The 67,332-nt window shown below is 41.2% G+C and overlaps 1 protein-coding gene and 1 pseudogene across 2 annotated transcripts; both read left to right on the top strand.

Annotated features, from left to right (window-relative positions):
* Positions 1–9,253: 9,253 nt before the first annotated feature.
* Positions 9,254–47,709, top strand: ALDH8A1 (aldehyde dehydrogenase 8 family member A1). 2 transcript variants are annotated; one of them, XM_006144338.3, is made up of 7 exons: positions 9,254–9,468; positions 12,903–13,050; positions 15,212–15,367; positions 17,616–17,765; positions 23,462–23,718; positions 32,790–32,951; positions 46,523–47,709. In XM_006144338.3, the coding sequence occupies exons 1-7, from the start codon at positions 9,331–9,333 to the stop codon at positions 46,973–46,975; spliced, it is 1,464 nt and encodes a 487-aa protein (XP_006144400.1). In that variant the 5' UTR covers positions 9,254–9,330; the 3' UTR covers positions 46,976–47,709. The 2 variants fall into 2 exon arrangements, with proteins under 2 accessions (XP_006144400.1, XP_027626038.1); XM_027770237.1 differs by lacking the exon at positions 9,254–9,468 and adding an exon at positions 10,390–10,452.
* Positions 47,710–60,227: 12,518 nt separating this feature from the next.
* LOC102494022 (40S ribosomal protein S17-like) lies at positions 60,228–60,665 on the top strand (annotated as a pseudogene).
* The last annotated feature ends 6,667 nt before the right edge of the window (positions 60,666–67,332 follow it).

Here is a 67,332-nt window from a genome sequence, read left to right as displayed (position 1 = left end):
TCTGGAGACCGAAGGGCCCCTAAAGAAAAAACCCCCCAAAAAAAAAAAAAAAAAGAAAGGAGCCAGAATATAGCCTTAGATATTACCATTACCAACATATAGAAAAGTTAACTAAACATTTAACTGAAAAAAAAAAAAAAAACCTAGAAACAAAATGTCCGCAGGCAAGAAATACATCCAGGGGCCAGCAAGTGGCATAGTGATTAAGGCACTGGACACCCACATGGATGACCATGGATCTAGTCCTGGACCTGGTGTCTTGCTTTCTCATTTCACCCACCCCCGTCTCTCTCTGGTGACTGCATGTGCCCTATAGCAAATTTAAAAAATTAATTAATTAAATAATTTTAAAAATACATCTGTATTGAAATAAATAAATTATTGAATAAATAAAGAGGGGGAGGGAGAATAGCAAATCTCCCTTGGAGAAGCATGCCTTATAATTTTTATAGATATTCTGCCCTAAAGGAGGTGGAACATATCTCTTCACTTGGGCTGAGCATTGTAACTTCTTTCCAAAGTACAGTATGGCAGGGGGGCCGGTGATGGCACAGTTGTAAAATGTGATGCTTTACAAGGCTGACTCACCTGTGAAGCTTCCAGGTTCACATACAAAGACCTCCCTGAGTATGCTGGGCAAATGTGCCCATAATCCAGGGATGGATTGGGCAAGGGGTGGATTATATCAAGACTCTGTTCCCTCTTATAGAGAAAAGACATAAACTTAAAAAAAAAAAAAGTATTGTAGGAAAAGAAGGAAAAGAATCAAAGTGGAGAAGCTGGACAAGTACCACCTCAGCCATATAACCAAGGTTAACACCAACAGTGGTAAGTCACTTTGATCATATATACCAGCACATAATGGTGTGGGGAAAATAGTGCTTTATCTCTGGTCTTTTCAAAAATTCATAACCTGGTCTAGGGAACCAGCAGTTAGCATAATGGCTATGTCGCTGTACTCCCACGTAGTCGACCACAGTTCATGTCCCGGACCCGGTGGCTTAAAACTCACGGGCGCGTGTGCGGGCGTGCCCAAGATCCTGAGAGGAGAATGGAGGAGAAGGGATTGCGGTGTGACCATCCCCCCTGGGGGGTGATTTCTCGCTTTCTGTCTCTATGTCTCTCTCTGTCTGTCTGGCGAGTGCACGTGCCCTATAGTAAAAAACCTCTCTAAAAAATTAATAACCTGGTCTAATCATGAAGAAAACATCAAGCAAATTCCAGTAAAGGGGCATCCTACAGAAGTTTTTGATCAGGGTTCTTCAACACCATGAAGGTTGTCAAACATGAAAATCTGAGAAACTCACTGCCCAGAGGTGCCTAAGAAGATATAACCAACTGTAATGTGCTACCACGAATGGAATTTTCAAACAGACTGACAGGTAAAAACTAAGGAAATACGAGTAAACTATGAACTACTTTATAGTCATGAGCTACTTGTGGCAAATGTACTATACTAATATACTATACATTAATAATGGGAGAAATGGTGCAGGGTTTCTGTGAATATAAAACTTTAAAAAATAAAGTCTCTTTGACATAGTATATATTTCTATTAATGTGTTATTTTATACAAGCAAAATAATATATGTAACCAGTATATAGATTAAAGACAATAAAATCTTATGAGCCATCCTGTGTTTTCTCACCCCTCACCATGGTACTTTACTTTGAATTTAACATTTTCTTTCTTTTAAAAAATATGTAAATGTATGTATATAAGTGGTATGAACACATGTGTATGATGTGAGGTAGGGATCCAATTCCACTTTTTCTGTGAAAAATGCATTTTGGGGGGGAGGATGAATAAATGGATGGGAAAGTTTCAAACAGTAAAAAGAACTTTCGGAACCATTTGAGTGTATGTTGTCACCATCACTACTGAATATAGGTATATTTCCTACAGTGAGTAGCACTCTGCATAACCACATTATAATAATCAGAATCAAATTAATGTGTAGATTACTGTCCAATAGTCTCTTATTTACATTTCACCTGTTGAAGCAAAACTGCCTCTAACCTCACTTTATTCTTACTGTGGGAAGGTGAAGCTATTCTCTGACTTGGAGTTATGCTGCTTAGGGCCTGGGGGGGATTCCATACCCACCCCCACCCCACCAACCTACTTCTTCAGTGGAGGGAGGATTGGTACAGAACATTACCTCAGCTTTTCTGGCTCAGCTTCCAGCTATATCTTACAAATTCAATCTTAGAGGCTCTACTCCAACATATGGAGTCTCTTTTCTGGAAGATTCTTATTTGTGCTGTCTCTAAATCCCACATTTCATAGAGGGTTTATCTCTGGCTACTTATTCTTAGCACCTTAAAAGAGTGTCAACTCGATTTCTGGTACCTATAAGGTCTAGAGCTAGTCCTGCTTGGCTATATATTGGGCAAATCTTTGCATCAGTCCTTTGTTCTTGATCACAGAATGGTTGCCGAGGTAGCTAGAGTGCTCTCTCAGTCTTATTTTTTTTAATTACCAGAGGGGACATGCACTTATTAGAGATAGACAGGGAGATAGTACCTCCTAATGAGACATGGTAATTCTGCAGTCCTTTCTCCATTTCTCCATCCTGTTGAGATTTTGGGCACACATGTACTTGGGCCCAGTGTGCTTTTCAAGTCACTATGCCTAGGACTTAAACCAAGTGGTCAGCTGTGTGAGGCCTGGCTGCCTTAAACCACCAAGTCCTGAGCCTTCCCCCAAACTCCCCCCCAGTGTCAAGAAATAAGCAGTAAAATTCACAGCCTCATTCCTGTCTAACAGTCAAAGATGTTATAGAGTCCAGACTCTTGATTCTGGCTATGCTTGAAAAAAACCTTGTTAAATCTCTTAGCTAGTAAGAAGAGCTCTTGGCCAGGTAAAACCCTTCCTGTGAAAATCAGTTCTCCTATACTCAAATTTGAACCTGATTGGGGAGAAGGCCTAGAGGACCTGCTGCTGCGTGGGAGCTGGTAGTAATGGGGTCTGATACCCTGGTAGGTTTTGGAAAGAAGAAAGGAAGAAAGAAGAAAGAAAGAAAGAAAGGAAAAGAAAAAGAGAGAAAGAAAGAAAAAGAGAGAAAGGAAGGAAGGGAGGAAGAAAGAAGGAAAGAAAAAAAAAATACCAGTTATACTAACTCTTAAGTTACCATGATCAGAATTTTTTTTTTTTTTAGAATTTAATTTTATTCATCATCATCATTATTTAATTTGACCAGAGAGAGACAGAGAAGGAAAGTGAGAAAGCAAGCCACCAGGTCCAGGACTACCATGGTCAGCCATGTGGGAGTCCAATGTCTCAGCTACCATGCCACCTGCCGGCCCCCCAGAATTCTTCTAAATAGTCCACTTTGCTGAGCAATTCTTCTCACATATTCCATCATATTCTCAAATTGTCATTGGACATTTGGCCCAGAACAACTGCACCTTAATCTATTCTAATGTCTGATTTCCCTGAAGTATCCAATCACCAATAACAATCAAGGGACTGGAGTTTACTTAGTAGCTGCTTCCACAGCTTGTGGCCTTTCTAATATCAGCCTGAAACCCTGTTTACTGGATTTAACTTTTGTATTTTCTGAGCAGTTTCCCCTTGTTGAAGGTGGCACACACCAGCACCCTGCGAGGCTCATCTGCCTCTGCTGGCCACAGCTTTAAGTCTTCCCTTGGAGCTGGGTACTAGATTTCACCTTTGAGGTTAGGGAAGTAGGCTTAGGGTTGCATCATTAACATCTAATTTTCTGTTACATCTGTAAGACCTCAGGCATTTGGCCATGCCCCTTTCTTTGAAAACAGGCACCTTTTCCCCTTCCAGAGGCCTCCATTCTCCCTGGATACAGGATCAGTGCAGAGGCTGGTGCCTGCAGGGCAGAGCGTCAGTGAGAAATTTAGAAATGTTAGACAAAGTTGTATGAAAGCTATTGAGGGTAGGTTTATATTGTGATTGATTAGATATTGACCTCCAACTACACTGTCATAACAAAACACTTGATCATTTCATGCTGAGCATCATGTAAAACCATACTCCATGCAGTGAGTGACTCCACAGTCCAGGCTGACAGAGGTTCCACCTCCTGAGCGTGCCCTGTGGAATTACAGCCTTCTTGAGCTCATCGGCAAGGGCCCTCACCTGGCCTGCTATGGGGGAGGAGAAGCCCACCGGCCTTCAAAGACCAATAGCCGGTTCCTGTGATCCCAGAGAAAGAAGGAGCAGTAGGGAGATGCTGCTATCCCAAAGACAAAAGTTCCAATAGGCAGGCCCAAGCCTAGCTGCTCAGCTTGAGCTCACCATCAAGGACCTACATCCAGACTGTTGTCGGGGAGGAGGGGCCCTCCAGCCTTCAAAGACCAATGGCGGGTTCCCACAGTCCTAGAGAAGGAAAGAAATGACCCTGCAATCCCAGAGATAGAAGGTAGGAGCTTCTGGTCCATGTGTGCTGACGCCATTCTGCCCTTCACTCATCCAGGACCAACAGGAAAGCCTAAGTCAAGCCTCTCAGCTTGAGTCCACTTGGTAGACCAAGATTTGGTGCTACCTCCATCCACATTTGGAGCAGTTAGGTTTGAGTATACAAGAACAAAACACATGAAAGTAGAAGTCTCTGGAGCAATTATTTTTACCATAATTCCTGTGACAGTAAAAAGAGAAAAACTCCCTTCTGAATACTTAAAGCCTAAGCTGCTGCTGTGGATTCTGTACTCCTTTCACACAGTAGAGAGACATTGGCACAGAGAATACACATATCACAGAGATGTGCAGGAGCACACAGTTATAGGAACATATGCCAAAGAAGAAGAAAGAAGTGAGTCTACCCACTAGGTAACTAAAAATAAACCAAAGCAGAACCTGAAGAAATAGGAGAAAATCAAGAAATACCTCCCCTTCAAAGGACCATCACTTCTCTCCAACTATGGATAAAATACAAGAGATTGCAGAAATGTCAGGAAAAATATCAGAATATTTGTTGTATATACACTCAAAAATCAGAATATTCGTTGTATGTACACTCAACTATATGCAAGAGTAAACTTTAGAGCCAATCATAGGAGATGAGAAAATCCTTCGTGACATGATGGATGAACTCCATAAGAAGGTAGACACACTGAAAAAGAATCAAACAGAACTTCTGGAGATAAAGACTACATTGCAGGAAATAAAAACCTTTTTTTAAAATATCAACAGCAGACTAGACCATGTAGAAGAAAGAATCTCTGACCTTGAAGATAAGACCTCTAATTTAGTCCATTAACTGAAAAGAATAGAAGAATAACCATTAAAAAGGAGGACAATCAAGGCTGGCAGGTGGCATGGTAGTTAAGGGCACTGAACTCCCACATGGCCGATCATGGTTCAAGTACTGGACCTGGCAGCTTGGTTTTTCACTTTCCCTCTCTCACTCTGTCCTTGTCCGGTCAAATTAAAAATAAGTAAATACAGCAGATGGCATAGTAGTTAGGGTGCTGAACTCCCACATGTCCAACTGTGGTTTGAGTCCTGGACGTGGCGGCTTGCTTTCACACTTTCCCTTTCTCTCTGTCTCTCTCTGGTCAAATTTAAAATAATAATAATAACAAATAAAATAATTGTTTACAAAATTAAAAATGAAGATAATGTATTGGAAATCATTAAGTGACCAAATATCCTCATAATAGGTATTCCAGAAAGAGAAAATACAGGTAAAGCCATAGAAAACATCTTTCATAGCATATTAACTGAAAACTTTCCAAATTTAGAGAGGCATTCAACCATCCAAATCCAGGAGATACGGAGGACACCAAATGATATGAGAAGATTCTTTCCAAGGTCTATCGCAGCTAAATTGGTTTTAAAAACAAAACAAACAAAAAAAGACAGAAAATTTTAAAACAGTAAGAGAGATATGCCAAATTACTTACAAAAGTTATCCCATTAGACTAACGTTGGATCTCTCAGCTGAAACAATTCAGGCAAGGAAAGAATGGGAAGACATATTTAAAACTCTGAAAGAAAAGCAATTTCAACCGAGAGTACTATACTTAACAAGATTATTTTTCAAATGGGAAGGAGAAATAAAATAATTCCCAGATAAACAAATGCTGAAAGAATTCACTAAAACTAAAATGACTCTTCAGGAAATATGTAAGAGACTACTATACTACAAAATCTAGAGAGACAATTAGAAGTAAGAGAACACAAAATAACTAGAAAAAAAGGCTAAGTCCACACTTCTTAAAAATAACACTGAATGTTGGGACTAAATATAGACTCAACAATTTTCACACGAGCAGGTTTATATACAAATTCATCAATTATTTTATAGACAGTTGTCTCCCAGGTTTCAATTTATAGGTCTATTAAAACCATTACTTATTGTATAGAACTAGACAATAGAGAAAATTCCAAGATGCTACAGCTGCATCTTTGGACTGAATTTAAAGTTAAAATCAAGAACTTTCGACAGCCTAGAAGTCACCAAATCACTGGCTTTACCATGTCTTCACTTTTTTTTTTTTTTTGGAGAGGTTTTCACTGTAGGGCGCGTGCGCTCACCAGACAGACAGAGAGAGACAGAGAGACAGAAAGCGAGAAATCACCCCCCAGAGGGGATGGTCACGCCGCAATCTCTTCTCCATTCTCCTCCCGGGATCTTGGGCACGCATGCACACGTGCCCGGCGTGAGTTTTAAGCCACCAGGTCCAGGACTCGAACCGTGGTTGACTACGTGGGAGTCCAGCGACATAGCCATTACGGTAACTGCTGGTTCCCAACCATGTCTTCACTTTTCACATCTTTCTAATTTTGTTTTATCTTTGCTTTTTTGAGGACCTATTTCTTTATGCACAGTACAGTACTATGGTCTTATAAGAACTCACACTGTGTGAGTAAAAGTGTTCTTTTTCTATCTCTTCTTAGTGAGCTATTGTTATGTATAATTTTACCTATCTTTAGCTGGACCAGTGATTGATACCCACAGATTTTTTTAGGATTATAAGCTCTTATCTCCCACAGTTCTCTACATGGAAATCACAAATTCTTCTTTCATTGGCTATGTTAAGATAATCTTTGTCAATTTATAACATTGTTTCTTGTCTTAGTTTTAAAAAGTAATAATTTATTTTTATTTGTTATTATTTTTCAGTCTGAGAAAATGAGAAAGCAAACCATCAGGTCCAGGACTTGAACTGCTGCCAGCCATGTGGGAGTCCAGTGCTCAATCACTATGCCACTTGCTGGCCCATGTTGACTTGTTTTTAATCAATATGTTTGGGACCAGCAGTTGGTATAATGGCTATGTCGCTATACTCCTATGTAGTCAACCATGGTTCGAGTTCCAGACCCGGTGGCTTAAACTCATGTTGGGTGAGTGTGCGTGTGTGCCCAATATCCTGAGAGGAGACTGGAGAAGAAGGGATTGCGGTGTGGCCATACCCCCAGGGGGTAATTTCTCACTTTCTGTCTCTCTGTCTCTCTCTCTTTTTCTGACAAGTGCACGCGTCCTATAGCAAAAAACAAAACAAAACAAAACAAAACAAAACAAAACAAAACAAAACAAAACAAAACAAAACAAAACAAAACAAACTCTCTCTCAAAAAAAAAGAAAAATAATAATATGTTTTTCTTCACCATAGAGCAGGCACCACCCCCCCCCATATACTTTCTTTAAAACTGTACCTCTCTGTAAAGAATATCATAGACAACTCAGTACATACTTGCAGAATAACCATTGGAGTGTTTTGAATGTTCACCACATAATGTTAAGTATTAAAGGTGATGAATATGTTCACATCTTCAATTTGTTTACTATACACTGTATACATGCTTTTTAAAATAATTATTTGTTTATTTAACTGTATTTGTTGTTATTTTTTAACCTGACCAGAGAGAGACAGAGAGAGAAAAAGAAAGGGAAGGTGAGAAATCAAGTTGCCAGGTCCAGACTGCGGCTGGCCATGTGGGAGTCCAGTGCCTTAACCACTAGGCCCACCTGCCTGACCCTGTGTGCACGTTTTTAAACCCCATTCTCTAACCTGCAAAGATGTGTAATAATTATATGTAAATAATGAATTCTGATGAATAGCTAAAGAAAAAAAAAGGAAATGCTGACACTAGCAAATTGCACCAAACCATGTCGTGGGCACTCAGGAGAGTCCTACCAATGCATGAAGAGCATGTGTGCTTCTTCACATGCCCAGAGTGGATGGATGGTATCAGTCTTTACAAATGCTCTCCAGTCTGGCCAAACAGGGCACCTTTTGTATTTCAAATTCCTTAGCTAGCTAGGTTCCCCTGACTCTGAATTACTTTTCTATATTTTTGGCTTTTTTTTTTTTAAATTTTGTTATTGTGTGTGTGTGCTCCATGGAGAGAGACACAGAGAGAGGGAAAATGAGAAATCACCCCCTGGGGAAATGGCCATGCTGTAATGCTCCTCTCTTTTCTTCTCAGGATTTTTGGGACAAGCATGCACACATGCCCAGCATGTTCTTTAAGTCACTGGGTCTGGGACTTGAACCATGCATTTGGCCATGTGAGATCCAGCTGTCTTAGTTTCCGTGCCACCTGCCAGTCCCATCTTTGCTTATCTTATCAGCTGGGTTGCTTATTTCTCTGACCAATTTCTATTAATTCCTACCTATATCATAAAGGACAAGAGTCCTTTGTTTAGTATGTATGTCCCACACGTGTTTGGTTTGAATCTTCGCCTCCAGGTGAGCTTCTGCTGTGTTGCTGGCTTCAGGATGGAGATACAGCTCTTCGGAGCAAAGTCAGCAAAGGAAAAGAGAAACAAACTTTGAAATGAGGGCTCCTGTGCTCAGTCACCTCTGCAGGATAAGGGCAGTTACGTGCTGAGGGAAAAACCTAATTTGTAGACTAATGGGTTACAGTTCTCCCCTTGCTTACACTGGTATTTGTACGGATTATCTAACCTCTTCAAGGCTCAATTTCTCTGTGTACTTCATATAGGATTATTGTGTGGAATAAGTGAGTAGTGTTTGAGCAATGAACAGCTCACAATATGAACTCAGTAAAGTACATTCAGATGCTGTCTGATGATTTTCAAGGGCTGTGGAGACGGAGATGTAGGTTGATGCTAGTTTAACAGTTTACCATGTCTCATAATGTACTGGAAGTAAGTAAAATATTGAGAGCTCTTGCGTTCTGAGTTTGGAGACTGGAAGCCTGTCTTGTGTTCTGAGTTGGCAACGTCAGGTCACCTCCCTCTTCTACTGATTGGCAAATGAGGGTATTGGGGCTGGAAAAAAAAAAAAAAAAGAGACTAATTTAGGAGTAGTAATTTAGTAGGCACGTGGTGGGGCAACCAGAGTGAACGACTGCAAAAGAGAGAGGCAGGATTTTTCCTTGCGATGGCTAGAACTCAGGAACTTTTGATTCTGGAAAACTTCATAGATGGAAAATTTTTACCTTGTCACTCATATATAGATTCCTATGACCCATCAACAGGAGAAGTATATTGCAGAGTGCCAAATAGTGGAAAAGAAGAGGTGAGTATACTCAGAGAAAATAGAAAGGCATCTAATTTTTTAGTTAAAGTATACAGGGGTTGGAGGAAGGTGCGGTATTGTTAAACGTTAGCAGAAAGATGAGTCTAGCTCTAAGAAGGTTTATATCGCAACCGGATGTATATGGAACACAGACAAACCTCAGGTTTCTCTATTCAAAACCAAATCATTTTTCTAGCAAATGAACATAGCCGTGTATGTAGTTTATTTTTCATAATTCTCAGGCTTTCTCTAACAGGTGTCTACTACAATGTATTATCTATAAGAACTATTATTAAGTGCTCCTTTTTCCTTACCATTATAGATATACATTATTGCCTACATTTACCACTCTATCCCTGGGTTATTAAAAATTGTGTCATCTCACAAAAACAAACAATCAAAAACCTGGGGCATTAGATTGTCCTCTAAAAATCCCTCATGTCTTTAGAATACCTAGTAAGAGAAAATCAATCATTCGAATGCTGAGACTCAAAATTAAATATATTTCAAAATATATTTTTACAGTTAGATTGATAGCATCCTTTTCCTTATTGAAAGTGCTTAATGGCACATGCATTTTTTTTTTTGGTGATGTAAAATTAATTTTACTTGGGAAATTTTGTAAAATGTCTGAAATATGTTTAATTAGTTATCAATTATTATACTGAGAATGTAAACATATCTGTGGTGATAAATGTGGCTGATGTATATATGGACATCCAAAGCCTAATGCATTTAAAAAAAAACAAAACCTTCAACTATTTTCTTTTGTCAATAACAAATCTTTCATGCATCAAGAAACCTTTAGACTATGGATTAGAGTTTGCAAATATTGGTTAACTCATTGGTTAAACTGTAACTTGCAGTTTTGTTTGCTTCAAATGACCTCAGGTCATTAGAGGTATTTTGGACATTAGATGTGGAAAATCCAGCTCTATGTTTTCCATTTCTTGTCTCAGAGTGTTTTCCAAAGTGAAGTTAAAGGTGAAAACTATTTTTTGCAGTTAATATCTCATGCCTTTTCAGAAAATTGGAGGAAGTACGGATGTACCCGCAAGTAGAGTAATGGGGGCTTTTTTTGGTTTGTTTGTTTCTCAGCAATCTAGCTACAAATATCCTATCTGATCCAAAAAGTCCAAATTTATTTCTTGGTTGGGTTGTACCGAACAATGAGCTGTTACAACCTAGAGATCAGGCTCTATCATCATCCTTATCTTACTGAGGACAGTGTGCTAACACCTTCTCCTCTGCTGCTTGCATCAGTGTACACACACATGTGCATGTGCGTTTGTGGAACATTTACACTATAGCACTGCAGCTGAAGCACAGACTGGAATGAGACTGCTTGGCTTCAAAGACTGTCCGACCACTTGGTATCCATGGCCTGGACTCGGAGCTGGACCACTCTGTGCCTCATCTGTAAAACGGGGATAATTGTAATATCTCTTGCAGAGTGCTATTCTGAGGATTAAACAGACTCATGGATGTGAAGTCCATGGCTGGCATGTGGTAAATGTTTTCTAAGGGTCAGCTTATGCTAGCAGGACAGTATAGAGTAGATTAATATGTGTTTGGTATTACAAGGACATTAGACTTTATGACTTAAGACACCCTTAGCACATCGAGCGAACTTGAATGTTCTGAATAGTGACAAGATCAGATATTTTCACCGACTCCTGCAGGAATTTGCCCTGCTCTTGTTAGGGGTCAGTGGGGTTCCCCATGACTACAGCTTGTGGCAGACATCACCCAAGCCTGCATCTCTTCCTTCCTTCTGTAGATCCACACTGGATTCTGTTTTTGAAGTAAAACTGCTATCTTCCCAGAAATTTATAATTAAGATAAGTATCATTTTATACCTTCTTTCAGCTTAGCTGAAAGTGACCTTGTTCTCATGAGGAAAATAAAAGCATGGCGTGGGTCAGGTTTTGTGCAAGAGGGCTAGCAAAGGCCCCAGAGGCTGGATTGCTGTCAGACCACATGATAAAAGGAAGATGCTTGCGGCTGCCTGACGCCTGTGGAAAAGGATTCTGAGGCTGAGCCGGAGCTCAGGGAAGGAAGAGAACTGAGTTAATGACTATAAGTATCTGTCTTGCATGGGAGAGAGGAGGGGGCTGGACACAGACTAGGGAGTCTCTTTATCTGGAAAGGGCATTGCTTAGATGTTGCCCGAGAGAAGAAAAAGGCAGATGAGAACTCAAAAGTTCATTTTGCCTGTATCACATTTTGGCCATAAGTTGGTCTGTGCCTTCCTTTCCGTTGTTTTCTTTGGGAGGTAGCTCCAAAAGTGGGTTCCCAAGCTGTGTCCAGCCACAGAGCCCCTCCTCTCCAACGGAGCTTCTTCCACTGGGCAGAACAAGGCAAGGGGCAGCGGCGGTGGCTGCGCCACAGTGGGTCAGTGTGTGGTTTTGGGGACCACAAAGTCTTGGTTTGAAGTCTGAGTCTGCCATGTATTAGCTGTGTGATCTCTGGCCAGGTACTTGAGCTTTCTGTGCCTCTGTTCCTCATCTGTAAAATGGGCACAGCAATACTCACGTTACAGAATTTTAGAAGGGATTCAATGAAATAATTGGTGTAAAATATTGATATTTAACATGTTTCCTTATCTATAAAAATTACTCAATAAATGACTAATAGAATGAGTCATTCCCAGTGAGAATGACAGTGGAAAATGGGAGTTCATGCAAAACTTTAGACTTTATACAATATTAGGGTGGAATTAAAGTATTTTTGTTTTTGTTTTGTTTTTGTTTTTGTTTGTTTTGGAGAGGTTTTTGCCATAGGGTGTGTGCACTCACCAGACAGAGAAAAACAGAGACAGAAAGCGAGAAATCACTCCCCAGGGGGGATGGCCACGCAGCAATCCTTTCTCTTCCATTCTCCTCTTGGGATCTTGGGCACACACACACACACACACACACACACACGCCCAGTGTGAGTTTTAAGGCACCAGGTCCGGGACACAAACTGCGGTCGACTACATGGGAATCCAGCGACATAGCTATTATGCTAACTGCTGGTCCCCCCCCCTTTTTTTATTTTTTGGAATTAAAGGTTTTTAGAGATGGTACATCTAGACAAGTTTCCTCTCCCAAACAATATTCAAAGAGAAATTTCTATGTGTTAAAGTTATTTAAAATGTACATATATTAAAATTCATATACATTCTTTCTGATTATCTGGTTGCCACATTCTGCAGACCTCGGTTGAAATGAAGCATTTTTCTTTGTTTTTGTGGTACACTGGCTTTGCTAGTAGCCCAGCACTGGGACGTGTTGAATATATGAAATTAGGCAAAATCAACTAAAACATACAAAAAGCATGCAAAGCAAACAAACATACAACAAAATTAAGTGGATAAGGACTTGTGGATTCTGCATTGATCCAACACTTTAAGAGCTTTAAGGCAATCTTCTCCCGTTTGCTGCTCAAAGATAGAAGCTGCGGTCCAGGCTGCCAGAGCAGCCTTTCCTGGTTGGTCATCCTGGAGCCCCCAGGAACGCTCAAGGGTCCTGAATAAGCTGGCAGATTTGCTGGAACAGTCCCTGGAGGAGTTCGCCCAGGCGGAGTCTAAAGACCAAGGTGAGCACCATCTCTGGAAGGACTTACCTGTCTGTCTGTCTCTAGCAGAGCTGGGGTTTGAATGCAGGTGTCTCTTGTTAAATGCTTATGAAAGCTATAATACATCACATAGATACTAGCCATTAACAGCCTCATGCCAGTTTGTCAGAAGATCTCTTGCCTCTTAACCATAATGGATGTGACTCAGGACACTTGTGGTCATCACATTACTCCTCCTGGGACCATCAGGAATGCACGTGTTTCTCATGGCAGGGGTAGAGGGAAACAAGAAAATCATCCAAGACCTTGGAAAGCCAAGGCTTGTAGCTGGTACCCTTCTACCCTATTCTGATGGCCAAAGCAGTCGTGTGCTGAACCCAAAGCCAAGAGACGGAAAAATACATCTCACTTAATGACTGGGTTCTGTTTTCACAACTAGGTCCTTAAACAAACTGGTTGATAAGTAAGGAGCCTAAAGGTGAATGTCTTGTGGTGTGTCGTAGTACCATAGGGTATGCATTTTTCAACAGCTATCACCACACCAGAATAATGTAACTCTATCCATACAGAAAGCGTACATTAGATGAGCACCAGAAAATGGCAAGGCACACAACACAGTAATGTGAATCCAGCATACCCATTTTTATTCATTCTGGGTACTACTATGGGTGCACAGTAAAATACAAATTTATAAATAAAATATATAGCCTTGCGTGATTATGAATGATTTGTGTAGTGAATACTAACTGACTGCAGGAATAAGGCAAAGCCCAAGAAAGGGGATTCCCAAAACTCACATAGAATGACAAAGGGGATTCTGTGCTGAAGAACCCTAAGTTTGAGCAGTTGTTAAACAGGTAGGTCATTAAGTAAGGAGAAGCTATACTCTGTTTCATGGAAGTAACGGTGACAAAAGCCATGGACATAAGGGAGATGAAGAACTAGGGCTGATCTCGCAATCCTCCACCCATTCTAAGTAGAGAATTTCAAAGCCAAGCTAATTGGAAGGGCAGTTATGTAGTCATTTGGAAAGTTTTCCAACATGTCAGTCAACATTCCACTCCCAATACAATTTCTCATTTTTTCACGCCTTTCCAGAGGTTAGGATAATGGAGTAAATATCTGTAAATCTTTAGAATAGTATCTATTAGCAAAGCCAAGATCTTCTAAAAGTATGTTTGTTATAAATCAGACTAAAGTTAGGAAGTAACTTGAGTCCAAACCCTTTAAAAGAAAAGGTTTTCTTTGCTGGTGTTTCCTCTTGGGACCTTGGGCACAAGCGCACATGCACCTGGCGTGAGTTTTAAGCCACCGGGTCCGGGGCGCAAACCACGGTCAACTACATGGGAGTCCAGCGACATAGCCATTACGCTAACTGCTGGTCCCCTTTTGCTGGTGTTTCTGACTGTGGAGTCTCTCTGTTCTGCTAATGACAATCCAGGTAAGCTTGTGTTTCTATTCCACCCAGGAGTGAGGATGTAAATGGGAGTGTGATGGGTGAGCAAGTGACCCACAGTGCCCTGGGCCAGGTTCCCATCAGCCTTCTAACTCTACCATGTGTTGGGAGGACAGTTAATATACATCACATGTTTATATAAGTAGTTTTCATGATGTACAAATACAGCTCTCTTACCTTTTATTTCTACCTCTTCCGGGCAGGTACAAAGCCTGGTGATTTTGAATTGCAGGAGCGTATGTAGCTGAAGCAGTAATGTCTGGCAAAATCACTATGAGCACTATGGAGCGGTCCATTCCCATAGAAAAGATTATTCAACTGACCTTTAACCTCCTATCTCATCTTATAACGTAATGTCTAATGTTCATAGGTTTTTGAGAAAGTTCCTCTCTTTCACAGGGTGGAAGACGCTCAACTGGATCCCCATGCTACAACCCCCCACCCCACCACACACAGCCTCAGCCAGCCCAGACCATGGACACAAGTGCATGCACCCAGCATGCACAGAGGCCCCAGGACGGAAATCCAGAGCCTTGCCATATGGGGCCAGCATTGCAGAGCGTTGGATTACTAGTCACCAACTGACCTCTAATTATTCATAGCTTTATCCACCTCAGGTTGGAAGGAACCAAGGCTAGTTCCATGGCGGAAGCGACCCGATGGATAGTCTCCACCTACTCCATGTGAGATACACTGGTAGTGCCTTGTGTTCTTAACTTCTTACAGGGAAGACCTTAACTCTGGCAAGAACCATGGACATCCCGCGGTCGGTGCAGAACTTCCGGTTCTTTGCTTCTTCCATCCTGCACCACACGTCGGAGTGCACGCAGATGGACCACGCAGGCTGCTTTCACTACACAGTGCGGAGCCCTGTGGGAGTCGGTAGGTGCTGTTCAGGGACACCTGGGATTATGTAGAGGGATGCCTGGAACGTTCTACAGGCTGATCTCCGGCAGCTGGTGGCATGGTGAAGGCGGCTGTATCCCACGTGGCTGATCGCCCTGTTCATGTCCTGGACCCCGCGCCTTGAGAAACACATCAGGTGCATATGTGCGCATGCGTGCCGAGAATCTCAAAATGAGAGAGAAAACAGCGAAGAAGGGATTGTGGCATGACCATCCCCTCGAGAGTGCTTTCTCACTGTCACTCTCTCTCTGTGTCTCTCTGTGGCAAAAATGAAAAAAAAAAAAGATCTCAAGGGACAGATTGAGATCTTTCCTTTACTGAAAACTTGTTAGCCTCAAAAATCGATTTCTGGTTTATTCCATTTGTCTCAAATTCCCTACGTATCTCTAGGACATTAACTTGAAATATCACAGGAAAAAGGATGATTCTAAGAATAAATGCACTTGCCACCATTCTTTTCTTTCTTTCTTTCTTTCTTCTTTCTTTCTTTCTTCTCTTTCTTTCTTTCTTTTTGCTAAAGAAAATCTATCTCCAGTGAGTGCAGTGGTTGATTCTAGAATTGTGTGGCTGAATCTCTTCACTTCTGTGTTTCAGGATCTTATCTGAAAAGCTGAAATCACGGTTTAATTGACATGTATGTATGTTTTATGTGAATTAAATAAATTAATAACTGTAGGGCACTTTGAATAATACCAGGTATGTGCTAAATAAGCCTTGAATGAGGATTACCTATTTCCCTCATTCATTTTTTGCTACTTGACCTTCAGAGGAACATATATGTCTGCAGTGACTAAAAACATCCACTAGATGTCAGTGTTTCCTCTTAAACACAAATTGTCCATATTTTACTGGTTGCATTGTATGGACACAAGTTAAAATGAAAGAAAATGGATTGTTTACTGCTCTTATTCTTTGAAGCCCCTCAGAATTTATTATTTTATTTTCCTTTTTAGACTTTAGGGTGAGTGTGCTCATCAGAGAGACAGAAAGAGAGAGGAAACGTGAGGAAAATCCCCCCTGGGGAATGGCCATGTCATAGTTCCTTCTCCCTTCACCTCCTGAGATTTTGGGCATGCACACACACATGCCTGGCATGATTCTCAAGCCGTCACGTCCAGGGCTAGAACTGAAGGGTCATCTATGTGGGACCCAGCTGCCTTAACCACTGCACCATCGCCTGGCTCAGAAATCAGTTTTAAGACACTAAGGAAAGCTGTAACCACCTCTAAAGAAGTATGCTAATGTATTTTACTGCAAAGATATTATATTATTCTCTAAAAACTATCTTCAGTGGGAAATTTAACAATATGAAATATACATATACTTTCATAGCACAGACTTGAGGGCAGATACAAAATAAGGTGTCTGTTTCCTCATTCATTGATAGATTTTCTATTGTGAGTTTTGTGGTTGGAAACCTGGACAGTTTCAGAATATTGCATAGAGCAACATGTTAATTATTGGTTATAATATTTATTGAGCACACCTATCTGGTTTAGATATAGGTGAGATTCTAGAGAGGATTTTTATTTAAAAATCTTGTGAATTGCCAAAGTGGATTTCATAGTCTATACATCAAAGGTCTTTTTATTTTTTATTTTTTATTTTTTTGCCTTAGGGTTTGTGTGCTCACCAAAGAGAGAGAGAGAAAGCATGGCAGTGAGAGGGAAAGTGAGAAATCTCCCCTCTGTCCCCAGGGGATGACCATACAGAATCCCATAGAACTCTTACAAGGAACACTCAGAACTTTTTTTTTGCTCCTATTTTACATAGAATTCTATAAAGTTTGATAGTTCATGTCCCAACGCACAACAGATCAGAAATAAATGTGGAAAAAGATAAAGATAAAGATAGCAGCAGGACACTTTAATAATAAAGAGGAAGATTTTTTAAAAGTAGAAGTCAGTTTGTAAATCTCAAAATGCATCACGTTCTGGAGCTATTTAGTGACGGTATCTGCTTGGTAGTCTGGAGCCGAAGTGCAATTGTAAACCATGAAGGAAGCACATATCATATCATTCTGTGGTTTACAAGGCACAGTTGCCTGAAGTTGGACACAAATAAGCACTGTTTGGGGTTTTAGAAGAACAAATGAAGTTTCAGGCTGCATGAAGGAGTTCTGCATAATAACCAGCCTGAGGCCTCCCCCCCACCCCCACCCCCACCCCTGGCTGCTCCTGCTGGGGGTGTCATCACTGGCAATGCTTCTGTCCTCATCTTCCAGCTGGTTTGATCAGTCCCTGGAATTTGCCACTCTACTTACTGACCTGGAAGATAGCTCCGGCCATTGCTGCTGGGAATACTGTGATAGCCAAGCCCAGCGAGCTGACGTCAGTGACTGCGTGGATGTTGTGCAAGCTCTTGGATAAGGCAGGTAATTAGATATTGGGGCTGGGGGGGTATAGAGCTAGAGAACATTGTATTATTGGGTCATCAGGAAAGTCATGACACATTTGTGCACAGAAGAACAGAAAAATACATCATGACTTTCCTGACGACCTAATATACAGAAATCTTCCACTCCGCAGCAAAATTGATTCCAGTGACATCTTTGGGTTTTGTCTCTTTTCTGAGAAATCCCTTTTCCCCAGGGCTCTCTCACACTGCTTCCTCTAGTCCACGCCAGAATGGTGCCACTACAGGACAGCTGCAGTCCCAGGGGTGGGGGTGGAGAGGGGTCAGCTGGCAGAGCCGGAAGAACAGAGAAGCAATTGATGCTTAAAGGGTCTGGACCAAATCAAAGACACCAGTCCATTCCAGATAGTCTCTTCAATAGTCAGCTCAAGTCTTATGTTTGATCTTGATGAAAATAAGACTATTGCCAGTACTCTTATAGTTGCTTTAGCTATAAAATACATAGTAGAGATAGCCCACTTTCAAGAGATATTTTGTAAAAAATTCATGTGTGAGAGTATGTGTGTGTGCATGAGAGAAAGAGAAAGACAGAGAGAAAGTCACCCTCGATGGCATCTTGTCACTCTGTGACCCCCTTCCCTTAGCCCTCTTGCCCATCAGGATCCTGGCTGCATACTCGGCCAGTGTTCTCAGGTCATCCAGGGATCCAAAGCTGCAGGACAGCGGTTCATAGGCTACCGATTGCTCCGTGAGGCTGGGCATCCATTTTCAAGAGATTGGAATATACAACCCTCAGCTTTTTCTGCATTTCAGACTGCTACTCAGAAGCTGGTACAATATGACCTTGACCAGCGTATCAGGATTATGCATTTGTTCCATGTCGTTTTTCTGCTAAGGGTATAGTGGCCACCTTCAGGGCTATGGTTTGAATGCATCCCTCCAAAAATGTATTGAAATTTGGTTATTATTGTCATGATATTAAGAGGATGGAAACTTATTCTGACTATGGTATTAAAAGGTGGGACTTTGGAAGGTAATTAGAATTAGATAAAGTCTTCAGGGTGAGACCCCCATGATGAGATACTGATGGTTTTATAAGAAGAGGGAATGAGACGAGGGTGAACATGTGCACTTGCCCTCTTACCACATAACGCCCCGAACCACCTCAAGACTCTGAAGAGATTCCCCACCAGATGCAGCCCTTTGACCTTGGACCTCCAGAACCTGGAGCTGAATAAATTTTTATCCCTTATAAATTACTTTGTCTGTGGTATTCTGTTATACCAACAGAAACACGGGCTAAAACAGAGCATGGGGGCCAGCAGGTGACATGGTGCTTAAGGTGTTAGAATTCCCACATGGCTGACTGTGGTTTGAGTCCCGGACCTGGAGATTTGCTTTTTCTCCCTCTCTCTCTCTCTCTTTCATTCTCTGGCAAAATTCATGTGAAAATAAATAAATAAATAAAAATAATTCTTTAAAGAAAAACAACAGGGCATGTCCTGGTTATGCTCTGCACAGACACAGCCTGCCAGTGCCTACTACTCAAAGGTAACAGACAAGAAGCCCCAGCGTACCTGTGAGCAGGCCCCTTACTATCAAGTCCTTTTGCTCACTTCCCCCCTCAGCTGGGAAGGCAATAATGGCTGAGTGACAGGGACAGGCTTACTGTCCTTCTGGCTTCTTAGCCTCTCTAGTACTTGCTGTTTTTTCAGCTCACATAAAAGAACCTGCTTACCCATAAAGTGGGTACTGGGTAAGTGTCCATTTCTCTCTTCTTCTTCCGGATACCTCTTCTAGAAGTAAAACATATTAGCCTCCAGTAAAGTTTAGTCAGTTCATTTTTAAAAAAGTCAATAGCCAGAGGACATGTAGACTTGAGAGAGAGATGGCGAGACAGAAAGGAGAAGGCGCCTTCCAATGGGGCGTGGTCATGCTGCAATCCTTCACCTCCATTTCTCTGTCCTGTTAGGATTTGAGGCATGCATGCACACAAGTCTGGTGTGTTTTTCCAAGCCCCTGGGGCCTGGACTTGAGCCGCAGTTGGCCATATGGGATCCCTCTTCCCTTAACCAGTAGGCTACAGGGCCAGCCCTAGCCAGTTCTTTAGGATTTAGATGACAAGTTAAAAGGGAGCCTGTTCAGGGAACAGGGAAGGACATTGGGCCCTGATGGAGCTAGATTCCTACAGAGGAGCGAGGCTTCACACTTATGTCTTTGGGCATCTGTGGATCCCCTAGGCCCTGAGGACATGAATGTGCCAATCTTTCCCCGTCCTAGAATGTGTCAACCCTCCCTTATAAAAAAGATCATAGTCTAATCCCATTCACTGTAAAATTGAGTCTGTTGCCTACAAAGTGTCAAGGCGTTTCTTCTCAGCTAGTGACTGCAGGTTCCCCAAAGTGGGATAGAATTAGGGCAAACACTCTACTTGGATGCCCTGTCAGCAAGGGAACATGTGCAAGTGGAAGTGCACCACAGAGCCACGTTCCTGTGACCCACTCTCTCCTGAAATCAAACACTTCTTGATCTCTGATGAGTTATCTTTCCGAAACACTTTCTCCAGAACCAGGTCTGCATGGGAGTTTTCCATTTCCGTCTATTTACACAGCATAGATCCTCTTTCTTGAGAACTATTATTATAAGCCTATTCTACCAAAACAACCCTTCTCTTTCCTCCCTGAGGAGACTTTGTCAAACATCCTTCCCCTGACAAATATTGAAAATGTAGCACTCAATTCTCTTGAGCTCTCACGATCTCCAGTGGGATTGGGAGGAAGTGGGAAGTGTGACTCACGTATATGTAATCCTATTTTAGAGCAATGTAAGAGCAACTTTGTGTGTGTGTGTGTGGAGAGATTTGCTATAGGGGGCATGCGCCCATCAGAAAGACAGACAGAGAGACAGAAAGCAAGAAATCATCCCCCCACCCCCATCCCCCACCCCCGGGGAGGATGGCCACGCCACGATCCCTTCTCCTCCATTCTCCTCTTGGAATCTTGGGCATACACACACACACACACACACACACACACACTCATGCACACACACGTGCCTGGTGTGAGTTTAAGCCACTGGGTCCAGGATTCGAATCGTGGTCGACTACATGGGAGATCAGCAACATAGCCATTATGTCAGCTTCTGGTCCCAAGAGCAACTTTTAATAGCATGTCTTAACCTGCTATTATATTGCCGACAGAAATACCCAAGACTGGGTGATTTTATAAAGAATAGAGGTTTATTTGACTTTCAGTTCTGGTGACTGGGAAGTCCAAGGTAGGGAGCCAGCGTCATAACATGATGACACGACAACCATGGTGTTTCTGTGTTTTCACTCACCTCCTTAGAATACACCATGAGAAGCGATTCCATCTATTTTTTCCACCAGGATTTGTAAAGCCTCACAATCTATTCATGCCCCTGCTCCCCCATCTACACACACAGGTGCGGCAGTTGATGGAGATTCAGGGCCCCACCCTGAATGGTGGTAAATACATTCTTGTTTTCCTCCCGCAGTGCTGGGGGCGGTCCTCTCCTCTGGCACTCTTCTTTGCTCCAGCCGGGGTCCAGAAGCTCTCACATGCTGCCTGGCGTTTCCCTGCATGACCTACAATCCAGGACAGGCCTAAGCTCCGTGTCAGCAAATGTGCACGTTGGGTATAGAGGCGGGAGCATCAGAAGTAGGGCTTTGCTGGACATCATCATGACCGTTTGAACCTTGCTAACCTGTCTCTTTGGTCACCTGGATGTCCCCTCAAGGTGATGAGGCTAAGGCTGTAGTTCCATGGAAGAGTGTTCTGGATGATAATGAATCGTCACTGTGAAATTGTTATTTATATTTTTGAATGTAGATTCTTGAAGAGATGGGTTGAATCCAAGAGAGTATGCTTTTAAGAAGAGAATGTCTAACCAGGAGCAAGGGAGAGATAGTAGGAGCTGGGAAGCAGTTCCAAAAACTTACACGTTGGTGGATTTCGGCACCTACTGTAGGTCAAACCTGAAGAAATGGAAAAATTCAGCTCCCTTCAGGCAAACCATAAGAACTTTCTAGACACAACACAGTTGCATATGGGGTTTCTTTTGGACTCTTAAAACTTCCCAAATTTGGGGAACCAGCAGTTAGCATAATGGCTATGTCGCTGGATTCCCACGTAGTCGACCACGGTTCGCGTCCCGGACCCGGTGGCTTAAAACTCACGCTGGGCGCGTGTGCGTGCGTCCCCAAGATCCCGAGAGGAGAATGGAGGAGAAGGGATTGCGGCGTGACCATCCCCCCTGGGGGGTGATTTCTCGCTTTCTGTCTCTATGTCTCTCTCTCTCTGTCTGTCTGGCGAGCGCATGCACCCTATAGCAAAAATCTCTCCAAAAAAAAAAAAAAAAAACTTCCCAAATTTGCAAACCATTTCTTTCTTCTTCTTTTTTTATTTTTAAAGGTTTTGCCTTAAAGCACCTGAGCTTTGTTGGAGAGAGAGAAATAAACAGAGAGAGAGTGAGAGGGAAAGTGAGAAATCACCCCTGAAGAGGGGTGGCCATGCTGTAATCCCTTCTCCACCATTCTCCTCCTTGGGCACGTGCACACATGCACCTGGTGTGAGTTTCAAACCACTGGGTCCCGGGGTTTGGATTTGATTGGCCATGTGGGAGTCCAGGCACTGGGTCCCGGACTTGAAACGTGATTGGCCATGTGGGAGTCCAGGCAATCTAACTGTTAAACTGGCCCTCACAAACCATTTCTAATTTGCATAATGAACACTAAGTATTCATTTACTTGCCCATTTACTCAGCATTTATTTATTAACCCGCTGTGAACAACTTTGTTGCTTACTGGCTGTTATTTAACCTCACATGGGCGATCACGTTTCAAGTCCTGGACCCAGTAAAGTCAAGGGTAGTGGTTCTACATATCTTGAAAGCTGTTCTAAGATCTGAAGGATATGAATCATTTATAGCAATGGCAGGCCCACAGTAGCCACTTTTTGATATTAGTTCTGTGTGCCAAACCAGGTTTTGGCACAGAGATACAACGGAGAGTAAAAATTGGATACCACTCCTCTTCTTAGCTGGCATACCTCCTAGAGGTGGGCAGGTTATAAATGAGTAATCCAGAAAATACATAAATAAATAAACACCGATTTAGAGCAGTAGGATCCCGTGATAGAAGAGATTTGAGCACCTATTCTCAGGTGTTCTTGGTTCTTGTAAGTCAGCCTGGACTGTAAGAGTGCTGTCTGTGATCATGGGGCACAGGACCACAAAACCTACCCTCCCTGGGGAGACCTCCTCTGCTTTCCTGGGCCAAGCTGATCTCTTTTGTGCATCTCTGCAGCATTTACCCATCTACGTAATATTTTCACACTGTGTAGTGCCTCCTGGATACCAAGTCGGAGCAGAGTACCACTCTTCCACTGGACTTGACCTGCCGGAAGATAGCTCTCCATCCTTAATCCCTAAAGCCTAATCATTATTATGGAATGAATTACCTAGAATGTGTTCTACCTTGCATCTCTACAGGGCAGAGCACTCAAGGAAATCCCATTGTGTGTGCATTTTAGGCAGAGATCATTCTGTGGTACTTTGCTTATTAAACTAGAGACAACTGTCAAGATTGTTAATCCCACAATTTGAATTATTGGACTTTTGAGGAGAATCTCCATATATCCGAAGTTCTCAACATACTGAGGAGGACTGCTGTGCTTGATCCTTTTTCCCATCCAGGTATTCCACCAGGTGTGGTCAATATTGTGTTTGGAACGGGGCCCAGAGTAGGTGAGGCCTTGGTGACCCATCCAGAGGTACCCCTGATTTCCTTCACTGGGGGCCAACTGACAGCTGAGCGCATTACCCATTTGAGTGCTCCCCACTTCAAGAAGCTCTCCCTGGAGCTGGGGGGCAAAAATCCTGCCATCATCTTCGATGATGCCAACCTGGAGGAGTGTATTCCAGCAACTGTCAGGTCCAGCTTTGCTAACCAGGTATGTCCTTTGGCTCTTCTTGCCCTCCCTTACTGCCTCTCCTACCCCCCCCCCCCCCGCCCCCCCCATGGCCCTGCCAAGCTAGATCTGGTTTATCACAGTGCATCGCCTGGGAGTGAATAAGTCAATCCCAAACCACTTCAATGAAAGCAGGATCAGTGCATTGTGTTGTCTGTTGACTATCTGCTCAATCTCAGTGTTAGCCAGTGGCCTTGGAGAAGAACAGATCCTGTGCAGCAAGCTCTTCTTGAGTTACACAACTTTCATCAGATACTAGCCCTGGGCAAAATGATGGATTTTCTGCCCACATTTCTCTTGCATTATTCACATAGTTGCTCTGTCTCTCTCTCTTTTTTTCTGTTCAAACATTCTACTCCCAGTAAACCTCATTCTTCCTTCAAAAAGTATCCCAAATACATATACATGCTAAGTTATAAATACATAAAACCAGCTTTAGTTTCTCAACTTGAAGTCATGGATGGAGATGCAGGGCATTTTTGAATCTCCTGAAATTATATCACATGTTTTCCTGGACTCCGGAGTTCTTTTGTCAAATTCATCAAGAGCATGGCCTCCCAAAGAGTTAAGAACATGAGACTAGTTCAACTAGACAGTAGCCCTCATGAAGATGAGACCAGTGCTAGCTTAGGTGAAGCATTTTTAGCATCATTGCCTAGAATATTCCTTAGGAAATACTAGGTAAGCACTAGATGATTTTCTCCAAGAATTATTTTTATTTTAGCAGAGATAAAGATTGAAGTAAAAAATTAGAACTTTTATAGAAGAAAAGAAGAACGGAATGAGGTCTTTCTGTGTTTACCTAACTCAGTAATATGGGATGTAATATAACCTTTGGAAACTGTATTTCTTCACCTGTAAGATCATGTGAGCAATAATAATGCCTACAAACAGAGTTTTTGTGAGAGTAGAGTAAGTAAATATTACTTTCAATTATTATTTTCATGATTGTTTTAATTGTAATTATTTCTCTCATTGGAGTTCCTAGTGAATGTGACTAGAAATGCAGAGAATTTTTGTATTAGACAATGCAATTTTATTATACAGCTAGTTTAGTCAAAAGAATAAACAAATACCTAGTGAACAATTTAAAAAGTGTTTAGAGATGGCTCAGAGACAACCAAAAAGGGACAAACCTTGTGGACTGAAAAAAATGAGATGAGCAAAAGTTAGGAGAATTTTCTGTATTAAAGTAAACACATTGTGAATATGGAGATGTGGATGCTGTACTTAATGGCTTCATGTTTGGATTTGAGAAGTTTCCTTTTTGGGATATTTTAAAATGGCAGTGGAATAGGGGCATGGACATACTATGTTAGCCTGTTACTATGTTGCTAAACAGAAATGCCTAAGATGAGGTGCTTTATAAAGAATGAAGGGTTCATTTGCTCACAGTTCTGAGAGCTGCAAAGACCAAAGGGATGGGCCTGGCATCAGGATGACTGGCTCACAACATGGCTGACAGGAACAGAGAAGGCAGGTGCCAAAGAGAGAGACAAGAGAGGAGGAAGAAAACAGACTTTTCCACTTCCTGTCTGTTCCACCCATATCCACAGAAGATTGGATGATGCCCTCTTATTAGGCCCACCTCTTAAAGGTCTCACCACTTTCCAAAGCTGTTATTCAAGATTCCAGAACATGGCCCTTTGGAGGACAAACTGTTATCCAACCCATAGCACCTTTCCAACTGGCCAATCCAAGGCAACAAACAGATTTTAGAAAAAACAAACAAACAAACAAACAAGTAAAGTAATTTGATTTTTTAACTATGCTGAGTGATGAGTCCCGGGTAGTGTGTACATCTTTTTTTTTTTTTTCTTTAAGGTTTTCACCTGTGCTGGCCAGATAGACACAGACAGTAAGAGGGAAAGTCAGAAATCACCCCCCCCCCCCCCCCAGTGAAGATGGCCATGCTGCAATTCTTTTCCTTTATTTCTCCTCCTGAGATGTTGAGCATGCATGCAAATGTGCCCAGAGTGAGTTTCAAGCTGCCAGGTCTGGGACTTGAACTGTTGTCATCCATGTGGTAGTCCAGTGAATTAACCACCACACCACCTGCTGGCCCCAGATACTATTTCTTTAATTGAACCTGATAGACTTTTTTGAAGGCTCTTTGTGAGACCTTGGGAATGTGTTAATTAAAAACTCCATTTCTGGGAGGGCGGGGGAAGGGAAGAGGGAGGAGGAGGAGAAAAAAACCCCAAAAAACCAAAAAAAACTCCATTTCTGAACTATGAACTGGAAAAGCTTACACATCACAGAATCATGATGATGAAAGCCTTCTGCACAGGAGCCAGCAGGTGGTGTGGTGATTAAGGATGCTGGGCTCCCACATGGCTGACTGCGGCTTGAGTCCCGAATCTGGCGGCCTGCTTTCTCACTTTCCCTCTCTCTCTCTGCCTCTCTGGTCAAATTAAAATAAATAAGTAAATAAATTAAATAAAATAATTTTTTAAAAAAAGAAAGCATTTTGCACAGAGCCTAGAATATGAAAGACACTCAGTAAATGATGTGGTCTATTTCTCATTGCCTCTAAAGCCATTCTCCCAAGGATCTTAGTATTGCCTCTGTTTCCTAGCACCAAATAGCAGAAAACTGTTAACCTATCAAGGCTCTATCACTCCCTCTTTTTCACATAGCACAGGCCACATGTACAAATAACCACCAGGTGTTTAGACATTTCCTAAGCCTTCAGACTAGCATTAGCTAATCTTCACCATTAGCATTCAGATGATGCTAATGGTGCTCCTGGTTATAGAATTTATTATTGCAAAGTATTAATTGTGTAATTTGGACAGTGAAGCTCTGTATACATACCAAGATAATTAGAAGCATTCTGTTTTCTAGGATTGTTGTGAAGAGTAAATATAAACGTGATGAAAATAGTTATTTGTGCATTTATGTATTTGTCATACATATGAGGGGAATCTTCCAAAAAGTTCATGGAAAATGTGTATTTGTGGGAGAAAAATGTATGGATTTTAATTTTTTTTGCACCAAAATAAACTCACACTTTAATTCCATTTTTCTACAAACATTTTAAGACCTCTTAGATATAATATTTTAAAAAGTCTAGAATGTGGTTTGTAAACTAATCACATGCTCTGTTCAATTAATAGGATTATTTTTTACACAGCAACCTGTTAGAATTTTCCCCCTATAGATCCCGTGAACACTCATCATTTTTATTTCAATGCCTGTCAGGCATTTGAAACTTAACATGTCCAAAGCAGAAGTCTTGATTTCCTTCCCTCTCTCTTCTTGCAATATTGATCCTTTTGCTGATTCGTGTTTGTCTTTTCAAAGGATAAAACTATCCTCTACTCCATTGCTCCGGCCAAAAGCCTAGGACTTGTCTTTCTTCTTTCCCTCTCTTTTCTTCATACTCCATATCTAATCCATCAACAGGTCCTGCTAGATCTATCTTTAGTATATATTCTAAATCTTAATCACTTCTCCAGTGCACCTACGCCAATTTCCTTACACTTTTGGGGTCTCATTCCCATGTAAGAATCAATTGAACTTGATGGGTTCTTATTGCTTTTATTCATCTCTGGTATGGTTTGAATATAACCTTCCTACCACCACCACCAAATTCATGTATTGGAATTTGTACATGAAATTAGGAGGAGACAGACTTAATCCAACTATGGTGTTGAAAGGTGAGGACTTTGGGGAGTAATTAGTCATAAGGGTGGGTTCCCCATGATTAATTCCTGATAGGCCCCAGGAAAGGGAATGAGATAAGAACAGAAACACAAGGATACAGACTTGCTCGGTTTTGCCCTGTGTTGTGTTACCTGTCATCAAGAAGACCCTTATTAGTTGTGGCCTCTGGATTTTGGACTTCTAAATCATGAGGTAAATAGACCTCTATTATTATTTTTTTTAATTTTTAATTTAAATTTATTTATTTACATTCATTTACTATTCATCATTATAGCATACAAAATGAGATTTTCCATCCAGAATACAATGTATATTGGCTCAATCAAGCACATCGACATATGTGTTATTGTCAACAAATAATTTTCCATTTCTTGTTTCCTATATATTTTGCTTTTTTTCCAATCCTTGAGTCCCTATCTCTTACCTTCTGCTATCTCCCACCCTCCTCCCACATTGTTTCTGGTATCCATGGTTGTTTTCTATGCCTTCCCCCACAACACACATTTTATTGATTCACTAAAGATCTTAATAATCTAAATATTTTCAATAGCAAGCACAGCTGATATATACATATCCATGAACACAAGTCTGACTTTAGGCATAAACCTCAGTGAGTAGAATGAGCATACTATAAAGTAGCACCTACCTGGGGGCTATATAGGTTACTGCAGTCATCAAATAGGTATTTTTAATGCATTTTTTTTTAATTTCAAGAAAAACAGTTTTTGTGTTTTTTTCCCCTGAAACATTTTTTTACATTGGTTAATTTACATTCATTCCCTAAGCATCATCATAGCATACAAAATGTGATTTCCCATCCAGAATATACTGATAGTGGCTTAATCGTGCATGTTATCATCAATAATTTTCCATTTCTGGTTATATATATATATATATATATATCCCTATTTCTGACCCTCTGCCCTTTCCCACCCTCCTCCCACACTCTCTCTTGTGTTAAACTTAAAGCCAGGAAACAGGTTAGGATTCTGTTCAAATAGTAGGTACATGGACTTATTGACAGCTCAAGACAGGACAAAAATCTTTAAAACCAGACACCAAAACCTACAAAAAAATAAACAATATTTTAGTCAAAAGTCATAAAATGCTATTTCACCAGTTGAGTCTCATGTACTTAATTCTGGGATATAATATTCAACTCCAGACTTATCCCTATGATTAAGTTGGCCATTTTCTTAGTTTTTGAATTCTTATTTCTGTGTGTCTGAATTTAATTTTCCTGATATAGCACTCTCTTGAGAACTTCTTGGTGATCTGGTCTGGTGCTGGTAAATTCTTTCAGGTTTTGTTTATCTGAGAATGTTGTTGTCTTTTCTTCCCATATGAAGGATAATCTTGCCGGGTAAAGTATTCTTGGTTGAAATTGCTTTTCCTTTAACACTTTGAATATATTTTCCCATTCTTTCCTCGCTTGCATTGTTTCTGATGAGAGGTCTGCTGTTAGCCCGATGGAATATCCTTTGTAGGTAACTTGCTGTTTTTCTCTTGCCAATCTTAGTATCTTGTCTTTGTCTGTGGTTTTGGTCAATCCAGCTATAATGTGTCTTGGAGAAGACATTCTTGGGTTGATTCTATTTGGGGTCCTTTGTATTTCTTGGGACTGGATCTTAGAGTGCCTCTAAGATCTGGAAATTTTTCTTGCAGGGTTTCATGGAATAGATTATCAATGCCCTTATGAATCTCTTCACCTTCGGGGATACCAATTATCCAGATGTTTGGACATTTGATGGTATATAGTATTTCTTGTATATTATTCTCATTTTTGGGGGCAATTTCTTCAGTCTTCGTGGTGGATTTTTCTAGGCCAGAAATTTTCTCTTCTACATCTGAGATTCTGTTTTCTGTATGATCTAGTCTGCTTTTAATACTTTCAAGGGAAATTTTGACTTCCTGTAATATGATGATATAGCCTTCATCTCTAACATGTCCATTTGATTATTTTTTAAAGTGTGTAATTCCTCTTTTAGAACTTGCAAGAATTCCCTCACCTTCTGGAAATTCGTCAGTTCCTTTCTCCTTTCTCTTCTGCAGTTTATTGTTTCTCTTCTCTTCCATCTCTATTAGATTTGCCATTATGGATATTCTAAATTCTTTATCAGACATTTCCATGATTTCTATTGAACTGTCTATGAAGAGTAGCTATTCTTTTTCCTTGGAGGAGAGGTATTTTCTTGCTTTCCCATATTTCTTGTGGCCCTGTGGTGATATCTAGTCGTCTGATGGATGGTGTGTTTCTTTCTAAACTTGAAGTTCAATCTGAGTGATCAGGAGCGTGCAGAAAGAGGTGATCTGGAATCTCTTTGCCATTCCATTTTGATCCCACTCGAGTTTGTGAGCTGGAGGCTGAATTATCACTAGAAAATTTCATTTCTCTTTTTTCCCTGAAATCACTAGTTCTCAGGAGCCATGAAAGTGTCTTCTTCTCAATAAATCCCTATTCTTATGTATCGACCAGTTTTAGGCATTCTTTGTTATCAGCAGAACAGACCAGAACAGTCTTAATTGGCATCTCCCTGGCCCAAGCTACCATCACTTATCTGTACTTCTGCAATGTAGGCATACTTCAGAGATATTATGGGTCCCATTGCAGACAGTGTGATAAAGTGAATATTGTAAATAATGTAAGTCACAGAAATTTTGTGGTTTTTGCAGGACATATAAAATTTATGTTGAAGCTATACTGTAGTCTATTAAGCTATACTGTAGTCTATTAAGTATACATAGCATTATGTATAAGAAAGGGACATGCCTTAATTTAAAAATACTTTATTGCTAAAAATGCTAATGATCACCTGAACCTTTAGCAAAGCATAGTCTTTCTGCTGGTGGAGGTTCATGTTTTGTGTTTGTGGCTGCTGACTAATCTGAATGGTGGTTGTTGAAAGTTAGGGTGGCTGTGGTAATTTCTTAAAATAATATACTAAAGTCTGCCATTTTGATTTACTTTTCCTGAAAGATTTCACTGGAGTATGTGATGCTATTTGATAGCATTTTACTCAGAGTACAATTTCTTTCAACATTGAAGTCAATCCTCTCCAACCCTGCTGCTGCTTTATCAACTAAGTTTATGTAATATCATAAATCCTTTGTTGCTATTTCAATAATGGCATTTCAGAGCATCTTCACCAGGAGTAGTTTCCATCTCAAGAAATGACTCATCCATAAGAAGCATCTGTTAAAGTTTTATCACGAGATTGCAACAACTTAGTCACTGATTCAGGCTCCGCTTCTAATTCTAGTTATCTTACTGTTTCCACCACATCTGCAGTTACTTCCTTCACTGGAGTTTTGAACCCCTTAGAGTTGCTCATGTGGTTGGAAACAGTTTCTACAAAACTCTTGTTACTGTTGCTATTCTAACCTCTCATGAATCACAAGTGTTCTTAATGGCATCTAAAATAGTGAATCTCTTCCAGAAGGTTTTCAATGGATGTTTTCCAGATTCATCAGGAGAATCACTATCTGCAGCAGCAATACAAATGTATTGCTTAGATAATAAGACTTGAAAGTTGAAATGACTCCTTTACCCATGGGCTATAGAATGAATTTCATTAAAACATAAAAATATTAATCTCTTTTATACATCTCCATCAGAGTTCTTGGATAATTAGGTGCTTTGTCAATCAGCAGAAATATTTTGAAAGGAATCTTTTTTTTTTTTTTTTCTGAACAGTAAATCTCAGCAGAAGGCTTAAAATACTCAGTAAGCCATACTACAAAAAGACATGCTTTCATCCAAGCTTTGTTGTTTCGCTTTTAGAGCACAGGCAGAATGGATTTAGCACTTTTTTTTGTTTTAGTGCTTTTTTAAAAGATTTATTTCCTCTATGAATAAGAGACAGAGAGAAGTGGAGAGATAGTACCCCAACAGGGTTTTGATGCTGTAATCCATTCCCAGCTTTAGGCAGTCCCAGATCATGAGCATGTGCATGTTCATGTGGATGCCTGGCATATTCAGGGATGTCTCCAGATGCAAACTTGGAACCTTCTCATTTGGGTTAGTCTCATAGAGAATAAGTGTTCTTAATGGCATCTAAAATAGTGAATCTCTTCCAGAAGGTTTTCAATGGATGTTTTCCAGATTCATCAGGAGAATCACTATCTGCAGCAGCAATACAAATGTATTGCTTAGATAATAAGACTTGAAAGTTGAAATGACTCCTTTACCCATGGGCTATAGAATGAATTTCATTAAAACATAAAAATATTAATCTCTTTTATACATCTCCATCAGAGTTCTTGGATAATTAGGTGCTTTGTCAATCAGCAGAAATATTTTGAAAGGAATCTTTTTTTTTTTTTTTTCTGAACAGTAAATCTCAGCAGAAGGCTTAAAATACTCAGTAAGCCATACTACAAAAAGACATGCTTTCATCCAAGCTTTGTTGTTTCGCTTTTAGAGCACAGGCAGAATGGATTTAGCACTTTTTTTTGTTTTAGTGCTTTTTTAAAAGATTTATTTCCTCTATGAATAAGAGACAGAGAGAAGTGGAGAGATAGTACCCCAACAGGGTTTTGATGCTGTAATCCATTCCCAGCTTTAGGCAGTCCCAGATCATGAGCATGTGCATGTTCATGTGGATGCCTGGCATATTCAGGGATGTCTCCAGATGCAAACTTGGAACCTTCTCATTTGGGTTAGTCTCATAGAGAATTGTGTTTTACGTCTGTGCCACCATCTAGTATAGATCTAGCATAATTCTTAAGGGACCTAGGATTTTTTGAATAGTAAATAATGGTATTGATAGACTTACTTGGTGCAGGGGTGCCACAAACCTTCAGTTTATAAAACATGCATTATCTGTGAAGCAGAATAAAGAACAATCTCTTTATAAACCTCTGAGACTCTGCATGGCATTGCCTTGGTCACCTCCTGACCTCATCTCTTACCATACACCTCTGCTCCCATCCTCAGCTCCCTCTATCATCTTGCCTTTTCTCATATATGTTAGTCCAATCCTGCAGCAGGTCCTCTGACCTTTTACCAAGAATGCCCTACCTCCAGATAATTGTCTGTCCAGCTCCTTCATGTCAATCAAGAGTCAATTCAAATATCCCCTTTTTGCAAGTGCTTTCCATGCTCTCTTTAGCTGTTCCTCCCCACCAGTTTCTTTCCCCATCCTCTGCTTAATTTTCTTTTATTACTTTGATCACTACCTGAAATTATTGAGTTTACTTGTATTTTGTTTGCCTTTCTTACAAGACTGTGTTCCACATGGCTGGGATTTTGTCCTGTTTGCCACTGTATCTCATCACAGTCCAATATCGGATACACAGCAGGTGCTCAAAAGTGCAGGGTGATTTATTCATGAAGGAGAGTGTCCTCCAGTCTTGTCATTGTCCTCATTTGTCATTCTTGGCAGGGTGAAATCTGCCTCTGTACCAGCAGGATCTTTGTCCAGAAGAGTATCTACAGTGAATTTTTAAAGAGGTTTGTCGAAGCCACCAGAGAATGGAAAGTTGGCATTCCCTCTGATCCATCAGCCAGCATGGGTGCTCTGATAAGTAACACACATTTGGAAAAAGTAAGTAAATCTCTGCCTTGAAAGTTACAGAAAGAGTTCTTTTATAGGGAGAAGCTCTGCCATGCATAGCACACACTAACTTTAAATATTATTAAGTATTACCATATTTTTGAAAAAAAATATGACCTATGAGAAGTTGTCTATGAACTCAAGAGTCTAAAAATCTTGGATATGAATGTTTACTTATAGTCCAGATTAAAACAGCATCCTCATGAAATAAAAGAACTTTAAAAAGTTAGCATGGAGACACACCAGTAGGGTAGGGAGGGCAATTTCAAAACACTGAGGTCAGCAAAAAAGAATTGTGTGGACTAAGAGTAGCAGGGAATTCCATAAGTAAACATTCCCCATGGAAAGGGTCTGCCCCTAGTTTACAGCAGGTGTGGGCTTCTCAAAGTGCCATCATGAACAACCCAGATTGTGTAGTCCTTAGTCAGTTAGGTGACTAGTGTGGCCTGTCTGGAAGAAGCCATTGATGATCTCTGAGTGATTTATGGAATTCAGATCTTTAGGGTTATTTTAATTTGTTATCAGATGTGACTCCCATAGTAAGACATAAAATCTTGGAGTTAGAAGGACCTTGTTTTTAGCTGAAGTAACTAAGGCTATCTAAGGGAAACTTGCCTCATCAGACAGCCAGTAAGAAACAGAGCCTTTATTTGAGTTTTTAGAAACTACTGACACTGCACAGTGCAGTAGCAGATTTGCTATATTTTACTTTGACCTTCAGAGCACATGATGCTGTGAAGCACAGATGCTTGTGGTAGCTCTATGGCCTCTTCTCATTTTTTCTTTTTCTTTTTCTGTTTTTTTTCTTTTTTTTTTTCCTCAGTGAAATAGAAAGTAGGGTGAGGAGGGGAAAGGGTGTTGAAGGTTTCAGGAGGGAGGAGAGGATGTAAAACAGACTTGCAGGAGGGCAGGAGAGAGCAGGAACTGGGAAATGACAGAGTTGTTAGTAGGACAGCTCGAGGGTTCACTTGAGGCTTGTAGTAATTTGCTTAAAGTGAGGCCAGCCAGTAATTCTCTCCAACCAAATATACCTGCAGGGTTTCAGGTGCGTCAACAACGGTCCCTAGAACATCCATGGGGGACCCATAGTTGTGGATGATTACACCATTGTGGAGTGAGATTCACCAGGGGCAAGAGGCTTCCTTATTCTCTTTTACCTGGCTATTCTGCACACTAGGGCTATATGTCTTCCCACACATATCTCTGAATGACTGCTGATCACTCCCTTTACCATGCTCCTGAGTGTTTCCTGAGAAGCAGGAAGTAGCTAGAGCAAAAGTTAATTTCGAAGAAGTATCTTCCAGTAGGCACCAGCGATACAAAGGTCCCCTTTGCAATTCACCTACTCACCTGAGATTCAAAATTTTTCTGTATCAACTCAAATAAACTATTTTTCTATTTGAGGCACTGCCATAATAAAACTAAGTTACCCAGTAAGGAGAGCTGTATCCGTGAAGCAAGTCAAAGTAGTTTTCTTTTATGTCTTAATTGATGATTTGTGGCCCCCTCAGATATACACACTGTTGTCGGTGTAAGAGAGAGAAAAGAGACAGAGACAGAGACTGAGAGAGACAGAAATTGATTGCACACATTGAGTCATATCGGTAGTTATGGCTTTTATTTGTCATACACTAAATATTTGTCCCCTGTCAAGCAGCATAATGGGCTTGACAGACTTAACGTGTTGTAATTATGATGGCCTTTAATATGATGCTTTTGATGCTCAGCATGTCTCTGTATGGCTGCAGGAACTCTCTCTCAGCATGCACTAAGCATAAATGTGCCACTTAGAAAATTTAATGTTTAATATCGTGATGGTCTATAAAATCCTCGGTGTAGATTGCGTGTTTTATGCGTTTATGAAATGCAACATTGGCAAGGCCCATTCTCTCATCTTAAAAAATCATCATGGGGGAACCAGCAGTTAGCGTAATGGCTATGTCGCTGGACTCCCACGTAGTCGACCGCGGTTCACGTCCCGGACCCGGTGGCTTAAAACTCACGCCGGGCGCGTGTGCGTGCGTGCCCAAGATCCCGAGAGGAGAATGGAGGGGAAGGGATTGCGGCGTGACCATCCCCCCTGGGGGGTGATTTCTCGCTTTCTGTCTCTATGTCTCTCTCTGTCTGTCTGGCGAGCGCACGTGCCCTACAGTGAAAATCTCTCCAAAAAAAACCAAAAAAAAAGATCTTAAAAAAAAAAAATCATCATGAGAACCCTCTCTTTGACCTGCTGTCCTGTCCTGAGCTCCTCTGCAGGCCCACCTGTAGGCGTGTCTGCTCTCTCTCAAGTAACCTCAGGTTGACTAAATTGCCCCATGTGGGCAGTAGAGCCACTCTCTACTGAGTCTTGCTTCCCTTCAACAGAACAGTAATCAAGGCCAACACATAACCCTAGGTATCCCATTTGGTGACTTCCCATGACAATGAGAAGCAGCCTGATGATGTCCAAGAGGAGGTGACTTAAAACCTTGTAGTATTGAACTCTGGACTTGTCGCTACCATTAAGCTGGCCTGAAACTGCATCTTGTATGCTGTGATGATGTTCAATGAATGAATGCAAAATAAATAATTAATATTAAAAAAAAAACAAAAAAACAAAACAAAATCCTTGTTCTCACATGCTGCCTTTTTTTCCCCCACCAGAGCTCACATGCATTTGCTGGAAAGAGAGAGAAAGTGATAGTCACCATTCAATCTCTTCTCCATTTCTCCTTTTAGAATTTTGGATTTTGAGGCATGCACACACACACACACACAGCACACCTGGTGTGTTTCTCAACTTGCCAGGTCTGGGACTTGAACTGTATGGTTAACTGAATGGAATTCAGCTGCCTTATCCACCACACCACTGCCCTTTAAGGATGAGTCTTGAATCCATGGTGATGTTTCCAATTTGGCTAACTTACTATTGGCTATGAAGTATCACATTATATATGATCATCCCATCTTGCTCACGGTCAAAGCCCAAGTCTTTTGAATGACCTGCTAGGCTTTTGCTATAGGGCGCGTGTGCTACGCGCTTGCCAGACAGTCAGAGAGAGACAGAGAGACAGGAAGTGAGAAATCACCCCCCAGGGGTGATGGCCACGCAGCAATCCCTTCTCCTTTCTCCTCTTGGGATCTTAGGCATGCATGCACATGCGCCTGGCATGAGTTTTAAGCCACCAGGTCCGGGACGCGAACCGCAGTTGACTATGCGGGAGTCCAGCGACATAGCCATTACACTAACTGCTGGTCCCAGAACATCTATGATTTGTTCCCTGTTTCCTCTGTGACCTTCCCTTCTCTCATTGTACTGCTGCATTCAGGCCTCCCTTTTCTTCCTTGAAAATGCCAGGCATGTTCCTGCTGCTTGGCCTTTGTTTTTGTTGCTAACACTGTCTGGGAAGCTCTTCCTTCCTTTGTTCTCTTGGTTCTCTCTCTGCCCTCCTTAGATCAAATGTCAGTTTGTGAATGAGTGCTTTCCTGCCTACCTTATGTAAAATTGCACCCTTGGAACTTCCTGTACTTTTTTGATGCTTGATTTCTCTTCATGGTTTTTTATTCCACCCAACACACAGTGTGTTACTCATTCCTTTACTCTCTTCCCCTGACAAGAATGTAAGCTGTGTGGTTAGTTTTATTCACTGCCGTATCTGTTAAACTCTAGAAAAGCACCTGCAATGTAGTAGGTGCATAGTATTTGTTGGCCAAGTGATTGAATTAAAACTATATCATATGTTTCAGTTACCATATATCCCCCAAACTTAAGATATCCATTGTCCTTCTATTCATTTTGATCTTTGGCTTAAGCTACCTGGACATGGGTCCCAAATATGCTGGTCCTGGCCATCTCTCTTGCCATGAGAGAGTGACTTGTCATCAACTCTCTGAAAGGAAACCCGAAATAATCACACAAGCACACAAACACACAAAACTCAGTCTCTTTCCAAGAAAACAGTTGAAATACACAAGCATAAATTACCTAGTAGCACGATGACAAAGGGACTATACAGACATTAATAAGCCTTTGAGGTTTTGTTTGAAACTTCACTTTAATTATTCATCTTTTCATTGGTACCAGATTGGTTATTTCAGCTTTCCAGGTAGCTTTAGTATTGAATTATAGCTTCTTAAACACCTCTGGCTAAATATGAATGTTCAATACCTCAGTATTACAGACAGCCAACGTTTTCATGCCAATTAAGAAATTTCAAAAAATACAACCAAATTGTCCAAATTCATTTGAGATTTTTACAACATAACCATAAATGCACAAGCAAAGCAATTTTTGCAGGTCAGTGTTTCTCCAATATTGTCGCATTTTCTCAAGAACCAACATTAAAAAGTATCAAAATTCTGGGACCCGCAGATGGTGGAATGGTTATGTCACTGGACTCCCATTTAGTTGACCACAGTTCAAGTCCCTGACCCAGTGGCTTAAAACTCATACTGGGTGCATGTGCGTGCGTGCCCAACATCCCAAGAGGAGAATGGAAGAGAAGGGATTTTTGCATGGTCATCCCCCTGGAAGGTGATTTCTCACTTTCTGTCTCTCTGGTGAGCACAAACACCCTATATCAAATATCTCTCTAAAAAGAAAAGTATAAAAATATTATAATTAAAACAAATTTTAGGAAGCTGGAAGGTGGCGTGGTGGTTGGGGCACATGGCTGGCTTGGTATGAGTCCCAGACCTGGCAGCTTGCTTTCTCACTTCCCCTTTCTCTCTTTCTGGTCAAATTAGGGGGAAAAAAGGAAAAAAAAAGAAACAAGTAATAAATAATATTAAAATAGATCATTCTTAAAACAAAACAAAAACATATTCTAGTTGGGGGGACAGCAGGTATGTGTGCATGCATATATGTACAAAATCCCAGAGGAGAATGGAGGAGAAAGGAGTGTGGCATGGCCATCCTCCTTGACGGGGGGATTTCTCACTTTCCTCTATCTGTCTCTCTCTGGTGAGCACATGTGCCTATAGCAAAAACCTAAAAAAAAAAAAGAAAGAAAAAAGAAAAATTGTCCTTCTATTCATTTTGATCTTTGGCTTAAGCTACCTGGACATGGGTCCCAAATATGCTGGTCCTGGCCATCTCTCTTGCCATGAGAGAGTGACTTGTCATCAACTCTCTGAAAGGAAACCCGAAATAATCACACAAGCACACAAACACACAAAACTCAGTCTCTTTCCAAGAAAACAGTTGAAATACACAAGCATAAATTACCTAGTAGCACGATGACAAAGGGACTATACAGACATTAATAAGCCTTTGAGGTTTTGTTTGAAACTTCACTTTAATTATTCATCTTTTCATTGGTACCAGATTGGTTATTTCAGCTTTCCAGGTAGCTTTAGTATTGAATTATAGCTTCTTAAACACCTCTGGCTAAATATGAATGTTCAATACCTCAGTATTACAGACAGCCAACGTTTTCATGCCAATTAAGAAATTTCAAAAAATACAACCAAATTGTCCAAATTCATTTGAGATTTTTACAACATAACCATAAATGCACAAGCAAAGCAATTTTTGCAGGTCAGTGTTTCTCCAATATTGTCGCATTTTCTCAAGAACCAACATTAAAAAGTATCAAAATTCTGGGACCCGCAGATGGTGGAATGGTTATGTCACTGGACTCCCATTTAGTTGACCACAGTTCAAGTCCCTGACCCAGTGGCTTAAAACTCATACTGGGTGCATGTGCGTGCGTGCCCAACATCCCAAGAGGAGAATGGAAGAGAAGGGATTTTTGCATGGTCATCCCTCTGGAAGGTGATTTCTCACTTTCTGTCTCTCTGGTGAGCACAAACACCCTATATCAAATATCTCTCTAAAAAGAAAAGTATAAAAATATTATAATTAAAACAAATTTTAGGAAGCTGGAAGGTGGCGTGGTGGTTGGGGCACATGGCTGGCTTGGTATGAGTCCCAGACCTGGCAGCTTGCTTTCTCACTGCCCCTTTCTCTCTTTCTGGTCAAATTAGGGGGAAAAAAAGGAAAAAAAAAGAAACAAGTAATAAATAATATTAAAATAGATCATTCTTAAAACAAAACAAAAACATATTCTAGTTGGGGGGACAGCAGGTATGTGTGCATGCATATATGTACAAAATCCCAGAGGAGAATGGAGGAGAAAGGAGTGTGGCATGGCCATCCTCCTTGACGGGGGGATTTCTCACTTTCCTCTATCTGTCTCTCTCTGGTGAGCACATGTGCCTATAGCAAAAACCTAAAAAAAAAAAGAAAGAAAAAAGAAAACCATATTTAGTTAAAAATACCACTCATATTGCTTTTATATGTCTTCCTCAATTTCAAACTTTTGTTTCATTTTGCTGATTCCTATAGGCTTCATTACTTATAAAATGAACATAGAATTTAGCAAGTTTCAGTATAAAAATATTTCAGTATAAAACAGGAAACTTATTCTCTAGAGAACACTGTGTCTGAGAGTGACTCCATTGAGAAGAGCCAAATTACCTTCTTTTTGCAGGTTGGTGGCTAGGGCCCAGTGACACTGACCCCCAGCAGGCAGGGGCTGGGTCTCATGGAGGAGCAGTGTCTGGGGTCTGTAACTGATTCTTACCTACTTGGAATTGGTTTATGATATTCCTGCCCAAGTGAGTCACAGGAGCTTAGCGGCTGCAGACTGAGACTCACTTGGGGGCAGTTGGTAGCAGAGATCTCATTTCGCAGGTGCATGAACCGGTAGCACTTGCACACAGGTAGGAAGAATGTCCTACCTGAGGACTCTGGAGGCTCTCTGCTGGTCTCCTACCACAGCTCAGCTCCCCTTGTAGCTTTCAGCAAACAAGCAACCAAGTTCTTATCTACGTCTAGACTAAGACCTTGGAGCTTGGTTTCCCTCAGATTCACCTCATCTTGGCCAGGTCTAAGAGGTATGCTCAGGGAAGCAGGGACAGAGGATGCTTTGCTGTGCTCGGTCACAGTAACTCCTGGAGAAGAGTCTTGTGTCAGAGCTCCTAATATCTTTCCAACTATTTTCATCCCTCACATCTACCTAAAGTAATAGCTTTGCCTCAACTTAGTACTGATATTACACATCACACCAAAACACACACACACACACACTCAATCATTATTTATGTATTTATTTAGACCGGGTCTTACCATGTCTTTCCTTCTGTCTCAGCCTCCCAAGTAGCTAGGACTATGGCCTGGGTGAGCCCCATGCCCAGATTTATTTTTTTTTAATTGCCAGAGGGTGCCGAGGGTGTATGTGCTCACCAGTATTGGAGATGACGGGAATCAACCTCCAAGTGGGGCGTCACATCACAGTCCTCTTTGCTTCATTTCTCCATTCCTCAGCATATGCCCAGCATGTTCCTCAAGCCACCTGGGTCAGGACTTGAACTGTGATGGGCCATGTGGGATCTGGCTCCCTATACATGGCACTTAACTGCTGCACTATGGGCTTGCTCACATACAGGTTTCCTTTTTTTTTTTTTTTTTTGGGGGGTTTTTTTCTATTGTGCTCGCCAGACAGACAGTTAGAGACTGAGAGACAGAAAGTGAGAAATCACTCCCCAGGGGGAATGGCCACGCCACAATCCCTTCTCCTCCATTCTCCTCTCAGGGTCTTTGGCACGCATGCACATGTGCTTGGCGTGAGTTTAAGCCATGGGGTCTGGGACTCCAACTGCAGTCGACTATGTGGGAGTCCAGTGACATAGCCATCATGCCAGCTGCTGGTCCTGATATTTGCTTGTTTTAAGGCTAGAAACACTGGCAGACCCTGGACATGGTGCCATGCACTTCGAGACTTACAGAGGTAGTGAGCTCCTAGACAGGGGTGTGACTTCCCACATTCCCAGGGATCCCAGGGGATGCACAGTAAGCCACAGATGACTCTATCCTCAGGGAATAAAGAAAAGGCTTCCTTTGCTTTTTCATAGGTTTGTTTTGTTTTCTTGGTTTTTGACCTGAAGACGCCAATAACTAGAGAAAGAGAATTCTTGAGTGTTAATGATGAGACTGGAGGAAACACAGAGGAAATTCATGGATGGATCCCATAGTAGGGCTAGCCTTTAGGCCTAAATAAGGTCCACTCTTGAATTTCTGTATTCCCTTTTGTCAGAGAAAAATCCCAACATATAGAGTAAGGGACATCTCTGGGACACCCAATGGCATGGTAATTTAGGTGGCTATATCCCACATGGCTGATAGCATAACTGAGTCCTGAACCCTAGTGGCTTGAAAAACATTCCAGGTATGTGTGCGTTTATGCCCAAAATCCTGAGAGGAGAGTGGAAGAGAAGGAATTGCAGCGTGGCCATTCCCCTGGGGAGGTGATTTCTCACTTTCTCTTTCTCGTGAGCATGTGCCCTAATACAAATTTAAAACCAAGCCAAAGCAAAGCGAAACAGATGAGGGACATCTCTGGGGTCTCTTCAGAGATGTGTGTCAGATCACACAGTGTATCATGGGCACCATCATCATCCCATCACCAGTAATAGCTGCCAATATTTAAAAGACATACTATGTGCTAGGAATTATGATGAATTTTTTACATACACAATTTTATTTCAACCTTTTAAGAACACTGTGAATAAGTGAGTGTTATTCCTATTTGTCACTGGAGGAAATTGAAGCATAAGACATTTCAAAGCCCTCAGCTAGTAAGTGCAGAACTGAGACTCAAACACAGTTGGCTCCTGAGTTTATTCTTTTTAACCTCTGTGTTCTGATTTTATGTCCCAAATTACTAAGTATTAACTATTCTTTCCCCTTAAAAAAGTTTAATAATAATAATAATTTTGTGCACTTAAAGCATGGTTCTAGTTACAGGTTGTTTTTCAAATTTTATTGGAAACCTCATTCCTTGAGGGTAGCGTATTATTCTATCATCTGGCCTACTTTCTCTAGAAAATAAATTCAATTTAGTGTGAGTTCCTTTATGTATTAAATATTTGAGTAAGTTCACAATTTGAAAGCTGACATTTCCCTTCAGATTTTATTGGCTAAGAGCTTCTTGGAGAGAAATCACATAATCTCACTTACATGTGCTCATCTAAAGCCAGCTCCCTCCTGGCACTGTTCTGAATCAAGAACTAAAGTCCTGGGCTCCTGTATTCCAAGCAGAGCCTCTGAAAATCATCACCTTGATGTCCCCTGTTCACAGATGTCATAAAAAGTGTCTGAAAGCTAGAAGCCTGGTCCAAGCTTGTCAGGCAAACAAAGAGATTTATTCAATTTTTTAATAAATTGTTTTATTTAACTTTATTTATTTACTTACTTATTTACTTACCTTTGATCAGAGAGGGATAGCATGAGAAAAAGAGAGTGAGAGAACAAATCTCCAGGTCCAGGACTTGAACCATGGGGTCAGCCATGTGGGAGTCCAGCACCCTTAACCACCATGCCACCCGCTGGCCCTGAGATTTATTCAAATTAAAGCACGAGGATAGGCCACCCAAGAGCAGATACTTCGGAAGACTGTAACTGATGCTCCAATATGGCAGAGGTTGGGTTTTGTTTTGTTTTACATTCAATCATTGTATATCTTTACAGTGTACAAAATGATTTTTATTTTAAAAGGATTATTCATCTAATTTTATTTATTTATTTATTTGACCAGAAGAGACAAAGAGAGGGAAAGTAAGAAAGCAACCTCCAGGTCCAGGATTTGAACTGTGGTCAGCCATGTGGGAGTCCAGCACCCCACATGGCCTGCCAGCCCCAATATGGTTTTTCTAAGCATGCATGTGTGCATGTCAGTCAAGTCACAGATATTACATATATACCATTTTCAACAGGTAACTTGACATTCTTGTATTCATTAAATGTTTTTTCCCTGAGGCCCTCCCTGTCAACCCCTACTATCCACCTTTTCCTATGTAGTTACTGGATCTACACTTGCCCTCCACAAAAGGAAGGGTTTTGTTTGTTAAGTTTTTTTTTTTAGAATTGTTTATTTAATTTTATTTATTATTATCATTTTTAATTTTGCTGTAGGCCATGTGCACTTATAAGGGAAAGTGAGAAAGCAAGTTACCAGTTCTAGTCTGTGGTCGGCCATGTGGGAGTCCGGCGCTTTAGCCCCTGCACCATCTGCTGGCCCAGAAGAAAGATTTGGTTTTTGTTTCTTAGTTTATTTAACTTTATTTATTTATTTATATTTATTTTTAAATTTGACCTGAGGGGGCAGAGAGAGAGAGAAAGTAAGAAATCAAGCTATCAAGTCCGGGACTTGAAACATGGTCAGCCATGTGGGAGTCCAGTGCCCTTAACCTCTATGTCACCTGCAAGTCCCAGAAAGGTTTTTAGTAGGGAAAATTGGGAAAAAGGAGAATAACAAAAGTTTGCTTTTTCTTAAGAACTCACACACTGTTTCATAAAAACAGCATGAGTTTCTAGTTGGCTTTTCATATTTCCACATATGTGTTAGTAGCATAGCTACAAGCAGGAGGTGGGATTAAATGAGCAGTCCACAGTCTACGGTAATTCAGGGGACTTCGACTTTATGTCAGCGGGTCAATGAATTTTTTGTTAAGATGTCCTTGAGTGATTTCTTCAGACAGGTATGTGGGGAACATAACTGAGTCTTCATACACTTCATTCACCCAGAGAGCTGGGGCCAGGTTTCATCCAGTTCTCTTAGTTTTCAGCTAATCTTTCATTCTCAAGGCCTTATACTGGTTAACACACGATTATTTAGTCCAAATCTACTTAGATGTCTAGGACAACAATCTTTTGTGCCACGGCCCAAAAATATGTAAGTTAGTTTACAGGCCAAAAAATTCCAGCCAGTCTGTGGGAGAGTCTTCTCGATTCCCTAAAAATTGAAAGATGTTAGCAGTTATATCTTATATTCTAAGTCCGCATACCTCTCAAGGCTCAGTAAACTCAAATGCTTTACTATTTCTTTGTTTTTTAAAGAATTATTTTATTTAATTTTACTTATTTATTTATTTTTAATTTGATAAGAGACAGACAGAATGAGAGCAAGAACTAGAGCGAGAGCGAGAGCGAGAGAGAGAGAAAGTGAGAAAGCAAGTCGCCAGGTCCAGGACTCAAACTGCAGTTGGCCATGTAGGAGTCCAGCATCCTTAACCACCACGCCACCTGCCAGCTCCCTCCAACGCTTTACTATTCTTATGTCCAGTCTCATACAGGGTGCCCCCTTTGGGAATATTTTTTGGCTTGTTTAAAAATAATTTACTTAATTTGATTTATTATTATTATTATTTTAAATTTGCTATAGGGCATGTGTACTCACCAGAGAGAGACAAGAGAGAGTTAGAGAAAATAAGAACACAAGCTACTAGTTTTTGGACTTGAACTGTGGTTGACCATTTGGGAATCCAGCACCTTAACCACCATGCTGGCCTTGGGCATCTTTTATTTAATAACTAATATGGGGGTGCTGGCAGGTGGCGTGGTGGTTAAGGTGCTGGACTCTCACAGGTTGGGAACCTTGTGGTTCGAGGTCTGGACTTGGTAGCTTGCTTTCTCACTTTTCCTTATTTTTTTTCTCTCTCTGGTCAAATTTAAAAATAAAAATAACAAAATTAAATAGATAATTCTTTAAAAATATTAATGTGGTTGGATTGTTTCAAAAGGAGCAAGAAAATAGGGGGAAAGAGAAAAACAGATTTACATCAGTCTATCCTCACCAACTAGAATAGAGAAGGTTCTGGAAAAGCTTTGAAATCATCATGGATGTTGGGGAGGAGGTTTACTGGAGCAGACTTCAAAAGTTCACAAAAAAATGGAATTAAAGTATGAGTTTATTTTGTCACAAGAATATTTGAAACCCAGACCAGCAGATGGCACAATGTTTACATTGCTGGACTCCCATGTAGTTGACTGTGGTTAGAGTCAAGGACCCAGTGGATTAAACCTCACTCCAGGTGCATGTGCTTGTGTGCCCAAAATCCCGAGGGGAGAATGGAGGAGAAGGGACTGTGGCATAGCCATCCGTCCAGGGGGTGATTTCTCACTTTCAGTTTCTCTGTCTCTTCAGTGAGGGCACACGCCCTATAGCAAAAACCTCTCAAAAAAAGAAAAAATTTGAAACCCGTGTATAGTTTTCTCATAATATATATTTTCCATAAACTTTTTGCACATTGCATGTATCAATCTGTACCAGATGTTCTACTTATTAAAAAGTCTTGGGAACCAGCAGTTAGCGGAATGGCTATGTCGCTGGACTCCCACATAGTCGACCGCGGTACACGTCCCGGACCTGGTGGCTTAAAACTCACGCCGGATGCGTGTGGTGCATGCCCAAGATCCTGAGAGGAGAATGGAGGAGAAGGGATTGCGGCGTGACCATCCTCCCTGGGGGGTGATTTCTCGCTTTCTGTCTCTATGTCTCTCTCTGTCTGTCTGGCGAGCACACGTGCCCTATAGTGAACAACCTCTCCAAAAAAAAAAAAAAAAAAATCTTCAACTCCATTGCTTAAGTGTTCTACAAACTGGAAGCAAAATTAACACTAGAATAGCATCTTCGTTTTACATGATAAATAAACTTAAAGCTCTGCATTAAATATAGATCTGCAATGGAACCCTAATCTAGTAGTGAGGCAGGATTCTCAAGCAGATAAATAAGTAGGATTCAAACATCATTTCAAATGTATCCTGCCTTTGGTTTACTACTTGACTGCTGTTTGATACTTCCAATTTTTAGGACTATTTTCCCACTTTTCTTATGCTTATAATGCTTTTCAGAGGTAGAAAAGTATATCATTGTAATTTTAATATTTCCACATATAAATATGCACTCGTGTGAACTGTATGAAAGTTCATGAAAAATGTGTATTAGGAAACATTATGCAAGGATTTCAAAATGTTTTGCACCAAAATAAACTTGTACTTTAATTCCATTTTTTATGAACTTTTTGAAGACCCCTGTCATATCATTAGTATGAGTTATTTCTACAGTCATTATTAATCGATGTCCATTATTGTCTCTAAGTCACTGTTATTACATAATTTATTTCCTATTATATCTAGCTATACTATATTACCTAGATATACTTTCAGAGTAATGAGACTAGAAATAAATTCTGGAAGCTCAGCTGAGAACAAATATTGAAAAGTTTCCTGTTTTTCAACTAAGTCTTACACATTATTCACTCTGCATTTTCTGAAATAAATGCAGTCCCCCGCCCCCCCCCAAAGGAGAGAAATACTCTTTTGTGTATTTAACGACAAAATATACCTGAGTGTGAATTCTGACTTTACTGTTAGCTGTATGGACCATTTACACTTTCTGAGGCTCAATTTTATCATCAGCAAATAGGGAATAATAACAGATAAAAATAGCTAATAGAGTTTGGAGAGACTCCAGTAAGAATGTATGAAAAGCACTTATCTGAGTGCCTGGCACTTAAACATTAAACAAATTACTCCCCTTTCCTCTGTGTGAGGGCTGAGTGCCCAAATGATGGTTGAACACCTCTTCCCTCAGGCTTAGCAGCTGAATGGTAAGATAATCAACCCCAGATTTCTTAGTAATGAGCTTGTACTCATTTGAACGATAAAAAATACTGAATTTTCTGCTGATTTGTGTAAGGCCAGTGGTAAGATGTTGCTAATTATGTTTTTACCCACCCAGGTCAGAAGTTATATCAAGAAAGCTCGTGCTGAAGGGGCCCAAATTCTTTGTGGTGAGGGAGTGGATACGTTGGATCTTCCCCCTAAAAATCGGGCAGGCTACTTCATGCTTCCCACAGTGATAACAAACATTACGGATGAATCCTGCTGCATGAAGGAAGAGATATTTGGCCCAGTGACGTGTGTCGTCCCCTTTGATAATGAAGAGGAAGTGATTAAAAGGGCCAACAACGTCAAATATGGGCTGGCAGCTACAGTGTGGTCCAGCAACGTGGGACGCATCCACCGAGTGGCTAAGGGTTTGCAGTCAGGCCTGGTGTGGACCAACTGCTGGCTCATCAGAGAGCTGAATCTTCCTTTTGGGGGGATGAAGAGTTCTGGGATAGGTAGAGAAGGAGCCAAGGACTCTTATGAGTTCTTCACTGAAATCAAAACCATCACCGTTAAACATTGATCTTTGCCCGTGGCGAAGGTATTACATCCATGTCTAGCTGCAGAAAATTAGCTGTCCAATGTGGTGAATGAAAATAATGATTTAAATTCCAGTCACGTCTCGACGACAGAAAGTTATCTCTAGTTTTTCCTTGGGGGTTAGTATTTTTTACCCTCTGGTAAAGAGATCCTGTATATTTTCAGTGTGGATCAGAGAAGACTTCTGACTCAGAAGGCACAACGAGGAGGCCAAACAATCATCTGGCTTCTCTCATGTTGTCTTTTATTTTTATTTTCTTCATCATTTTGATTGAATTCTTGAGAATCCCCAGATAATCTGATATTTTTATTTGTAAGCCTATGGTTTTTAAGAAAGTCTATGAAGCCAAACAGGAACTCTAACTTTTTACTATTGGGCCAATTGTGGAGCTGGTCTGCTCATTCATTAGCCACCAGCATGCCTAATGGCTATACAATAGCCACAGCAATTGGCTATACCTATCACATAAGGCGTGGTGGATGCCTACTGAATTTGTCAGAGAAGGCCTACGTGGTTGGTCCTGCTAAATATATTTGTGTAGGACAAAGAAAAATAAAGTACTACTTTCAGGGGAACTTGAAATAAAAAGAGAAAATACTTTGATCCATTCCTACTGTAGAGTCTAATCAATTCAAATTCTTACTTTATATATCTAAAAAACCTTACAATTTATTAATCCTAAAAGGAGTAGTAAATATCAAGCAATTTGTAACAAGCATGGCATCTGTCACTTTTTTGAGTTGTCCTTTATTCCTCCTTGTCCCTATACTCTTAGAAGTATAGATGTCTTATTAAGCAATGAACTTATTTCTAATGTTGTTTTTCTGGGTTGCCCAAAGGATTATTGGAGAAAACAGAGGTTTACAGAGATTAAGAAAGCATACATAGGGAACCAGCAGTTAGCGTAATGGCTATGTCGCTGGACTCCCACGTAGTTGACCGCGGTTCACGTCCCGGACCCGGTGGCTTAAAACTCACGCCGGGCGCGTGTGCGTGCGTGCCCAGGATCCCGAGAGGAGAATGGAGGAGAAGGGATTGCGGCGTGACCATCCCCCCTGGGGGGTGATTTCTCGCTTTCTGTCTCTATGTCTCTCAAAACTTCCCCAAAAAAAAAAAAAAAAAGAAAGCATACATAAAGTCATACAAATTGTATGGGACAGAGGTAGGATTTGAACCCAGGGCTCTCAGACTGCAAAACCCACAATCTTTTGCCCATCCATACTTCCTTGGATGGTGCTCTGGAAGCAACACAGTACTTGTGACTTTTGGCATGTATCATGGCATATTGGGGGTGAGTGGGTCTTCCTGCCAAGGCTCCTTTCTGCTTTGCCTCTCCTCTCCTCTCCCATCCTGACTGGTCTACTCAGCATTGCAACCTAGGAGCTCCCACAGCCCTTTCCGCACTGCTGGAAGTGATGTTTGCTTGTCTGACTCTATAACAACAGGAATTATTGAAGCCCAAGGCCAGGTCCCTCCCCTCAGAAATCTCAATTCACAGTATAGTGCTTGCACACAGAAGGTGCTCAAAACAAGTTCTGGAGATGAAATGAAGTCTCCCTGGTGCTCAGGAGTACTGATTGCCTGGTTGGTATGTATTTGTGGTTGGATGATGTGGAATGGAGCAGACTAAGCTTTAGAATTTTGCTTAGGATTTCAGATATATTGACTTGTTTGCAAATGCTGAGAAATATAAGCCAGCCCCTTGGGATCAGGTGATGGCATTGGATTACATTGACTCCTGGCTTCTAATTCTTCTCTTTCCTTTCCTTGCCCCCTTCCCCCCTAAGCTCAGCCTCCTTGACCTTGATCAGTTTAATCCAGAGCTGGTTCTGAGCTCAGGAGGAATTTCAGCAGTGCCAATCTGTAGGCCTCTGCATTTTTGCTCTTGTGATCTGGCCCAACATCATTCTCATTCCTGAGGCCTAAACCATATCCTGACTCCAAATTCTGGCAACTGACTTTCCTTGCTCCCTTTACTTGCAAACCTACCTGCCACTTGTATTCTGCCTAGGACACTGTTCTCTCTAAGACTCAGAGCCAGCCCTGCACACCTGACTCTGGATCTTGCCAGTGAAAGGGCCCACCTGCTCGCAGACATTGTTTTCTCTGTTTCTGTCTCTTTGGATTAGTAGAAGCACCATGTAGGTTCATAAGACAATCTCATTAGTGTGTATTTTACCAGTGCTATTCTTCCACTCTAATACTGTCCCAGGTCTCCGTTGCTGTGAACATTGCCTCTAGTGACCTCGCATCCGAGTCCATCCTTTTTCAGTCTGTTCTGTCCCTTGGATGGGTGCATATAGATATAAGACCTTGCTCTTCCTAGGCCATCCATGCTGTCTAAGTTTCCCACACCAGCTGAAGGTGCTATTCTGGTCTGTGCCTATGTATGACAGAGTACTACCAGACTGGGCATCAGTGGTGTAGGGGCTGCCATGCCTCTACCAGGCTGCACTCTGAACTGATGATGAAGAAAATCAGGAAAGGATGTTCACAGGGTTGCAATTATATTTGTAGAGTTTTATTTCTAAGCTAGATGATGCAACACATGAGTAGTCACTGTATTGTTTCATAAATCAGAAATATTTATGTGTCAAAAAAGGGAACTGGACCATAATAAAGCCAGGAGAAGGCATAGAGGGTGAAAGGTTGTGGGATCTTCTCACAGAGCCCAGAGGTCCCAAACTCAGAAACATCAAAGATGGACAGCAGACACTTATGGGGCTAGAGCAAGAATGGTTGAGTTGTCCTTCTCAGACTTCAATGTACTTCGAAATCAGTGTGGACTGCTAAAATACAGATTCATACCCCTCGAAGATGTGCAACAATTAAAGGTAAATAAATTATAAAACAAAATAGAAAAATATTTCAGATTCAGATTCAGTAGGTCTGAGGTGGGGCCTGAGGTTACACTAGGAGTGCCAAGGAATCAGAAAATGCCCTGTGAAATCCTGGCTTGGGTGCCTCCTCAACTCCCAGGTTTGGGAGAAGCTGGCTACAGCATTTGTTCTGTTCTCTGCCAGAGACAAAGGATGTGCTCAAACTCCAGAGCAGAATGTCTTCCTGGGGGAAGGTCTGCAGTGTGGCACACAGTCCGAGATAGCTCTAGACCTTCCATGCACCTTCACAAAGGAGGAAGGGAAAGGCAGGTCCATTCGGGAGTAAATGCACTACCGATTTTCACCAGCCAAGGTAAAGGCCTCCTGTAATGGGTGATGAGGGTGGAAGTCAACTGTCCACATATTCTAAAAAGAAGGTCTCTGACCTGACCACTCACACACTGAGAAGGTAAAGTTTGTCATTGGGGCTTATGGGTAAATTCTTTCTCCAAAATGCAAAAGATGTTGGCCAACTACCTAAGCGGATCAATCAACATGCTTTTTATTAAAAGTTATTACCAGTTAGGGCCTACAGGTGATGTGGTGGTTTAGGTGCTGGACTCCCACATGACCAACAGTGGCTCGAGTCCTGAACCTAGCAGCTTGAAAATCATACTGGATGCATGTGTGTGCATGCCCAAAACCCCGGGAGTAGAATAGAAAAGGGATTGAGGCATGGCCATCCTCCCTGGAGGGTGATCTCTCAGTTTCCCTCTCACTGTCTCTCTCCAGCAAGTGTATGTACTCTAAGGCAAAAACCTTGGGAAAAAAAAAAGTTACTACCAATCAACCAAGGTGACCATTATTTTTGGTAAAACAAAAATACTAAGATGTATGAAAGAACAACTGACTACAGGATAAACAGATAAAAGAAAGTAAGAAGACATCAGATGTTGACTTATTCTTCTCAGAGATATAAAGAGATAGCGTATTCATAAATATAAATAGGCTGCTATGGAAAAGAAGCAAGCAGAGAATATAATACAGGTTTTGAAAAATTTAACATCATATCCCCAAATAAATATTTTGTAGTGAATAGAATTGAATCATTTGTATAACTGAAAATAAAATTAGTAATCTGGAAGATTAAGTTGAGAGAATAACTCAGAATGTAAAGAATGACAGAAAGGGAAAATACGAGAAACTCTGAGATAAAGAATAGATTTAGAAAGCAATTAATATGCACATCTGAGAAGAGAGTGAAGGTAAAAGGGAAAAATAAAGAAGGAAATTAAATAATAAAAGACAATTTCTCTCAACTAAAGTTAAAAAATACTTTTTAGGTGGAAAACACCATGTACCAAGAAATATTCTGTTGACGTGTAAAAATTCCTAGCATAAAGCTTGCAGGGAAAATGAACAGAATAACAAGTATAAGCTTGTCATCACACTTTTCATTAATAATATTGATGCCAGAGGAGAGAGCAGCAAGACTTAAAAGTTAATCAGAGAAATTATCTTGCACATAAATTCTATAGCAGGCGAAAGTGCTATGTGAGAATGAAGGCCAAATAACTTATTTAATGACTCAGAAAGTTTTTCCCTATTTATTACATTTCCTAGTATGATGTCAGATGTAAAGCAGTAAAAGGAAAAATAAATCCAATAAACAGAAAAAACTGAAGAATCAAATGAAAGAAATTTCAGGTGGTCAGCTAAAAAAAAAAAAAAAAGGAGGGATCTAGAAAGCAACTGGCACAAATCAAAACAGAAAAGATAGGAGCTAGTTATGAAAGAAAGCCTTTAAGAAGAACATGGATTGAAAAATACGTTTAACAATGTGAAAGATCTTAGGTGTGTAAACTGGTTAAAGGGAATCAGAATGTGCCATCCCAAAATATGCTGCTTTAGCATAGTGATTAATTTTTATTTTCATTTTGTAGTTTTTGCTTTAGGCCATATGCACTTACCAGAGACAGAGAGAAAGAAAAAGAGAAAGTGAGAAATCACCCCCAAAGGATGACCATGCCATAATCCCTTCTCCTCCATTCTCCTTTCTGGATTTTGCACATGCACACACATGCATCTGGCATGTTTTTCAAGGCACTCAAATAATACAGGTGGCCATGTGGGATCCAGCCACTTTAACCTCCACGCCACCTGCTAGCCCTCATAGTGAATATTTTGAGCTGAAGGCAATTAAGAGAAAGCTCTCTGTCTTTCTCCATTTGGCTAAAAGTAGGGCATACATTTCCTTTGTAAAGGCGTCTCCCTCTCTTGTACCAGGAAGGGAAGAACCACCTTTGTCACTGGAATTGGTGATAGCACTAAGGTGAATCTGAATAAACAAACTGAGTAACCTTTATCTTCCATTAATGTCCCTCTTCCCACAATTTACCACTTCTAGAAGCTCAAACTCCTTTTCGATTGCCTTGTCACTTCTCCACAGTTTATCTCCCTCTGTCAAAATGGTATAAAGGTCTCTGAGATTAACTGCTTCTTTGGATCATTTTCTTTGAAGGATTTCGTGCATGTAATAACTAAAATAATAACATTAAATAAAATTCACATGACTTTTCTCCATTAACCTGTCTTTTGTCAGTCAATCACAGAACACGTGAGTAAAAGGGAAAAAAAAATCCCTTTCTATGGTTACTCTATTCATAGAATAAAGAGAACAAAAATCAATTTAGAAGTCATAATAAGATGAAGTAAACTGAAATATGACATGACTTGCAAAAACAGGAGGGATATTAGTAAAAGAAATTAATTTTTTAATCTTTTATTGGATGAATTTTTTTGTAACATAAAATCACTTTCTATCTTTATGGACTGAACATACTTCTTTATTCTGGAATTAATACTTATATAATCTTTTTGTTTTCTTTTGAGAGAGATTTTTGCTATAGAGTACATGTGCTTACCGGAGAGACAGAGAGAGACAGAAAGCAAGAAATCAACCTTCAGGAGGCTGACCATGCCACAACCCTTTTTCCTCCATTCTCCTCTCAGGATTTTGGGCACGCATACACATGCACCTGCCATGAATTTAAGTCACTGTATTCGGGACTCTAACCATGGATGACTATGTGTAAGTCCAACAACGTAACCATTATGTCATCTGCTGATCCCCTTATATAGTCTTGGTATTATAAAAATCTCTAATTGGTTTTAAATTTTTAAAGTCAGGTTATACATAAAGTGGACAAAACTAGCTTAAAATTACAGAACAGGGACCAGGCCGATAGCCTAAGGGTCAAGGGAACTGGATCCCATATGGCCCACAGTGATTTGCATTCTAGCCCTGGTCGCTTGAAAAACACACTGGTATGTGTGCTCATTCCCCCAATCCCAACAGGATGGACAAATGAAAGAGAAGAGATTTTGGTCTCACCATGCCCCACTGAGGGATGCTTTCTCTCTTCCTCTCTCTCTGGCAAGCATCTGTACCATCTGGCCATTAAAAACAAACAAATAAACAATTACAGAACAGATGGGGCCAGCAGGTGGTGTTATATTTAAGGTGCTGGATCCTACATGGCTGACTCCCCAGTTCAAGTCAGAGACCTGGTGGTTTGAAAATCACGCTGAGAGCATGTGCATGTGTGCCCAAAATCCAGAGAGGAGAATTGAGGAGATGGGATTGCAGCATGGCCATCCCATCTGGGGTTAATTTTTCACTTTCCCCCTCTCTCTGTTCCTCTCTATTCTCTCTCAGGCAAGCCCATGTGCCCTATAGAAAGCAAACAAACAAACAAACAAACAAACAAAAATTACAGAACAGGGTGCAAAGGTTACAAGTCTAGATAATGATGTTTATCAGCCCACAAGTTGGGAGGAGGAAGGAAAGAGGCCGAAGTCAGTGACCGTGACGTGTTTGCTTCTTCTACAGCATGGGGAAATAGGTCAATAATGTTAAAAGTTGATGAATCAAGAAATAAGAACTTATAAATATTATTTAAAATTAGGCACTTAACATTTATATATCTTTAAAAATGAATTTAATGAAAATTGGGGAAGTGGGCCCAGCAGCAGTGACAGAGGTAAGGTGCTGTTGCGTGGTCCTGGAGCCGTATGGAAAGGTCTGGCGTTTGGATTTCAGGTAGACTTGAACTTGCAGGTTGTGCCTCTGGCATGACCATGATTCTGGCTGGGCAGATCAAGGCAGGACAAGACTTTGCTGGGATCTCTCTCTCATAAAATAAATTAAGAAAGGAACTTGTAAAATATTTACTTATTTATTTACTTAATTTTTATTATTATTTTTCCATTTGACCAGAGAGAGAAAGGGAAAGTGAGAAAGCAAGCGGCCAGGTCCAGGACTCGAACCATGGTTGTCCATGTGTGATTCCATTGCCTTAACCACCATGACCCCTCCTGGCCCCAAGAAGGTAACTTAAAAAAAAAAATTGGAAGGTTAAATGCATATAGGATGAAATAGGATATGCATGCTAAATTTCACTTTTCATTATAGGAAACTGGTATGTATTATTTGAAGTCGAGTAGGCCAGAAGTGTAGACATGTGTGGGCTAGTTCTATAGTATAGACGACCTAAAACCAGAACCATTTTTAAATGATTACCTCTGAGCTGAGAATGGAAAGGGCAGTGTTAAACACAACAGAGAAAGAGACACTTAACAGTTTCATCAGTATCAGTAGGTACTCTTCGAGTTCTTTTTATTTATTTATTTTTAACGGATTGTGATCAGCCTTTTATACATAATAAAATATGAATTTACAAACTCCTAAGTGATACTTTCTCACCGGAGTGGAAACTGGGCAGGTCGTGTTCTGTGTTATCTAAGGGCATTCCAGCCTTTTAGCCCTCTGACCCCCAGCTACTCTGCAGTCAGATCACCTGGTATCTAGGGAGACCCAGGGTGATTTGAGAGACAGCTTTCCCAGAGACAGCCTGGAAAGTGCTCCAAGTCAGGCCAAAGGATGAAGCCTGCTAGTCCTCCAAGAGCTGCCCATCTGTTTAGCAGGAGACCCTGTGAGAATCCACCTCCAACAGACAGGAAGGATGAGAGGCTATTTTGGAATAATTCATCCAGCCTTCAGATCATCCATATTGGATATTCCCTTAAATCTGAGCTCAGACTATTCAAAGAAAACTCCAAAGTCCTTGATCCTCCTTTGCTATGGATCTTTTTTCTCTTGGGAGTTGCTGGTGTCCTTTATATGAGAGTGTCTGCAATTGTCTGTGACCTTATTAACAGTGGACAAATCCTTACCCCTGGGGTGTCCCAGGCCAAGACCCTCCCTTCAATTCTGCTAATGTGCTGATGAGGGTTTCCACGTGTAGTTTTAGGAAGACATTTTGCTCATGTATACCTAAAGCAATTCTTCTGGCATGTGTCCTGGTGTTCATCAGCCTAACAGTCCCCAACGGTCACACTGGCCATCTGTGCCTCCCCAAACTCCTCAGCACCCTGCCGGTGCTGACTCACTGAGGGCCTGTGCAAACCATCATCGTCATCACTATTCTGAAGCTTCTGCCAAACAAATGGCCGGCAGCTCTTCTGGGAAGAATTGCATTTCCGATCGTTCCTGGGCGGCCTGGGGATTATAAGTCTGATCTTGTGTGTGGGCCTTGGACAGGCCATCTCCACACATCTGATTATGGCTTTCCCATCCCACACTTCCTCACATTCCTCCTCCACATTCCTCCGTTCAGTTTTACTCTCGGCAAGATCATTACCCTCCAACCTCCTCTTATAATTACAGTTAATTCCAGTGTGACTCAACAATTTCCAACAAAGCATTGAAAAACACTCCCTGGAATATGAGGAGTCACTGAATCACAATCAGGTAGATTGCTGGGGATCTCGAGATCATTCCGTGTAGCTCTCTGCCTACTCTCACATGGACAACTGAGGCACCTAAGGCACCTAGGTTTACCGGCTTGCCAAAGACCTTACAGCAAATAGTCCCGGAGTGGACATGGAACACAGAATGCACAGAACATACAAAAGTATACGAGTATCGAAGAGGCAAGGGATTCTAAGGACAATAAAAAATCATCCCAAATTCTTACAAGTAGTTGGGGTTCCCACCCACATATGGCATGCAGCTGGCCTCTAGCTCCACCGAGGATGAGATTGGGGGTGGGGAAAGATTCTTAATTATAGCTTTTGGAATTGAATCTATGTGTGAAACAAGGAGTACTTTATTTTCTTGTTTTTGAATGCTCAGAAATAGTGAGTGACAGAAGAGAATGGAAATCCCTTCCCTCGAGGGCCCTAAGGTCAGGTAATGCCTGTGTAAAGAGCCGCTGGGCTTCCAGATGGGGAGCAGTCTCTGTCTCCGTGTAATTTGTGTGACAGCCCTGTGCTGATTGCTGTGTGGGAGCAGGTCTCTGTGCAGGGCCTAAAATGATCTCTCTGCAGCAACTCATTAAGGTGTCCACACAGCAGATCACAGGCACTGCTGCTGGGATATAAGCAGCAGGAGATCATGAAGTCCTAACAGGACAAATCTGATTTGTATGCAACACCCCTCAGAAATAAAAGCATGTGAGAATCATCAAGAGAGGGGAAAAAATTTGAAAATCTGCATATTTATCCCTTCAGGGGGATTTTCGAAGGATTTTTCTGATCTTTAAAGTTCACCAAAATATATACTTCTAAAGTCCTTTTTTGCATTAACTTTAAGTATCTTTGGAGGAATGAGCTCTTCCACTTAATAGTATTAACATCGGAATAACACCATTGGGGACATCAGGTGGCATAGTGGTTAAGGCACTGAATTCCCACATAGTGGACCACTGTTGGAATCCTGCACTCATTGGCTTGAAAATCTGTCCAGGTGCATATGTGTGCATGCTTCCCAAAATCCCAAGAAGAGAATGGAGGAGAAGCGATTGTGGTGTGGACACCCCTCTACCTAGGGGATTGATTTCTCACTTTCCCTCTCTCTGTCTCTTTATGTCTCTCTCCAGCAAGCCCATGCATCCCGTGGGAAGAACCTTAAAAAAAAAAGTTAATACATCACAAGAAAGCAGTTCTGAGGGGTTTATAATTCTCTGGGCTTGGGTAACCACTGGCTCAGATGTGGGCTGGGCTGACTTCTCTGATCAGGATGGAAGCAATGATGTTCCCTGGAGGACCGACCCTAAAGCGCTTACTCAAGCACTTGGTTCTGAGCTGAGATGACCGACTCGCCTCCTCGTCCCTCCTGCCCCTTCCTCTGGGATACCAAATAAAGGGAAGAGTTCACATCTCCTGGACGGTGTTTGCAGAAAATGTCCTGCACCCTTTCCTCAGGATGTATTTAGTGCATCCTAATCTCGAGAAAGATTAACTCCCTGAACTTTAAGGTTAGAAATAATTAGACAAGAAAATCCCTTCTCTGGATTTCGTGTAACTGTCAAAATGATGAGTGGTGGAAAAATCGCTTCAGGTCAGACTTCTCACTCTCCCTGAACCTTTGCACTGCATTGTTGACAGAAAGAATATAACATCTCTGTGGCATGATAAGGTGAGTGTTGCTATTTCTGTCTTCTGACTGTTTATTATGATTTACTGTATCATAAGCAAAGGCCCAGATAGACAGCTGCAGAGCCTAAGTGGACGCAATAATTACTCGGGACTGTTCAACACCCTCACCCTCTCATTCACCTCTCCTTTGCTGTAGGAAACACCTCCTGTCGTCTTGGCAAACACATTTTGGCAAAAATGATTTTAACTAATAAACCTTGGCAACAATAGATAGCTTTTTTATATCCTATTTTAATTGCAGTAGAGGTTCTCTATACAAAAAAACAACATTTAATTTTCATGTTCTGAAAATCAAAGGTATCTCAGAACTGTTTTTTCTTTTTCTCTTTTGAAAAACATTTATTTCATTGTTTATTGTTATTATTATTTATTAATTTAATTTGCTACAAAGCATGTGTGTTTACCACAAACACACACACACACAGAGAGAGAGAGAGAGAGAGAGAGAGAGAGAGAGAGAGAAAGAGAGAGATGAAGTTAAGAAGTCAAGTTGTCAGGTCCAGGACTTGAACCACAGTGAGCCAACTGGGAGTCCAGTGCTTCAAACACCATTCCACCTGAAGTCCTCCTCTTTTAATTTTTTTAATGATTTATATATTTAAAAACACGTAAGATAGAAGCATCTTCTCTGCTTCATATGCAATGCTCTGAAAATCTCTTCCATTCTCCATAGAGTATAAGCTCCTTGAAGACAGAAGACAAAGATTTTTTTTTTCTTTTTCTCTCTTTTTTTTTTTTGTAGAGGTCTTTATAGAGCACATGTGCTCACTGGGGGGAGAGAGAGAGAGACAGAGACAGATACAGTGAGAAGGAAAGGGAGAAACCACTCCCTAGGGGGATGACCACACCACAGTCCCCTCTCCTCCATTCTCCTCCCAGGATCTTAGGCACACACGCACATGTTCCCGGTGTGAGTTTTGAGCCACCTGGTCTAAGACTTGAACTGCAGTTGGCCATGTGGGAGTCCACGACATAACTACTATGCCATCTGTCCTGTACTCCTGTACCACTGAGGCTGGGCTGGGATTGTTTTGCATATTAGATGTATGCCAGGATCTCTTTTATTCCTACAGATCCAAGACCAGTGTCTGGCACAGAGTGAGGACTGCACAAATGCTGGCTGCTCTGAATTTAATAAAAGTCAAAAATCACTATGTGGACTGTCTTGTGTTGAAGATATAATACACTTGTTTATGATAAGGTTGCTGAAACAAAGTAATCATTTCTGTTTTCCCTGATGTCTGAGTAGGATCCACACTTCCTACAAATGAGACTGCTGAAGCCAAGCATCCTGGCTCCTCAGTCAGTGCTCAGTCTCACACCAGGTACTTGTTGCTTGGTGAAGTTCTGTGACCCAAGTGGTGAGGAGTGAAGTCAGAGCCCTCAGACCATCACTCAGACTGGAAGGGCCTGGCCTCGCTCCCTGTTCAGGTGCATTGCATTCAAAGAGTTTACTCAATATGACCCCGTGAGTAGTGCTCCTCAGAGACCTACTCTCCACTGTGTGGGTGAAGGGCTGCAGTTACGTCCCCAGTGCCTAGAACTCCTAGAATGCATCACAGAATTTCTAATGCTCTCCAAAGTGTGTGCCTGGGATGTAAATAAGATAAAACAAATTGTAGTTGAAATTTTAAGCAAGAGAATAAGAACCAGTAAATCAATCTTATAAGAAAAAAACTCTGGTCGGGAACATGGACTAACACTTTGTAGAAATTTTAAACCAAGAATTTACTGACTCAAGTGGTTTGGATTAAATTCATTAAAGCAATGACTTAATCTCTTAGAAAATGAAGGCTTCTCGTGGTCATTTAACAAGGAGATAACACTCTGGGCCAGAAAAATCCCTGGGGCCAATAGTTGGACATGTCATCAGCGACTTCTGCTTTAGCTCCTAAAAACCTTGAACCTGTCTCCCCCCGCCCACCACATTCTTACTTTTCTTTTTTATTCCAGTGTTAGTTCTATATTTATGGCAAATGTAAATTTGATCCATGGTTGAGAAACAAAAGGCAGATGAACATGGTTTTTATCTTATTTCTGTAAGGGAGGAAAACTTTTTCTTTCCCTTCCTGGGTCCTACAGCTGGGCCCTGTAAATTAAACTAACAAAATATAGATTAACAGGAGAAATAGCATACACATTGTATTTTTAATTTTACATGCATGGGAACGCCACAGAAAAGAAGAAAATGCCCAAAGAAAGAGGCTTGACTTCATGGCTTATATACTATTTTAACAAAGGGTGATAAATTGTAGAGAAGTGATTAAACAAAGGAGAAGGGGAGAAGGGGTTTAAGCTTCTTGAGGTGGTAAATTGTGGACATACAGACATGGGTGAGGCTAACAGTAGGTAAGAGTTATTTAGGAAGGTTTGTTTATGCAGACTCATCTTGGTGCCATCTATCTCTGTTCATAGAGATTGTTCTCTGCTTGGTAAGGGAGGTGGGGGTCATCTTCACAAGCAGAATTTGTGTTGTGTTTTGTTCTTAGGAAAATAGAGGAGAACAGAGGACCCTTCCTGTGTCTCTGTTTTCTCCATTGTTTTCAGCTCTAAATAATTCTTACGTCAAAACATCATATGATGGGGTAGCATATTCTGATTGTTCTCATTTCATGAATCTGTCACCTCATAAAGAAAAGAATACTCAGAACCAGCAGATGGCGTAATGGCTATGTCCCTGGACTCCCATGTAGTCAACTGGGGTTCGAGTCCCAGACCCGATGGCTTAAACTAATTCCAGGCACGTGTGTGTGCCCAAGATCCCGAGAGGAGAATGGAAAAGGGATTGTGGCATGGCCCTCCCACTGGGAGGTGACTTTTCACTTTCTGTCTCTCTCTGTCTTTCTGGGAGTGCATGCATCCTACAGCAAAAACCTCTTCAAAAAAAAAATAAATAAATAAAAAGAGAGAAAAAGAAAAGAGAAGAACACTCACCAAGGACCTGCCATCATGGGCCATGTTCGCACCAAAATCGTGAAGAAGGTGGCCAGAGTCATTATCGAGAAGTACTAAGCATGTCTGGGCAATGACTTCCATGTGAACAAGCGTGTGTGCAGGGAGATCACTCTCATTCTTAGCAAGAAGCTCCACAACGAGAGAGCAGGCCCCATCACACATCTGATGAAGTGGACTCAGAGAGGCCCAGAGAGCCGCATTTCCATCAGCTGCAGGAGGAGGTAAGAGAGAGGAGAGAACTCTGTTCCTGAAGTCTCAGCCCTGGATGAGGAGAAGATTGAAGTGGATCCTGACACTAAGGAAATGCTGACGCTTTTGGACTTCGGTAGTCTGTCCACCTGCAGGTCACTCAGCCTACAGAGAGGATGAATTTCAACTTACCACATGGAGTTGTTTGAATCTTTCTACTATGCTGTAATATTTTCAATAAACCTGGGACCAAAGAAGAAGAAGAAAAAAAACCCACACTGAACATGAAAGTCTAAGTGAATAATATTTGAAACATTATGATTGGGTGAGTCTATTCTGAGGGGAAAAACGTCCAATTAAAGGGTAAGTGATGTGGATGCTGCGGGTAAGTGTAGTTTCTAAACCAGGGGAGAGTCCTTAAGTATTCAGAGCACAATACTGTTCAGCTGGGTTCTAGGCTTATACTAGAAGGGAAATGAAAGGGGTGAGTCCCATCAGGTGGAGTCATCTATTTCAAGGTCTATACAAAAAAGGAAAGTGAGCCAATAGGTGGCGTGGTGGTTAAGGTGCTGCACTCGTACATAGCTGACGGTGGTTCAAGTCTCAGACCTGGCAACTTGTTCTTTCTCTCTCTGGTGAGCGCATGTGCCTTGTAGCAAATTAAAAATAATAGCAGTAATTATAAGTAAAAATAAATAAATAATTCTTTTAAAAAGAAAATTAAATGAAAATAAAAAATAAAAAAAAAGGAATGGATTAACTCACAAGAGCTCTGCCAACTCTAACACTTATTGGCTTATCATGAGAAGTGGATAGAAATTTTAGGTCATGAGTGTAGATGAAAGTGGACATTTTTCCATGTAATTTTTTTTTCTTTAGAGGTTTTTGCTGTAGGCTTGTGTGCTCTCTGGAGAGAGAGACAGAGGTGGTGAGAGGAGAAGTGAGAAATCATCCCCGGGGGAGATGGCCACGCCACAGTCCCTTCTCCTTATTCTCCTCCCAGGATTTTGGGCACGCTCGCATGTGTGCCCAGAATGAGTTTGAAGCCACCAGGTCCAGTCATGGACCACAGTCAGTCATGTGGAAGACCAGTGGTGTAACTACACCATCTGCTGGCCCCAGAAGTGGGTATTTTTCTAAGTTTCTGTATCCAAAAGGCATCTCTTCAATAATAATTTAGGACATGGGCTTTGTCAAACATTTTAATGTTATGCTTTTAATATTCAATGAGAATATTTAGGGTGTTCATTTTATTTATAGAATTATACAATGGAACTCAGATGAAAAGTAGATTCTGAGTCCATTGTTTCACAGAGTTTGAGAGAAGAAGAATTAAAAAAAGATTACAGAATAGAAGCAAAATTAAGTATGATTTAATACAAGGTAGTGATGATTATCATGGGTTAATATTTATTTCATGGGAAAACATCAGGAAGCTATGAAAAACACAGGGTTTAGTCAACATGGAAAAGAGGCAGACAAGAATTCTAGAAAAGCAACATGTTCATGACCATGGAGACCATTGTAACAAATCATGAATGTGATTATTTTACCCTTATCTGGAGAATGATCCTGTTGTTCAAGAACTGCTGGATTTAGGGACCAGCTCTACAGTGGTAATGCAGTGCTCAGGAGAAGCCAGATCCTACATGGATAACTGTGGTTGAATCCTCTGCCTGGTCAGTCCAAAACACATAGTCATACACATGAGTGTCCAAAATCCAATGGGCTACAGGACTGGAGGAAGGGATTGTGGTATGAAAAGATGCTGTGGAGGATGGTGGCTCCCTCCACTCCTCATTCTCATTTGTGAGCGCAAATGCTCTATCATGAATAAAGAAAAAAAATAGAATTGGTGAATTTACTGGCATTTGCAAAAGAGGGTTTCTTTGCAAAGTCATTATCTTTTTCTATTTGCTTCGTCTGAGGTAATCGTGAGTTAATTGTGTTCAGGGTGAGTGTCCTTAAAGAAGCCTAAGCCCTCGAGGTAGAGAAACTGAAGCAGACGTTTTGGTCCTGGGAGCCTCTGTTTAATTTGGGGACAGTCATTATCTTCTGTGGAGTTATTTGGTTCACAGTGACTTTTATAGCCTCATTTCCTTTCCTTTAGGAATTTCTGATTTCCATTAACCTTTGCTTGACCTGTTAGATATTTATTTTACAGCTTTGACTTTCCACATTTCCCCATTCATATTTATTTTTGATATGCTTTTAATCGAATATAGCTTCCTTAGATTAAATAATCGCATCTCTAAAAAGATATGTTTTAAAGGAAAAATCTCTTTTGAATTCCTCTCAAGTCCTTTAGAGCATAGAATTTATAAATTGTTCAATTTTTGTAGCAGACTTTGCCTTAATTATGTCAGCATGAGATTTTAAAGTGCTAACACAGGGACCAGCAGATGGTGTAGTGGTTACATTGCTGGATTCCCACAGTTGACCATGGTTCGAGTCCCAGATCTGGCAGCTTGAAACTCACGCAGGGTATATGTGCATGTGTGGCCTAGATCCTGAGAGGAGAATGGAGAATGGATTGCAGCATGGCCATTCCTCCTGAGGGCTGATTTCTCGTGTTCTGTCTCTCTATCTCTCTGGTGAGTGCGTGCACCCTATAGCAAAAATCTCTCTCTCAAAAGAAAAATAAATAAATAAATAAAGTGCTAACACAGCCACTACACACTGATTGTAGAATGACGTTCATACCTGAACTGGCCAGATTTGGCGGTGTGCCATGCCTGAATCCTGTTCAATCTTACCCAGCCTTTGCAGACCCACTTGGTGTTTGGTGCTGTCTCTGCCTTTACCATAGATAGAAAATACTAATGCCGAGGGGCTGTCTGGGAGTTCAGATTGTCTTAGAAGGAGTTCATTAACCAAAGTGCCAGGTGCTGAAGTGATTGGAAAGTGGCTTTAAGTTAAGAGAAAAATAGAATCCTGGGTGAGGCTAGTTATCCCCAACCCCGAATCCTTCTCAACAGAGATGACATCAATTTGCTGTAGGCAACTGGGACCACAGCTCCCACCTGCATTTGCCCTCGGCGCTTCGTAGTGTTTGGAGATAATTTTCTGTTTTCTCATCCTGGTTGAGGAAGCAGGGTTCAGTCTTTTCTCTTTCTTTCTCTCTGTCTCTTTTTTCTTTTTGGGAGTTTGGTCATTTAAAGAGCATTATTAAACTCTATAGACCCGTGTGGAGGGCCTGCAGTAATAGTGATCTGTCATGGTCTGTGTACCTCATCTGGGAGTGGGGATGTGGGAGGCCTCCTTGCTGTTTCCCTTTGGCATTCTTTTCCCTCCTCCTCCTCCATATTTTCCTTCTCCTCCTTCTTTATTTATGTTTTTGGTGTGTTTTACATAGTAATTAAAATAGTGTACAGATTGTTAGATTGCTGAATTTTTAAAAAAGAAATATCTGCATCATCAAACCTTTCCCACCCTCCTCCATCTCCCCCACCCTTTGGTATTTCTTAGATAACATCGGAACAGCCTGTACTCAGAGCTCTATCGTGGGCTCCCCAGTGATCTGGACATGCATTTGTGTCACTGAGTATTGCTAAGTAAGATGACATACTCAGATTCTGGGGATTTGTATTAGGTTACAGATTCTGAGACATCCTGTGAGGTGGCGTGCAACTAATGTTCCCTGGCACGTATTCCTAGCTTGTCCTTTCTGCAGCCTGTGCGGTTTTCAAGGAAATAGCTGAGTACTTGTGTTCAGGGTTGATGGCAGGGAATGGAGATGTGTTAGGAGACTCCCAGTTTTTTTTTTTTTTTTATTTTTTAGAGATTTTTGCTATTGGTCACATGTGCTCCAGAAAGACAGAAAGTGAGAAATCACCCTCCTGGGGGTGGGATGGGGATGGGGAGAGTGCCCACACTGCAATCCCTTCTCCTCCATTCTCCTCTTGAGACTTTGGACACATGCATCTCTTTTGGAGTTTCAAGCTGCCGGATCCAGGACTCAAACGGCTGTTGACTATGTGGGAGCCCAACACTTTAGCCACTATGCCACTTGCTGGTGTCAGGAGACACCCATTTTACCGTCTTTTCAAACTGTGCCAGAAATATGATATGGAGAAAAAGAAAAGGGCTGTTTGGGCAGTGAGCTTCACTTCTGAGCTGTCATTCAAGCTGACCCATACTGAAAAGCCCTTCTTGTTACCGTGATTCTAAGAAGACTGGGTAAATCTGGGCTCATTTTCAGCTAGATGTTTTCATACAGAGAGCTGCTCAGTATTGGAAAGAACGGATGCTTCTCATTTTCCTACTTCCTGTAGTGCCCTGGGCTGCAAGAGCTTTGGGCTGGAAGGACGTTGCTGCTGAGAGTGAAGCAGAGAAACCCTACAGCCACCTGTACCCTGTCGCCATAGGAGTCTTGGCCAGGGAGGGAAGTAGGAGAGAGCTGGTCAGATCTATTTGTATATTCTGATCTAATCGCCATGGCTCCTGCCCACTTGGTTTATGGCTCACAGTGTCTGTCAATCTGTAGACGGTGTGAGTTTCATTGCGTGGAAGATGGCTTCATTACAAAATGTTTCTGACTGGCCAGGGAAATATGCTGAGGATGCTAGTGTTGCTCAAGTAATAAAAATAAAATTCCTCTCTAATCATGAATTAGTTTTTACACATGAATTTGAGCTCATGCATCCCAGTTAACAGAGATAGTTTTATTTCCTAGTTACAGGACTTGGAAGGAGTATAAAGTAGCCCTGGGTTAGAAGTGTCTCTGGTGTATTTCAGCCAGGGACCAGTATGACCGGGTAATTGTAGGAGACTAGTGAGTACCAGGACCCTGGAATGAAGATTCCCAAAGGACTGACGCTGGTGCTGAGGGCCGGGCACTGCAGAGCTGCTGTAGGAAGTCAGAATGATTGTGGCAATGACCGTCAGGGGACGGTTGCTGAAGCAGTTGGAAGCAGAAGGGTACCTCCTGTCCTAATAGGGACAGGACATTACAGTGAGAGCAGAGGCTCCCAAACTCTGGCAAGCAGAGTGTGGCCTTGGGAAATCTGGTTGTGGACAGCAATACTGATGGAATTCAGGGGCATGGCTCTGATTCCCAGAAAGTAGACAGGAAAAAGCTTGGCAGAGATCCAATGCTAGACAGTGACGGGAGTACCAGGAAGCTTATCCACAGAGGCACAGAGGGAGCTGCCCTGGGTTTGCAGGTCAGATAGTCTGATTTTGGCCACCTGATTACCAGAACTGACACACCAGGTCAGCATTAAACTGGCCACCATATTGACTTGAACTTGGAATGTCTTTGATCAATCCTATGTCGGTCTAGGGAGGCTTAGCCAGTTGAACCTGTAGGTGAAGTTCAACTGGATGGTGTGTGTGTGTGTGCGCAGAGGAAGGGAAGGTGGTGAGGTGAGAAATGGGGTACAGAGGCTGGAACCTATACAAAACCTGAGACTCTTTAGTCTAAGAGACTTGTTGTAAGTTTAGCATTAGATAGCACATTACAACAATTTCAGAAAGAAAATGTCTGCAAAAGTTGTTAGGTGAAGAATGGAAGTACTGAAATTTCATGAGACAGGGATGCCAGGCAGTCTTCAAGCATAGAACATTGCCTTTGCTGTCTATTCTGCAAAACTCTTCCTTCCTCCTTCAGCCCAATATCCTACTTCAGTCACTCCTGCTTGCTATACTTATCTTCTCAAACTAATTTCAATCACCTTTTCCCAGGGAAGACTTTTCCGTATTCCTGACCAGGGAACATCCTGTTTCAAAGTTTCATATAACACTTAGCTGAGTTAGAGTCTCACATATTCCCACCCAATGAATGAATTACTATTGGTCTCTCCCACTTCATGGGCCTACCCCATAGCGCAGTGGTTAAGGGAGCAGGATCCCACATAGCCAACTGCAGTTCAAATTCTGGAACCAGGACTTTAAGAAATATGCCAGGCATGAGTTCACATATGCATAAAATCACAACAGGATAGAGAAATAGAGACAAAGGGATTTCAGTATGACCATGACCTATTGAGGGTAGGGCTGCCTACTTTCTCTTCCTGTCTCTGTCTCTGGTAAGCATAGAGGTACTCTGGCAATTAAGAGAGAAAGAGAGAGAGAGAAAATCCACTTCATGAGGATAGAGGATATATCATTCTCTTTGTAGATTCCTTGAACCTAGTCCGATCCCTGGGTTATTTTAGGAATTTCATAATTATTTGTTGAATGGATGAATAGTTTGAGAGAAATAGGACTTTTTTTTTTGTTGTTGTAGGCAAGACATGACTGTTGTTATTTGTATTGTGGAGCACTTGTGAAAATAGAACATTCCATAAACACATTTCAAAGACTCTCAAAGAATTTGAGAAGACCAGATTGGGAGGCTTCAGAATATGGAAAATTATTATACTTTAGGCTCAGATTTGAAAAAAATTAAGCAAAGGTGACTGACTATAAGGAGGTTTTTTTTTTTTTTTTTTTCTTTTTTTTTTTTTTTTTTTTGCCATAGGGCACATGTGCTTGCTGGAGAGAGAAAGTGAGAAATCACCACCTAGGGGGTAGGGGCCATGATATAATCCCTTTTCTTCCATTCTCCTGTAGGGATTTTGGGCACATGTGCACATGGGACTGGGTGTGAGTCTCTGCCTGAGATTTTGGGCACATGTGGCTGGCATGATTTCAGGCTGCCAGTCTGGGATTCGAACCGCAGAGTTGGCTATGTGGGATTCAGTGCCTTACCTTCATGCCATCTGCTGGTTCCAATGTAAGGAAGTTCTTAAAGGAAGGTCAAGTTCATCTATTAGGCAACTAGATGGCACCACACTTCTCTTCTTGGCCCCTACACCCTGCATCCTGTCCCCACAAATCTATGTAGGGGAGGAACAACAGCAAAAAGAGAGGACAGGTTAAGAGAAAAGGAAG

The sequence above is a fragment of the Tupaia chinensis genome, unplaced genomic scaffold (assembly GCF_000334495.1).
Source record: "Tupaia chinensis unplaced genomic scaffold, TupChi_1.0 Scaffold000117_2, whole genome shotgun sequence".
Classification (NCBI taxonomy): domain Eukaryota; kingdom Metazoa; phylum Chordata; class Mammalia; order Scandentia; family Tupaiidae; genus Tupaia; species Tupaia belangeri.
This window is presented reverse-complemented; position numbering and strand designations above follow the sequence as displayed.

What these genes read in the sequence shown, in the direction of transcription:
- ALDH8A1 (XM_006144338.3), top strand. Translation starts at nt 9,331, where the DNA reads ATGGCTAGAACTCAGGAACTTTTGATTCTGGAAAACTTCATAGATGGA. An exon ending in CAAGCTCTTGGATAAGGCAG is followed by an intron (nt 17,766 to 23,461) that starts GTAATTAGATAT and finishes TTTCCCATCCAG; the next exon opens with GTATTCCACCAGGTGTGGTC. An exon ending in GTAACACACATTTGGAAAAA is followed by an intron (nt 32,952 to 46,522) that starts GTAAGTAAATCT and finishes TTACCCACCCAG; the next exon opens with GTCAGAAGTTATATCAAGAA.